General features: G+C 38.3%; 1 protein-coding gene across 1 annotated transcript; it reads right to left on the bottom strand.

Annotated features, from left to right (window-relative positions):
• Positions 1-21,609: 21,609 nt before the first annotated feature.
• Positions 21,610-23,636, bottom strand: LOC124311901. Its single transcript, XM_046776268.1, has 4 exons — positions 23,144-23,636; positions 22,378-22,457; positions 22,019-22,264; positions 21,610-21,945 (listed from the first exon to the last, which is right to left on the bottom strand). Exons 1-4 carry the CDS (start codon positions 23,634-23,636, stop codon positions 21,610-21,612), a joined length of 1,155 nt encoding a protein of 384 aa, XP_046632224.1.
• Between the last annotated feature and the right edge of the window lie 30,447 nt (positions 23,637-54,083).

The following is a 54,083-nucleotide window of genomic DNA, read 5'->3' on the forward strand; positions in this document are numbered from 1 at the left end:
TTGTTTTCCGTCTTCGATCAGAACTAGTTCGCAAAGCTAAAAGGATGGATCAGACTTTCGGAGACGGTCGTAATTTAATTTGCTCTTCCGCTGGCGGATAAGAATTAGGCGGCGGGCTGGTTTTCGCCATCGAGATACCGCTACAATTCACTCTTCGTGCGTTCAGGGAGTAAAGTTTGGCCACGGAAACGCTGATTCTATTGCCATAACCGCCGGTCTACCGAAGACCAATTCAAAGTGAGTGATCTCGATAGTAGACTGCTTCGACGTATTGATAGAGAACACAGCTCTTGCGATTTTCTCATCCCAATCCAAGTGTTTAAAATTCACAAAAGCTGCTAGCGTAGAGGCGATTGATCTATTGATTTTTTCGACAAGCCCATTAGTTTCGGGATGCTCCGCTGAAGCTTTTAAATGCTGCAGATTCCATTTTTCAAAAAATGCGAAGAATGCAAATGAAGTTAAGCATGAGCCTTTATCGGAAATGATGCAGACCGGCGTTCTATGACGAAAAAAACAATGCTTCCTCCAAAAACGTCATCACTTCTTCGACTCCCGTGCTAACTGTGGTTTAGCTTCCATATACCTGGAAAGATAATCAATGCATACGACGAAATACCATTTTCCTCCGTCAGTAGTTATAAACAGGCCGAGGTGGTCAATGCCTATCGTATTGAATATATCTTTGGGTGGGGGAATAAGCCGGAGCTTTTGAATGTCTGGCAAAAAAGGCAGGATCTCACATAACTTTTAACTGTCGACGTAATTCCCTTCCACCAGAATCGTTGGCATACTCGAGCCAGGGTTTTTCCACTCCCCTATGGCCTCCATCGGGAGTATCATGACATTCCTTGACGATTTATTTCCGCATTATAGACGGCACCAATAAGAGAAACGGGCGTCCAGTTTTTTTGGGTTCGCCATCATTTAAAAGGGTTAAATATATTTAAAATAGGTTAATAATTTAACTATCTAATCATTAATATTTATAGGAAAAGCCATTAAAAGAGGCTGAATGGAATTTGAAGAAGGGGGCGCTTTCTCATAAAGGCTGTTTCAATTTTAAAGCTTTAAGATGAAAAAGCTATGGATGTGGAATTCAAGATTTTTATATGCAGTTTACTCCACTCCACTGTCTTAGTTGCATATTGTTTTTCAGCTTTTACCGATTTTGTTTTAGATTATATAAATTAAGACAAAAATCAGGTAATAGGAATGTTTTTATTAATAATTTTTACTTTAATTATCGTTGAATCTTTAAAAATATGGATTTTAATTTCAAAAAATCTCTTGCTCGCAAAAAGCTCTTGTACTCGCGTGCAATTTTGATTGTTGTCTAATGTCTTTTAGAGAGTTTCACAGACTAGAAGCCTAGTTTAAAAAAGGAATAGCGTAGTCAAGAACAGTTTGTTTTGGTTTTTCAAGTTTGGTCTTTTACCTTTTCTTCCTGATGTTTTTTGTCTACGTTTTGCACGCCTTTCTTTCTGGCTTTTTCCTCGACGTTTTTGTTTGTTTGTCGTCCTTTTGAAATCCTTTTTTACAAAATGTTTTCTGAACTTTGACCAGCTGGGCAGCAGTTTTGTTTGCTTTGTGCAGTTCTTTATCCGCTTCTGAATTATTCCTTTTTCTTGTTCTATTCTCCTTTGTTAAGCAGCTTCTCTTGGAAAAATGTGTTAACTTTAGGTTCTTTGATTATTAAGTTTAGATTCTCTCGTTGCTTTCTGCGACCGTTGCTCAAAAGAGAGAGAGAGTCAAACTCTTCTCGTTTTCGCTATATTAATCAACGGAAACGAACTCGGTCTCGTATGGTGTAGTCTATATTGAGCGTATAGACGCTCGGATAAAGGATGGCTGAATAACGGATGGATAACGGATGGACTGTACTGACAGATTGAGAAAGATGGGCCCAACCGAATAATGAAGAAACGCTCGCCTTTGACTCGTCATGAAAGCCATATCTACTGTTGTTTTATTGGATTTGCTTTTTCCTTTTTAGTGTTGCGAATTAGTCGAGTCCCTGAGTCTTAATTTAAAAATTTTTTATTTCAGCCTTGTGCCGAACGAGAACATAAAAAAATAATTCAATTTACCAATCGTCATTCCAGTTAGGTATCTCTCTCATTTTGGTTCAGTGGAAAAGGAAATCCCAAAAAATCGTTTTCCAAATACGGTCTGGTTTTTTCAATCAGATGTGAAATTATCCACAACTCCTTATTGTCCCTGAATAAACTTTACTCCAAAGGGCATAAATACCAAAGATGAGGGTTTTATTCCGCCCCTTTCCTAAAATCTCAAATTGTTAATCTGTATAAAGAAAACATTTTTTATTTCAATTAAATTTGGTTAGATAATATACACAAAGAATTTTTTTTTCCAAGCGTGATTCTATAGTGTTCCTGTCAAATCGCCAGTAGCATTTATCATGTATCCAACCGCATTGACGTAGACGACGAATGAAAAAAAAAGATCTGAAATATGTCTAGCTCTAGCTGGGATACGTTCTTCATCAGTAATGTTGCGCACATGTCAATCGCTTTCAAAAATCAAGGAAAAGACAGACCCATGATGTCCGATTTCTGCGAGGATTGCGAGTATTCAAATCCGGTTTCAAACTTCGAAATCCCAATATTTGTCTAAATTTTAAGTAAAAGGAAATAATATTTGTATTAAAATTTTAGTTTAGGCTCATGTTTTAGCTAACTAGTTTTAACTATTGTTTTATGTACCCTGTTTTTGTAGTGATTAATGTATGTAAAAGCTTTCACAGTTAATAGTTTTAAGTCTCAGTTGATTGATTGAGATTTCAGTTTCAACAATTTTTAAGCAGACCATGTTGAGCAGCAGTAAGTTATTGTAGGTTTGAGTTTGCAATAATAGAGCGATTTTAGGCGCTTATTTTTTAGTCCCTAAGTGAGTCCAAGGCACTGTGTAACGGCATCGATAGCCCTCAGTGCAGAGTTGCACTTATTCCTAATGAGCAGGTTCCATTTTAGTTGTGGATCGAGTGTGAGGCCGAGGAAAGTTTCTGGCTTCGACGATGCAATCATAGCTTTCAAGATCTTGATTGGTTGAGTGTAAGGTGGTTCCTCTTGAGCAAACAGTCGAACATGATGAAGGTCGATCTTGCTGCGTTGATAGTTAGTTTTATTGACTGAAGCCACTCAACAAATAGGTTGCAGAATGTTTGCACGTTATGTGCTGCCTGGATTGGGTTCGTTATGGTACAGCTTACATTCAGGTCGTCAGGATTACAAAAGTGAACTTAAGATCAAATACCGTATCCATGAGTGTGATCCAGAGAAAGGAAGATAGTACGCTTCTCTGTGGGCATCCAGGCGGGATATTTTCTTCAAGCTGATGGTCTCTAATTGTGATTTCCCCCCTCCTTGCAGTGAGGAAATCTTTTACTAATTTCACTAGGTATAGGGGTATCCCTTACTTATCATTGCCTCTAGAGTTGCTGAGTGCAAAGTGCAGTCGAAGGCTGATTTAATTTTGAGGAAGACAGTCACGGGTATTTTCTTCGACGTATGAAGTTAGCGAGACCGCGGCCGTCTTTGCTGATCTTCCTTTTCTTAAGCTATGTTGAACGTTGCTGAACCACTTTTGTGCTTCTGCGATCTCTTCTAGTCTGGTGTGAATGATTCTTTTGAAAATTTTCCCCAGGCTGCTGAGGAGGCTGATTGGCCAGAATGACTGGCGAAGTTCTTCCTCATAATAAGGACCTCTGATCTATGTGATCATCATCCTTATCTACTGCACGGTCATCATCGATATCTTTTGCAACTACTGCGTCATTATCGTCATCCGTTTAATTAAATACAGAATCTTCGTCGCCCAGCAGATCAAAAACTCTTGAACTTCTTGAACCTAGCTATGAAATATCAATTTAGGTATGCCCATATAAGCGAAACGCCTTCACAAAGTTTCTTCCGTTGTCAGTGATGGTTGATGTCATTTTATCCAATATGTCAAACTCCTCGTATACAGATTCAGGAAGCATCGCAATAAAATAATGTCATACTCACAAGGTTCAAACCACTCAGAGGAAGGCTAGGCATGCAAACCATCTCATTAGATTCTGATAGCCAAAAGGATGTAATACCAATACATAAAACCTAACCAATACATATACTTCTTCTAGAGGCCCACCCACCAACTGTTGTACAGATCCATTTGCCTCTTCCTTCCCTTCATAATGAAGAATCATCTTTCAAATAGGCACCCTTTAATTTTCAATCAGGGAGTTAACCTTGCCGTTTCTCTCCTTCCTTCTTCAGGGCAAATTACATAAAAAATAAAAAATTGATAAATAGTGCACCTAACAGCCCCCTCCCCTCCCTAAAAAAAATAATAATGAAACGCCATAGGGGAGACTTTTCCCACTTTGGATAGCTCTAGTTTTCTCCCGTTACCTCCCATCATTTGCAAACGAATTAATTTTTTTGGAAAATAAATATAGATAAATAAAATTTGAAACATATGTTATGTATTAATTACAGAAGTAATAGCCATTTAAAATTGTTGTGTTTTGTGTCAGTTCAGACACCACTGAAGGCCACCAAAAGAACGTTCCACAAAGCACATGGTTATCTGAATTCAAAACCCACACAGCTGTCGACACGATGAGCTTGGCTAAGGATCGTCTTACACAATTACAAAAGCAGCTAAAACACTTGATTAACACCTAGGAAAACTCAGTAACCTATAATTACGAAAAGCGAAGCATGCAACCATAAATTATCAATAGAAAAGTCTCCTCAGACCGTGCAACAGCTAGGCATAATATGCGCCAAAAACTCCGACACAGAAAAATTTATAATGGGAAACAACACCAAACAGCGGCAAGTGACCATCCCTCACTCAAAAAGAAATAAAATGCAAAGCCCTAGCCTAAATCTACTCTTGATTAATAGAAGCGCAACTTGAAGCCATGATGATCCTGACTCGTCACAAACATAATCTCCTTGCCAAATGAAGGAGGACACCCTGTGAGAACCAGAAAACATGCAAAATTTGGAAACAGAACGAATCGAGGCCTCACACACGCAAAAAAGCCAAACCTTTATAGAGGTAGGCATAATAACATACCGACTAGAAGGGCACTAAAATGGGCGCGGATGAAAACGTTCCTTAAATCAGTATACAGATATTTTTTATAAAGTTTAATTGGTAATTTTTTAATTGCAATATAATGAAACGATTGAAAGGTGTGTCTACGAATTTTGTTCATAATTTACGTGGATGAAAAAAATTAATAATTCACAATTTATTTTATTTCTTTCCAGCTTTATGATGCAGCATTTCAACAACATATTTCTCTCCTTCTCTCTGGCAACAATTTCATGTTAATTTTATCTCTGTGGGAATTACGATGTTTATACTTCTGTGTTGTGTTTTCTTTTATTTCTAAATTGTTTAGGAGTCTTTCTTTGCTTTAGTTTGTTAGAACGCAGACTACAGAAGGTTTGATTAAGTGACAGATCACTTCAACGTTTCAAGAATCTTAAAAAGTAACATTACTAGCTATATTACTCTGACTAGTTTGAGCGAAGGCTTTTCATTACCAAGGAGAAAAGAAGAAAATGTTAAGGGCTAGTTCATTGGAGACATCGAAAATTATTTTGGTGGAAAATATAACTTAGGTTGGCGTCGGCCTTACGAACCGTTTTTCTTGGCATATCATGAGGTAATTGATCCACAGATCAGCCTTCTGTTCCTAAATTGAACAGTTGGGTTTAAATTACTCGTGTATTCTGATTTTATTTGTTTATAACATAGTTCTATGATTGACGAGCATTTTGAAACTGAGAGAGAGAGAGGCATTTTGCTCGAGTCTAAGAAGATTTGTAAGCCCAAGAATGTAATTGTTTGAAATGAAATTTATGTTATGTTATTTGTCTAAATTCATGACTGAACCTAGAGATTGGAAAATTTTTTTAAATGTCAATATGCTTGACTAGCTTAACGTTACAAACGCTTAAGATCAAGAAGTAATCGAGTTATAAAACGACTATATTGATATGATTCCGAAAGAAAGAGACCACTGGCTTCAAGAACTTTGTGAAACCACACCAGTAGCTAATAAGTAAAAGAAAAGACAAAAATGAACTGAAAAATCCTATTTCCACAAATCCTTTTTCTCAAAATTGCAAGTGACGTTGATATTTCAGTTAAGCATTAATAAGATCGAGTTTTGCCATTTACATTTTGGTCTAAATAAATTCTCTACATGAACAAGACTTTACACTTTATAGTTATGATGAATAAATCTATTCAAATTTTTATGGTTGATTGAAGGCCCACTCTTTCGTAATTCCCGTAGTTCCTTTTCGTTATTTCCCTGTAGTAATGATGAAATGTGGACATTTTCCCCCTTGATTCTAATAAGTCTGCCAGGACACCATAATTTTCATCATCTTTACATACAGGCTGAACATTTACGCTCAGGCTGAACAACGCCTCATTGCCTAAATCTTCCCAACCGAACTAATCTGGGTGAGTTGGACGGAATGGTCAAGGAGGACGGAATGGAGATTGAGACTACCGGAGAAACTTCCGCTGACCGGTTAGTTGTCTCTTTGTTGGCTATCTTCATCTAAATCCCCATCTAGAAATATTCGTTGTCTTAATGCTCATTAGGAAGAATAGAAGTCAAAAGAGAAAATGATAATTTATGGGGTACCCCATGTAACGTAAGACAAAATACACAGAGAAGAAAATGGGGGGGGGTACTGAAACTAATAATGAGGATTTATAAATTAAAGTTGGTTGGAGAGATAAATTTAGAAAAATCTCATTTTCGTACCTAACACATAGCTAACGAAGTTTTTTTTAAGAGATCGTTCCCGTCTTGGTCAATTAGTTAAATCAGAAATTAAAGGGCTTTAAAGTATTCTCTATTGCTCCTCTTTCCCCGTTAACAGGAAATAAAAAAAAATAAATCACGCCATACCTAACTCTTTGTAAGATTCCCACAAAAAAAAAGATTTCACTGAGATCCAATGAAAACTGATTACCTATACTTCTGGTAGTTAGAACTAGCTTTCCCTGATCTTTTATTCTGAAATATTTATACTATATTGCTATATAGTCGTCTGCTGATTTTCTGCAGTGACTGCTTGTATCGTGGGATCGGTTAATTTTCGGGAACTTTTACTTCTTTTTGAAAACATTGTCTTTGAATGCTACCAATTTTAAAATTCTGATCCCTGATCCTAGAGGCAAATGGGTTGATATAGTTTTCCATGACTTAATCCACCACAGGCTGCTTCATATTTTGATCTCACTTGTAATCAGTTTGAACATATCTCAACGGCTCCCGCTGTCAACTGTGTTGACATCAGATATGTAGCTATCTTTTGGTCCCCGTCTCTCAGTGTCAGTAACGAACTGTCTCCAAATTTTGCTTTCGACCCAATCGGGAGCTAAAATTGGTCATGGCATCGTGATGTCATGACATCGTGGCTTAGTTTATGAGAAGTAAATCCAGTGTGTTATAAGTTTCCCTTACTGAGCCATATGTAACTTGCATCAGTATGGTGACGAACCAACGCAGTTGATGGCCATATTTTGGATCTATACATTTTTAGGTCAAGTGACAATGGTGCTTGATTGCCATGTCTCTGACGATCTGAGTGATCACTTCTCAGTCCAAAGGTTTACTAAGGCTTTGCATCCTACTCGTCTAAAAGAGGCGATCTCCTTTAAAAAACCGAAGTCAATCAACCTGTAGCTTTCCACCTACTGGAACTACAGTGGGTACTTAAAGTATCCGTACGGCTGAGAGGAGCAGTACGGAAAACGCGTTTTTCAAAACGCTCCCATAAATTGAATTCTCGTTGGAATGCAATAAAATTTTTTTGTAAGGTTAAGATTAGGGTGGGGTTTCATCTGATTTTTTTTGGGAATTTTTCAACAACGCGATATGTGGTTTTTATCGCGTTGCGAAAGTATCCGTACGGCCGAGAGGCCTAGTAGGGAAATGGGCTTACTTTGGAGGCCTCTTATTCGGTAAATAAGTAACATTAAAGGGTGGGAAAGTTCTTAAAAAAAAGAGCTGCATTAGCTCTATATGTGGTCATAAGATCACATTTTTTAAGTTTCATTTATAGTAATGAAATCAAAAATGAAAACACGAATTATAAGTTTTCCGTTTTCTTCCCCTCGATTCCCCATCACCAGTGTTGCCATATCCCAAAATCTCTTTCTTCCCTTGGACGGAAGAGGGAGAAAGAGAAAGGGTAAATATTTTTTGATATGGCAACACTGGTGATGGGGAATCGAGGGGAAGAAAACGGAAAACTTATAATTCGTGTTTTCATTTTTGATTTCATTACTATAAATGAAACTTAAAAAATGTGATCTTATGACCACACATAGAGCTAATGCAGCTCTTTTTTTTAAGAACTTTCCCACCCTTTAATGTTACTTATTTACCGAATAAGAGGCCTCCAAAGTAAGCCCATTTCCCTACTAGGCCTCTCGGCCGTACGGATACTTTCGCAACGCGATAAAAACCACATATCGCGTTGTTGAAAAATTCCCCAAAAAAATCAGATGAAACCCCACCCTAATCTTAACCTTACAAAAAATTTTTATTGCATTCCAACGAGAATTCAATTTATGGGAGCGTTTTGAAAAACGCGTTTTCCGTACTGCTCCTCTCAGCCGTACGGATACTTTAGGTACCCACTGTACATCTCTCTCCACTGATGAAATTCATTACAATTTCCAGCTGTGCCTTATAAGCATGCATCGATGCAAAACCAAATGTTTTTCTATTTCAGCCAGACAACCCTCTGAGACTCAACTTCGGAAGGTAAAGAAGCTAACCATCGATCTGGAGATCCTTATCTGGCCAAGCGTTTGGTGCCCTAAAAGGACTGATAACTAAAACCTAGATTCAGGTTTACTCTCTAAGATTAACTAGCAGACTGGAAAAAATCTTACAGAATTTGGTAATAACTTTATAAAGAAGATCTAAGACATCAGAACTGGCCTTGATTGAGCGTGTCCTGGCTCTGTTCTCAAACAGCTTCTGACACTGAGAGCATTTTCATTCTTTCTGTGGGAAACATAGCTTCTCTCATTCTACGTAGTCCAACTAAATCGTGCCCTCTCACAACCCTATTCCAGCTTTCCTTCTCATTCAATTCTTTGTTTTTTAGATATTATTGTTTTTAAATATATATATTATTATTTCTCTTGCATGAAGTACCTGGGACAATTTTTTTCTCCATTGCTATCATTCAAGTTCGTTTTTTTGAAGATTGTTTCCAAAGCTCATAATAATGATTAAAAAGAAAAACGAAATTACGAGACAGATGGAATCAAGAAAGGAGTCGAACAAAATAAAACTGCCATTTCAATAACGGAAGAGACAATACAACAACCTGCACTGCATCAGCACTGAATATAAAAAAAAATATGAAGTAATTCAAAGTGAAACACGAAGCTGTGATGAAAGAAAGCTAGATTTAGATTACTGCCTCTCAAAAGGAGCGAAAAATTTATCACAAAGTGATAGTGTTGTTGCAGGATTCCAGAAGCTGAGACGCCATAGAAGAAAGAAAGGAGAAACACATCTTTAATGAAAAACTGAGGAACACACCACAATTTAAAGCCAAATTGGTGGCCAAAGTATTAACTCAAAGTATGGTTGACTGTGAAGAAAAATTTGCTTATAGCCTCCCTTGATGTCGACACTTTGATTCTTGATACAATTTTTACTTTTCTAATTTGTTGTTTATGACAAAACCGAAAGTCGTTTTGAAACCTGGCCATGAAATGGAATTGTGCAGAGTAATAAAGAGAATATATAGCTAGAAAAGACCTCACGCGCCTGGAATAAAAATTTCAATTATTTCTTAGTTATGTTTGTCTGTTTGGTCTCGTTAAAAAAGTTGCAGACCCATGTATCTATTGTCATCTTCAATGACAGAAGTTTACAATTCTTTTGTAGATAAAATGCCTATTCTTCAACATATGATGTTTCAGGCGGATTATTGAGCCTCTGGTAGAAAAATTTCAGTTTTGCACTATGCATGGTTTGTGAATGGTTTCTTGGAAGCAGAATTATCAGTATAAAAAGAAGAAAGAACTGACAGAAGAGCAACTGATACTATGGTACTACTAAAGAAATTCAGGAAGGAAAATTTCCAGCGGAAAAAAGTACCTGTGGATCCGCATACATATCATGAATAGCAAACTCCAGGTGATGAGAAGTTATAGTGATGCTGATATGGCAAGAGATCAGGAAACCAGTCGATCGACCTTTGGAATATAATTACTTTGTCATAGAGGGCCCGTAGTATGGACAAGTCGGAAACAAAGATGCACTCCCTTTTTAACAACAGAGGAAGAATATGTAACCAGATGTGAGTTATATAAAGAAGCCAGGTGGATCAACCGTCTACTATAAGATAGAAGGCAGGATAAAACTTTTCTGAGATTCTGACGTAAGGCCTGAAGATTAGTGGAGCAAAAATTGCACCCTAGCTGGCAATCGGGTGGATGAGAAACAAGTTTTTTAAGCAGACAACTTAATTGAATCGTTAAAGGAGACAATGAAAGCATGAATGTGACGAGTAGAGCTGATACAATGGATTGCGTTGGGGCTAAGAATTTTACAAAAAAACCCTGCAGATTTGAAAGAAAAATGGGTTTGTAATACAGTTAAGGAGAGAAGGAAGGCAAAAAGCTGTGTGAGCCAAAAAACACAGTAACCATACGCCACGCAGAATGAAATAAAGGGGTGGTGGATAGCACCGGATATACTTAATAGAGCCAATAATTTAGCCTCTGTCATCGAAACGGAGCCACCCACAAAATAAACATTAACAAACAACGAATCAAAGGGTTTATGAGAAAGTAAATCAGTATTCATCCCAAGTAGAACACGATACATTAAATATCTTGTAGATTTAAAATTGTCTTTCTGTCTTTAAGTTTGCTTAGAAAAAAGGTATCATTGGAAATTGTCTCAGGTACTTCGCCAAGACAATGATTAATATAAATTGTGAATCAGATATTAATTAGCCATTACAAAACAAAGTTTTGTTTAAAAATTTACAAAATTTCTCGACCTAATGGATCTTTGAACAGAATTTATAAGTCGATCATTTATTGTAGATAAGTTGATTAAACTCAGTTTTATTAATGAATTGATGACTTATATTACTTAATTTTTAACTAATACAAATTCAAGCAGTAACTGAAACATAGTCATTGTAACATAAAATTGACTCGTACAAAATAGTCCATTTTAAACGGCAGGTACATAAACTGCAGCAACAGTTCGTGAGCTGTCTCATTCTGCAAATCAGTTACATATATCCTCAGACCAGACGCTGGAAGCAGATATATGATGGTCTCTTAAAACCGTAGACAAAAGTCTATCAATTGGATAAGATGATGAAGATTCCATGCTGTTTTAAGCTATTTAAGGAGCGCATTACCTTTTAAGCTAATTTGACTAGAATTATCATTAAAATGCTAGGATAATAAGATGCGAAGAGCCTCTCTGGGTTTTTTGCAATATGGCAACTCTGAAATGTGTTCTTAGATTATTTGTGTTGAGTGATGCGCACAAATGTTCGGTAGAGGGCACCAAAGGCGAAGGAAGAAGGTCTCATTCCGTCTAACACCGGTATGTAGAGAGGTTCTCTTTCATGTCCATGCATGTTTAATTCCTGACGTATGTAACCAGATATCATACTGGTTCTTTAGTCGCTTATTTTTATGAATCCTATTCCCGTGATGAAATAGTTTACTTGCTCTTTTTTGCCTTTATGAAGAATTTTTTCTATTTAGTAGTTTGAAATATTATGTCAGAGCTATGCCACTAGGAACTAGTTTTCTCTACAGGGTTCCCATTTCCACCCTTTTTTAATTCTTTTTTTCGAACTTCCTGCTATTCGATTGATACCCCCTTAGGCGACAGGGTCTTGGCGACGGTGGTTGGGTGGACTGGGTGGAAGAGGGTTATAATCGCCGTCGCCGTCGCAATGATTCAAATTGCGGTGAAAATGAGTTTTTGTCCTTGAGTTTCCCAACACCACGCCATGGCTTTAGATACCGTGCCATACTTCCACAAATCTAAATATTCATGCCCAATACTTCTTTTTCAAGTATAACCCAATTTACATGAAATTAATCATAAAAAAAAACAAAAAAAAATCACATCCGGAGAATCCTGAAGAATATTTCGGAACTAGCAGGCTACCGAGTTTGCAACCCCACGCCATAAGCGTTTAACACCACGCCATGACTTCCAACACCGCGCTATACTTTTTTAATTAAAAACACAATTTGCCACGCATTTTCGCCCAATTCTTAAAAAAAATATTCAGAATTGAATACAATAAACGCTATCTGCCTGAATCTTCCTTAAAAAAAACAATTTGTTCTCTTATAAAATATCTGGAAATAAAATAGAATTACTGATTCATACAACTTATTTTTATCTTCTTACAACGGTCTCACCCACCACAGAATTGTTTTTCGACACCACGTTATGGCTTTGAAACACGAAGCCATGAATTTCAACACCACGCCGTGATCTCCAACACCAAGCCGGGACGTGTAACCTCCCGCCATGCACTTTATTTACTCAACAAATAAGTTTACGATATATAAGGTGGAATCCTTATGTATTTTTCACCTTCTTCCACATTTCAATCGACCACACATGCCATCAAAGGCTTTCCAACCACAAATTAACATTAGTCAACTTCGATCTCGATTCCGGACTCCCCATTGCCATAACCTATATAAACATGCTGATTAAATTTAAAAAAAACTTTCAAATTAAAACAAATAATACATGTGGTCTATTCTGGTGGCACACAATCTCAGTCACACAGTTTGTGTCGAAAACTGATTTTAAAAGTTACCTGATGAACTGCGCTTTTTTCTTCTTTAGCTGGGCAAAAACATGCTTGGCATGAGCTGCATGATCTTCAACACACAATTCGGCCAGATAACCTACGAGCCAAGATTTGGGGGCCTTTGGATTTTCAATAACCATTTTCAATTTTTGGCACTGCAAATTGAAAAACAAAAAGGATTAATAAGGCTGGATTGTTGGTTGTAGACGGCAAATAAATAAACCAGTCACAAACAATACAGAAAGGCTTAAAACTTGGCACCTAGAGATTCTAGGTGTAAACAATACAACAATTGTGGAGCTATAAACTTAGAAAGTAGAAGTGAATAGAAAGTTCAACCAAAAAGGCAAAGATTTGATTCAACGGTTGTTAACGGTGCGAGCAAGGCGAACAAGAGCGAGCGAGCGTGGGAAAAAAGCAAGCGAGCGTGGGAAAGAGCAAGCGAGTGTGGGAAAGAGCAGACTGGTTCAAAATGGCGGCTCTTTAGGTAATCATGCAAAATAATCGATGAGTGCGGAATATTCTTTTGGCTTTTTGGTCTACTGTATTGATTATTAAAGAAAGTTAAAGAAAGCACAGGTTATTCATACGCTGACACTGCAGCAGACATTGTATTTGTTTGCAATTTAGTACAGTTGTTAACATGGGTAAAAAAGAACTGTACTGTCTTTCAACCAAACTTATTGACGACCCCGTTGTTGACCACGACCCCTTTTTTGGGCAACTCGTTGTTGACGCTGATGCTGTTGACGACGACGCTGTTGACGCTGACGGCGTTGACGGCGTTGACGGTGTTGACGGCGTTGTGGGCCATCTTGTTGAAATGGAAAGGGTGGGCCAGCTTGTTGAATTCGTATTTGTGGGCCACCTTGTTGATGTTGCATATGTGGGCCACCTTGTTGATTTGGTTGAACTCCAGGTTCTCGTTGAACTGAAGTGTACATTAGCATAAGTTGGACTCTCCTTCCTCCCCAGCCAGGACCAATGATCGGAGTTTCCTGCAAAAAGGTAAGTGAATAAGTTTGGTTAGAAAAATACCAATACGGGTAAGTCCAACAAAGAATGGGAAGGGGGATAATTAAAGAAACTTACGTTGGTGAATAGCCAGGTGTTATGTGTAACACAGTTGTTAAATTTGTTTTCCACTCCATTGGTGAAGGTATGGTTGATCCTCTTCAGACTCCTTTGGATCTCGCGATGGGAGTTATATTGGTTAACAAATGACAGATTTCCAGCCAAAAACCTCATTGCTTGACGAATTCGGCGCTCATGATACCCATTTCCAGTGACCGAATTGGCCCTGGTTTAATCAATCTCACGAATTACCATCTTTGAATCTGAGAGTGTCAAATAATCAGAGCGCGTGCGAGCGAGTAAGGCGAACAAGAGCGAGCAAGCTTGAGAAAAAAGCAAGCGAGCGTGGGAAAGAGCAAGCGAGTGTGGGAAAGAGCAGACTGGTTCAAAATGGCGGCTCTTTAGGTAATCTGTATATCTCCCGTTTTTTTTGTTTTAGCAGACGACTTTTATTGTCAGCTGTTTCAACAGAAGTCAACAACTTTCTGGGTGCGTTTTCGTGTCAACTTTTTGTTGAACTGGTTAGGTCGACTGCCGTTTTTCTGTCAACTGCCACTAGGTGGTAGAACTTGAGGTCCGTTAAACCTCCATTTCCGCGTCAAGCTGAATTTGAAGAGACCACCGTTGATCTTCAGTTCAACTTCAACTGATATTTTTCCCTGCCCCCTGTAGGGTATTCAATAAAAAAATATGAGGCAGCGCTGATTGTTGCCACTGTGTTTTCAGTTTGTTTGTTTTTTGATAATTCTTACATTGGCTTTAGAAATATTTAAAATAGAAAGTAATCATGCTTGTAGAGTTGTAGTGCAAAATTAAAAAACAAATGTAATCAAAGAGAATGCTGGAATGGTGGGAATAGGGCTTCCCAAATATTGATTGACTGTGAAGCCACAGAATTTTTGCTAAGTATAAAAAATCACTTGAAACTTTCTACAATTTTTCGTTTTAGTTCTTATTTACATTTGTTTCTTTAGATATATTGAAAGAGAAGTGGTCTCTTGACAAATAGCTAAACAAGTAAAAACAAGTGTGGGACGAAATAGCTATTGGCCTTGAAGAAGAAGGCTTTCTTGTACGAGGAGAAGATAAAAGGGTCACTTGTAATAAAACTAAATGGAAAACCTTCGCAGTGTCACAAGATTCCACAAGATTTTTACCAATGGAAATGCGACGGTGGTTATGTGGACGTTGGTCTACCACATCTGCTATCAGCATCAAATCTTCTTCCCGCTTATTCAAACCGGGCCCTTCAATAGGATGTTCCTAAAAAAAAGAATAATTTTTAAAATTTAATTAATATTTTAATTTGTTTTTTAAAACTTACCAGTAGAAATACCCTAGGATGGTGGGCAACAATGTGGTTAAACTGCCTTTCTTGCCCCACCACCAGTTCGGGAAAGATGATTTTGAGGTTCTTCTGGAGCTCCCGATGGTACATACACTGTACACTCGCTTCCATAAATATGTAGGCCACCGCCCGCGGGTTGTACCGCTTCAAAAATACCTTTATGCGCGCCTTTATGGTATATTCGACAATAGAGTAGGAAGGGGTTACATATGAAACCAAAATAATGATGGGATGAGTATGAAAACAAAAAAAGCTATTATTTCAAGGCTTTTTTCCTTAAAATTTTTCTTTCAAATATGAAAAGCTACACTTTGTTAAAAATGGCAAGAGTAGGTGGGCGAGTTTTTGGTCCGCATGAAGAATTTCACCGTGAATCTTACAGATTGACTGATGCAATTCGTATCGAAATAATTAGACTTCATAAAAACGGCATAGGGCAGCGCACAATCGCGCGTAGATTACAAATTCATCGAAAATCAGTGGAATTGTGGATCAAAAGATATAACGAAGACAGAAATCTGAAGGTTTATGCTAATGATGAAGGGGCTCCAAGATTGACTTCCGAAAATGAAGATTTTTTGTTGGCATGTTCAGGTGTGTGATCGTCTTAATGAATAATTTTAATTTTTTACTAAATTTTATTAATAATTACCATTTTATTTTTAGCCACTATAAATAATTTTGATAATTCTTCTGACGTAGCGGCTAAAGCCGGCATAAATTTCTTATCGATTCAATCTATTTCAAGACGATTGAATGAATCGGGTTTACAATCTAGAATCGCCGCAATAAAAGACATTCTAACTCCGGAACATATAGCCGGAAGACTACATTTTGCTAGGCGCTACGTTGACTATCCCGTGGAATTTTGGAGGTGGGTTCTTTTTACTGATGAAAAATCGTGGTCATCGGCAGCACACGGTCAGATCCGCGTTCGGCGACATCAGAATGAGAGATTCAAGAAAAAGAATATCTATTCTATTAAAAGAAGCGGACGAACAACTGTAAGCGTGTGGGGTGGTGTGTGGTTGGGTGGCTTAACGCCACTGTATCGCGTTCAAAATAATTTAACTTCGGCGCAATACATAACGAATGTTTTAGAAGGAACTCTACTTCCTTACATTCGCCAAGCATATCCACATGGGGAACCTGTCGTTTTTGTTCAGGACAAGTATTTATAACAACAATAATAATCATAAAGCAGATAACTTTATTTTTTTTTATTTTATTAGTTCTTCTGTCCATAATTCGCGCACTACCCGACAATGGTTAGTTGAATACCCGGAAATTGTTGCTCTCGATTGGCCCGTGAAAGGAGCTGATATGAATCCCATCGAAAATTTGTGGGGTCATCTTGTTGTCGCCCTCAACAAATCGAGAAATGAACAGGGATTGCCTTTTCACGCACGCGACGCAAATGGAGCTGACGAGTTATACGCCCTAGTAAATTCTGAATGGCAAAAGTTAATGCGTAATGAAACGTATATCGAAAGCCTGATAGAAAGTATGCCACGGCGACTGCAAGAAGTAATAAATGAAGAAGGGGGGTGGACGAAATATTGATCCTTGCCTAAAACACTGTAACAAAAAATTTTCCGCTAAAATAAAAAACTTTGTTTTGCTGACCCATCCCTCAAGTTTATTTTCTTCCTTTCACAAGCTTAAGTAAACATACCGTAAAGGTATATTTGAAGCGGTACAACCCGCGGGCGGTGGCCTACATATTTATGGAAGCGAGTGTACCGTTAAATTTGTTACCCGAGGAAGGGAATGGGAGATATCCCGAACCTGCCTTTCCACAGGAGTGACACCGGTCACCGATTGGGCAGCCGCCATTCGGTCGGCAGTAACAATTTACGATACCACATCACACTTACAGCCAATAGCATGCCAACAATAGTGTTATTTGGTTAAATTTAGGGCACTAAACTAGACTTTTATTTAAAAAAGACAAAAATTCAAGGAACCACGACCGGGAATATCCTTTGTACATACATACATACAACCTAACTACACACATTGCATACACACTTTTGCCAAAAGGTTCGATGAATAAGCACTACCCCAGACGGAGTCTGGGTGGTCATACCAATACAACAAAAAATAATGAGCACTACCCCAGACTCCGTCTGGGTTCTCAGACCAATACATTAAATACAAAACAATGAAATAATAATATAAAAATTACTCACAGTACACACTTAATCCAACGAAATTTAAAAAACCATTACAAAAGAGTGTTGAAAGTCACACAAAAGAGCGCTTTACACCTCTTCTTCCGTAATTGGATCGAATAGGTCTTCGGGTACAAATTTTTTCCGAAAAAGCTTCGTGGTTTCAACTCATTGGATCGTCACTTTGGGCGATTGTCTGGTGGAAGTCACCACCCGCACTGTTGGTGCATTGCCTCGAGTTCCACTTTCTTCACAGCGTCATAGGCGCTCCTTGATGGAACTGGTTTGCTGGTGTCAGGTGTTCGGGTCGGCCTCGGTTCTGGACCGCAGTGCCTGACCTAGTTAAAAGAGGCTTTAAACTTGTTTTCGATGGCTTCCTTAGTTGGTCTTTCTTTTTGCCGACTTCTTAGGCGAGAAAAAAAAGAACTTGCAATGTTGGTTAAACATTACATTCCCACAATGACAGCGCTGATGTCAAGTTTGGTTTCGACAGATCGAATCTTTGATGTGGTCTATTCTGGTGTCACACAATCTCAGTCACACAGTTTGTGTCGAAAACTGATTTTAAAAGTTACCTGGTGGGATTCAAGCCAAATAATCGATGAGTGCGGAATATTCTTTTGGCTTTTTGGTTGGAATTCAGTGTCCTTTACTTGGAAAGATAAAAACACAGTTGCAGCTGTAATGGGATCAATCGCCATAAGGCGACTAGCATCAAGAACGATTTCAGCCTCGGGAATGATCGTTAATCTATTCCTGATGAGAGTATAATTATACCTTATGACTTGGCAACAAGATCGTAGGCTTTTGAATCTCGTCGAAAGCCGCCAGGTTGGATATGCTAATATCCACTGCTATAAAAGCGTGACCTTTTCGGAGATTGCGCACGCATTCGTGTACCATCGCATCCCATGTGGTATTGTGTGTGCATATCTTGCTAGTGTTATAATGCAGTGCACCCTTCAATGAATTGACATCTTTATTGTATTCATCTTTAACCCCTGTAACGAACTATTACAATTGGCGACCTTGTCATACGATCCAACATCTCTTCCAGACAATCCGTACATCACTACATTCATCACTACCTACGTTTCAGCTGCCCCCAGAGCGGGATTAGCATCGAGATTTCGGAGTAAGTCAATATCAGATATACCATCAAATTTTGGCCCCATCGAACCTTACGGAGCATCCGCTCCTCGCGAATCCTTTGCAACGGCGGTTTCTTCGGTGATTCGGTGGTCGTTGGTTACGGTCAACTGCGTCCGCCATTGCCAACAGATCCCCTTCCCGCCCATTCATACCGGGCCCAACCAGAAGATTTTGCTAAGAAGGGCAGAAATTAATTTTTAATATTTAATTTATTTTTTAACTAAAAAAAAAAACACTGAACAAAATGAAGACCCACGAATTGTGGGCAACAATATTGTTGAAGCGGTACTCCTGTCCCAGCACAAATCCAGGATGGAAAATCCGCAGGGACAGCTGCAATTCCCTTTGGTAGAGGCATTGCACAATGAAAACTCATACCCGAGGTAACTCGTGCAGGAGGTTCGGGATTCGCCATTCCTTGGTAGTTAATCCAGTCAAAGCCTGTGCAGCCCTCATCTCATCAACTATAATGGTCATCTGGAAAACGTTGACAGTTGCAATTCCCTGTGGTACAGGCATTGCACAATTAAAACACGTACCTGAGGTAACGCGTTTAGGATATTTCGGATTCGTCTTTCCTCGGGAGTGAATCCAGTCACGGCCTGGGCAGCCCTCTTCTCATCAACTGTAATGGCCATCTGGAAAACGTTGAAGATCTGGAGTAAAGTCGACAATACAAACGCATCTGTCATTTTAAACAGCAGCAGGTGCTACCGTTAAGTGCATCATTAGGCCAACAAACTAGCGGAAGTGAGCTAGGTAAACAGACTATCAGTGGCGTCGTAACGAAAAAGGAAAGGGGAAACTAATGTGCCCTGTATGAGGGACTTTTTTTTAAATAAAATTGTGGGGGTCCTTTTCCATACCTCTTCTCTTCTTCATCCTTTGGCAAAAATTATGAAGGGGCAACGCATTTCCCGAAGTTCACGGCTGTTTCTTCAGGAATTTTTATCATCAGGATTTCAAACGATTCATGAGGGGTTTTGCTATGTGACGTGGAGGCTTATTTTCTTATGGCTTTTGGAAACTTTTTGATGATTGTCTTTGACTATTCATGCGATTTCACAGGTGATTCTGTCGCTTGCCTACCGATCATGTTTCAGGCTTGGAATTTTCTAAAGAAAGTCTTCAACGTCCTTTAGGAATGATGGGAACTGCTTTTGGGACGTCTCTTTTTGATATATTCCTCTTCTTTCTTTCTGAAAAAATCAAATGAACTTTGAGAGCGCCTCATTTTTTTTTTTTTTTAAGCAAGCAAGAGGAATTTTACCCATCGGCCATTCTGAAGGTTATTTTTGGGCTATTTGGGGAAATATTGGAGATAATCTCGATAAGCTCCAACGCTCAATCCAACAAATAAAAAAAGGGTGGGAACAGCTTTATGATTTGTTATTTCATTTGGGAGTAAAGCTTTATCGATATTCGGATCAAATGCAAGCAGACCAACCTCTTCTCTTGAAGCTGGCGGAAGGGCAGTTGGGAATAGAAAACCACTTCAAAACTTTTGTGAGAGAATTTCAGGCAAACCTTTTCCAGGAAAGCTTCAAATGGCTGTTTACGCATATGGATAACTTGTTAAACTAACTGTATCGTTCTTTCATAGAAGAACAGCAAGAAATGGTTAGGGACAGACAGGAACTCGGTACAGGGTGCCACACAGGTTCATTATGCCACCACAGGGTACAGGGCGATTGATAAGTGTAATTGTTTTTATTCTTAGCACCGTTAGCGAGTTCCTTAATACGTTGTATAAATTTGCCTGAAACGGTTCGAACGAAAATACTTGATAGGGATCCCAAAAAAATAGCTCGTTTGGATAACAAATACGAGCAGAGAAAGGAACGAAACGGTAGCTTGTTTTTATGCGGTTTTATTGAATATTGAATATTTAACCTAAAACATAAACCTTATTGGTTTCGGCAACCAATTATTGTTTTCCTTTCAAACACCTCCTCTCAAACATATTGGCTAAATATAGATAGGATAAACGCGATCATGATAGAAAAAAAAACTAATAGAAATATTACAAGGGGGACACACTTATTTGTTTCCGGAGTTGATTGAATCCCAGTGTCGGAAGAGGTTTAGTAACAAGTCAGTCAGTTGATTTTCTATTGGAGTGTAGATGGTCCCGATTTCCTTATCCTGATGTTTTTCGCGAAGTTCGTTGGTGGAACTCGGTTTTTTTCACCAGACGAATTGCACCTTCATTGTCACATAGGAGTGGGGTTGAACCGTTGTTCACGCAAATAATTTCAGATAACAGCGAGCGTAGCCAGACTGCTTCTTTTGTTGACTCTCAAGCAGAAATAAACTCAGCTTCCGTAGTGGACAGGGACAAACAACGTTGTAGCATGCTTGACTAGGTGATTGAGCAGCCACAGAGCACGAAGAGAAGACCTGAAACTAAACGACGATTATCAATATTCCCTGCATAGTCTGAATCCAAATAACCGATCAGTTTTTCTTCTTTGTTGCCATCAAAGAGAAGACCAAAATGTGACGTTCCAGTTAGATAAGCCAGGATAATTTTGACTCCATTCCAGTGTCCTTTTCCGGGATTCTCGCAAAATTGAGAAGCTTAGCTTAACAAAAAAGCGATATCTGGGCGATTCATTGTCATCACGTAGATGAGACTTCCGATGGCTTCGCAATACAGTACTGGAGGCGCATTTTGTTGGTCATTGACTGAATCTGCAGGAGCATTTGGTTTTACTGGTGAACCTTTTGAGAGACAGGATTGCATGTTGAAACTTTCCGGAATTTTTTAGATGAAGTCAGGCTGTGAGAGGTGGAGTTAGCGTTTTCCATGTTCTATGTTGATGTCTAGTCCTAGGAAACGATTGGCTGGAAAAAATCGTACTTCAAAAAACTTTTTAGATGTTCAATTATGTCAGTTAGTGTATTTGCCCTATTACTGCAGACTAAACCATCGTCAACAACAATGAGAACCAAGGTGATTTCCTCCTTTTTATGGTGATAGTAAACACAGTGATCGGACGAGCAGCGAAACAGACCAAACTTGACTAAAAACGCACTGAATCTCTTCTCTTCCCTGAATCTCTTGGTAATTCAATCCACATTTTTTAGTGAAGCCCTTGGCCACAAGTCTGGCTTTGTAAGGGGTTAGAGTATCCTTGGAGCCAGGTTTTATCTTGAAAATCGACTTAACTCGTATCGGAACTATTCCCGGAGGATGAAGAGCACAGGTCTCATTTGAATTTAAATATGAGTAATCGTCATCTATGGCAGCTTTATAGAGGAGTGAGTAATCAGAGGCCAGTGTTTTGGTGTATGTCTGCGGTTCCTGAGGATCGAATAGTGATACCAATCCTAGTGACTCTTTCCATTCTCTTTATTTTTCTGTTGGGACGGGTTACTCGTAGTGAACGCCTTGGTTCCGGTCTGGATTGTTTTTGAACGACTGCTGGGACGTCCGAAGCAATGTTAGGGACTGGAGCGATCTCACTTGGCCTGGTTTCTTCGATGGGGTTGGTACTAGATTCCGTTTCAGTGTTCATCTGCTCTGGTGAAAGCATCGGTGATGAGAATTCGGTTGTAGCTTGGGTAAAGACACATTTGTTGTTGGTGTTTGCCGGTTCAGGAAGTGTTAATTCAGGTTGTGTCTGAAACGGGGAAAACCAAAGTGTTTAAGAACCTGTATTGTCTGTGGCAGTAAAAATTGTGTTAGTTTCATCAATGAACACATCGCGACTTTTTGTATACTAGGAATCCATACTCTAAATGCTTTTGAAGTTTCGCAATAACCTACAAATACACCTTCACGACTTTTTGGATCTAACTTCTTGCGAAGTGATTCTGGGATGTGTTCAAAAATCCATGAGCCAAATATGCGTAGATGAGATACATCTGGTCTTTTTTTGTACCATGATTCATATGGAGATACTTCGGCTGTGCTTTAGAGGACTCTATTGTCGTCCTTAAATGTACAAAGTATCTTTCTCCAGATGGCGATAGGTGTTTCATGGGACCGCAGACGTTGCAGTGGACTAAGTTGCCTACCGTGGTTGCTCTTAGTCTACCAATGGGGAAAGGTAGACGAGTCATTTTTCCAAGTTTACAGCCAACACAAAGACTATGGGACGGGGTGATGTTCTTGAGATTCAGCTTGTCTGTAAGACCTAGAGCCGACATTCTTAAGATGGTGTTGTCGGATGTATGAGAGAACCTCTCGTGCCAGGTTAGCACGAGAGAATGGATAAGTGAAGATGGATAAGAGAATGATATGAGAATCCGACAATGGACAGGAATGTTTTGCAGCCATAGCCTCATTGGTCTCCTCCATATCTATTGAGATGTTGAGGCAGTAGTAGCTTCTTGTCTATTTTCTAAACAGATGAAGTTTTCCATCCCTGTAGAGGTGTACTTCGTCGTTCGTGAAAGTAGCCTTTACGCCTTGTGAAGTTGCAGCGCCAATTAAAATTGATTGGTTCGTGATTTTGGGATATAGAGTACATTGATTACAGACATTACAGTTGTAGTACCATTGATGGTTGACTTTGCTTCTATGTCTCCTTTTCCTCTCACACGTAAACGTGTGTTGCCGATTCCAGTGAAAAACCATGACTCATGTTCAACGGGAATGAAATTCTTGAGTACTGATTTCAGATGAGTCATATATTGTGTCGCTCCGGAGTAGGCGAACCATAGCTTGTCTTCATCGTGAATTTGAGCGGTTGATGAGAGAAAGGACTGGTAACTGAAGTCAGCAATGTCTTGGTTGTTGTTTGTCTCTGGACGAGGTTGTTGTCTGTCGGTAGCGATGTTTGAGATTTCTCTCTTCTTGGCTTCTTCCTTTTCGGCTTTGATTCGCTCACGACTCGTTGCGATGAAGTGGCTCGTCCCTCCACAAAAATTGGCATTTTCGATTGGGCTGATATGGATGTCCACTTCTTCTGGCTCCAAAACCTCCTCTGCTTCGTTAGCGTTGTCCTCTGAATAACGGCCTTTGAGGTTGACTTGAGAAAGCTGGATCATTGGTTGAACTAAATTTGATATCCAGACAAAGCTTGCTAAAATTCTCTTCTTTTAAAAAAAAGACACTTAGTAAACAGAAATTTATTTTGGTCTGACGGTACATTGTCCCAAACTGACAGAAAGTATCTGAAGCTAGACGGAATAGTGATAAGGATTTTTTAGAAGTTGGGATTCAGATATAGGTTCTTTGAGATCACTCAGTTGTGAAGCCAGTTGTTCAATGGTTTATATGTGTGTCATAACATCATGTTCTAGAGATAAGAAAAGGGAAAGGATTTAAAGAAAAATTTATACACGAAGCAAAGAAATGTCACTGATACCTGGTTGGTATTTGTACTAAAAAATTCCCGCAGTAAAAGATGCTTGTTTTCTGCTGCACTTTGTGCTTGTTGAACTGTCATCTATGCCAAATCGGCAAATCGTTGCCACATGTCATGTGAGGTTTTGCATCCAAACAGTGTACTCTGTTGCTTCCTCTCGACGAGGGAAAAAAAAATAATTCCTGGCATTGAAATCTTTCGACTTACACTCATCAATCACTTTCTGATTGGTAACAGCTCTCTTGACTATAACCTGTATAGTCAAGGAAAAAAGACACGAGTAAGAAAAACTTTTACTCGTAAACTTCCAGACATGTGACTTACTTCACCCACGGATCTTCTCGATACCATCAATGACATCAAGTAAGCCACGTGTCTCAAGAAGTAGCCTGCATCCAAATTTCAATTTATGAAAATTATTTCCATCAAATTTCACCAAGTGACTAATGTCTTTTAGTGTTGAGCTGACCATTCTGACGAGTCGCAGGGCAATTTGTCTGATAGGTTTACATACACAAAGGAATATATTATTTTCGGAATTCTGGTCCCGTAACCTAATAGCATGAATAAACCAAAGAGTGTTTTCTTGATGGTCGTTTTGCAGGATTGCACCAGTTTGTACACAGTCATTGAAGTCCAATTACAGGGTCGTCACAAACATTTATAACCGATCCTAATTGGGGTAGTTGTCGAATTTTTCTTGATGTAATTATACAGGTTTCCAGTCCCTGAAGCAGGCACTATTTCAATGAATTGATTGTCCAATTGGTCTTGAATCGGCTTGCTTAAAATTTGAAGGAAGTGGGGTTTTTTGCCAGACTCGGAAGAATCGCCCGAGTAATGGTGAAACCATTTTGAAATTTGATGGGAGCTGTGGATGCTCTTTCTTCGAGGAAAATTTAGCAACATATCCCCCCTGTTGATAGCTGACGTGTTCTTTGGCGTATTCGGCCACCTCCTAAATGTTTTAGGTTTGTGGGTTAATTCCCAGGGATTAAAGACCCCATAAACAAGAAACGTCCACTTCTTTGACAGCTGTGATGTGGAGACAAGAAATTTGGCCTGATGACTGGTGTTCAAACAATTCATACACATTATTTAATGACAAATTCCATGCGTTCTTTAGATGTTGAATACTTAGTACATTGAAAGGTTAAATACTCACCGCGACAATACTTGCAGCTGAGTTTCATCGCACTGTTGAAAAGGGGCGTAGTCTGATGCGCCAATCTAGATGTTTGAAATGGAGTTGACGATCCATGGCCGGCTTCGAGCAATTGAATTTTGGTACGTAGAGTAGGTTTAAGGACGAGCCATAAGTTTGAGAACGATCCGTAGATTTATTTTTTTAAAAGGAACTTAAAGGAATATAACTATAGAACGGGTTATAGCAAACGCTATAGAACTACAACGACGCGGAATTCTATAAAAAAATCAGGAGGCGACAACTCTTCGTGGGTGGAAATGGGAAAAGAAGTGACTATAACAAGGAAAAATAAATAAATTCTGTCCCAAACTTATGGATCGTCCGAAAACCTACTCTTCCCGTTACTGTAAAAATCAAAAAATTTATCTTACCCCAATGTCTAAAAAAAAATCGTCGCGTTATGACGAAAATTTGATTTTTGGGGACTTCAAGAAAAACGCCTTTTTCCATAAGGTTCTCTCGCACGTTCCCAAACTATTGTAAGTACTGTATTTATGGTGATTTTAGAAAATTCCAACGTGTGACGTCACCCGTCACATATATTGCTGATCGCTAAAGTACTTTTTCACTTCATCGATTGGGATCCATGCCCGCTTGTTATATTTGTTCAGAAAACAACTTTTGTTGTTGGGTGAAACTAAGTTAGTTGTAGGTACAGAAATAACTATGCAAAAAAAGAAAATTGTTCATAATTGTGGGAGAATTCAAACGGAACAAAAAAAAGACGAAAACCACTTATTCAGACCTAGTCACCTTCAAACGACGGACAGAAGTAATTTGATAAACTCATAGTTTTATAATTGTCCTCCACTTAAATAATCTTGAACGTGGGGACGGAAACTAAAGCAATTATCACGTTATATTTATTCTTTCAGCGTTGATATCTTGCGTTCAACCCGCTAAGGATTGCAAATACGATAAGCATAAAATGCATGATTATTGAATTCTTGGAAAATTCTACCATTTCCTTATTTTAGTCCTTAGTGTAGTAGTGTAGTAGTGTAGTGCAGTAGTAGTACTTCAGTGAAAGGTTCCATACATTCGGACCTATTCTTGCAGAACTTCTTTTTTTCTGCTTTACTTAGAGACTGAACTTTTAAGGGAACAAAAGCTTCTAACAAATCTACCTGTTTCGTCTTGCACACAAGAACCCATCTCAAGGCATCGAAAAACGAATTTCACCTAGTTTGGTGGTGCAGTACGAAAAGAGAGACATTTTTTTCTTAATATAGTCTGATGCCAAAAACTCTGACCTTGTTAATTCCCTATGCTTTGCAATTTACCATCCATCAGTACATTTTTTTTGTTTTGCGAAGATTGGATTGGTACGTCAGCTGCTGCCATAACATTCAAAGGCCGGGTGACACGGAAATTTTCCACGATAAGAATATATAATCCGTTCACACCGTTCAATTTCTGGTTCAGAATCAAATTTAATATCTTCCGTTTCCAGAGTCTGCGTTTCATCATGTTCTTCAAAGATTTTGTCCAAGTCAATATAAATTAATTTTTATTTTTCAGTATTACCGGTTCATCGGGTTCTTTGTCTTCATCTTGTGAACTGTCTGGATTCTAAGGAAGTTCATTTGGGCTGGATACAATAAAAGTTTTGAGAAAGTTAGATCCGTTGTCAGTGATCATAACTTTAAATTTGCCGATAATCTTGTGGACTTCCTTCTGGATTTTTTAAATTGCGTTTGCATTGCCGTTGAAGTGTGGCTGTCTTCGGATCATAAAAATACATTGCGTCTCTTAAAATAGTCAGTTTGCAAGTACCCAATCATCACGATAAAGCTTTTAAAATGAGCTGTTAACAAACATGTCTGTGACGAAACAAAGTGAATGAAGTCGACACACGATAATACGGCCACTGTAATCTTTTATTTTCTTGAAGAAGTACATAGAAGAGAAAAAGACTGCGATAATTAGGGGTTATTTTGGCTCCACCGCCCCCTCATCTTCCACACCTTGGCTCCCCCACGGTTGAGACATGATTTTATTGCGGCCAGCAATCTAGTCCAAAAAAATGTCAGCAGTTGTGCAAATATTATTTGCTTTTTAAAGGGCCTGAATAGTACTTTTTTGCAACTAGAATAACACTACAATTTCTGGTTACCACCGTTGGTTTTTTAAATGATTAAAAATAATAAAAACTATAAAATTACGGATTTTATCACCATTCGATTTTCCGATAAAACAGTTTATTTTTCTCTAATGTCTAGTCGTCTTTTCCCAAAAAGAGAAGATCCCCAAAACCCTCAAAATTTTTCTTTTTGAGTGGTGGACTCGTTAAATTGCTGTCAAAAATTATCATGATGTTGTCATCCAAGTCTGCCTGAGTGTCGATAGGTTTTTGATTTGCAGAAATTTTTGAATTAATCAAATGATAATAAAATATTCTCTCATCAAGAATATATTTCCCTTCAAAGGTGCCAATCACTTGCCCTGCAGCAATTCAATAATTCAACAAATGAATCTTTCTGATAGCCTTAAAAAGCAAAAGTTTTCAATGTATAACATCGTAAAAAGTCGGAGAAGAAGACAGACAAGGAGAAAGCTTAGCCTGCCATTTTCAAAAAATCTCGTAGCCTGGTTTAAAGTCGTCGTTGTAAGAATTATAAAACAAACCAAATTCTGTTTTAAGATGAAAATAAAAGAAAGAAAGAAAAAGCTGGAGCGGCCTTTAAAACAATTCGTAGCTTCCCATCCTTGTAAGTCTTATGAACCTTATTTTCATTTTTAAATATCATATTCAATCTTACATATGGATAGCGCTCCCACCCGAGTTACGTTTGATTCAAATCGATTCGAATTGATTTGAATCGATTCAAATTGAATTGTGTTTTTTGAGATTTTTCGAATATTAAGTTCAACTCGAATTGGAAAAATCAAAATTCATATTCATTTAAATTGTGAAAAATCAAAATTCATATTCATTTGAATTGTGATATTTTTGGGTAAATATTCATGGAAATTTACCTGAATATTCATTTCCCGATTCATTAATATTTGTTGTGAATATTCACGAATATTTGGGTCAATTCGTGTCAAATTTGACAAAATTTTTGCAAAGTTGGAATATTTTTAGTTTCAATTTCCACCTATAAATGTGCCACAATTTTTTCAATAAACGAATGGGATGGGTATTGTTTGGGTTCTTTCAAATGGACAAATATTCTATTATTATTGAATTATCACTAAATCCAGTCGATTTTAGTGATATTCTAGTGGAATTAATTAAAACAGTTAAAATTATGGATGTTTAAGTGAAATATATATTGCCAAAAAAAAAAAATTTTTTTTAAATTTTTCTTTATTTCATTCGAATCGATTCGAATGGAGTTTCTGACAATTTGAATCAATTCATATTCAACTCGAATTGCGTTTTCAAAAAATCAATTCAGCTCGTTTTGCGATTTTTGACGCGAATTGATTCGAGTGGGAGCGCTACATATAGATGACTACAACGAAGAAGAAGACAGGAAGACCAACATCGAAGACATAAAAATAAAATAAAATAAGCAGCGTGACAATTGAGGGTAATTTTTTCTGTAGCTCGTTTCCTCATAGTAAGCTTGTTATTGGTCAACTATTTCTTACTTTCTTATTTAATTTTATTTCTTACAAAATGTCCTCATTCATTGTGTATTTCCTTATAAGTTCTATAAAGGACTAGGCAAGAATTCAATAAAACAAACCCGTTTTTTTTACGACTACTACAATTTATATGATAGCCAAGACTACCTGAAGAACAAATTTCCTTATTCGGTCTAACAGCAATCACCTTTAATTTCACCTAATAATAACTTAACTAAATCTTTTTTTCAACACTTCGTAACCTGGCCACAAATCGTTCTTGTAAAAGTTATTAAAAAACCTTTTATTTTTATGTTGACGGCTTCCCTTCTCTTTGGGTCATACAACAGTTAAGTCACCCTTTAATTGAACACATTCAGAAGAAGAATGAGAAGAAGAAGAAGAAGAGGATGAAAAAATATAAAGAAGGAGAGAAGAAACAATGAGAAAGCTGCCGAATTTTGAACTCCTCACAGTTGGAACACAAGTCAGGCTTAAAAGAATAAAAAATTAAACTTTATTATTTTTTTAGTATCGTTATCAATCTTATTTACATGACAGAAACGAAAACTTCGATCTCTACGACAAATGGGACGACTTAAAGACGAAATACCCTAATCAGGGGAAAGGAGGAGGCGCGCCTCTCGGAAGACCCTGCAGACAAAAGTGTCAAGATGCTATAGCCATTTTTTGTTCCCGAATTTCCTGAATTAAACTCATTTCCTGAAATTATTTAAAATATGACTCATGGTTTAACAGACTGGGTGACTCGTGTTCCAATTATTTTTATATGTTGAAAATGAAGATGGTGTTCAGATTATTCCGACGACAAATATCGAGATATTACTTTTGTCTTGAACTTGTGTTCGCATTAAAACAATATTTGAAGCAAAAAATTAATTGGAGAACAAGAAAAGCTATTAAAGACGAAGATCTTCAAGAAGAAGAGAAGGCCCAGGAAACTGAAACTAGTCAGCAAATTATCAATTCAAAAATGGTCACTCAAGAGGCAAAGTTGGAATTAATTAAGCTTAAAGAGGGAGAAGAGGATTAAGCGGAAAAAGGAAAAGAAAATGAAGAAGAAAATGAAAAATAAAATGGAGGAGAACATGGGAAAGGAGAAAAAACACAAGGAGAAAACTGAAGCTGGTGAATTCCGAAAACCTCGCAACCGTAGAACATATTTTCCTTGTAAGAATTCAAAATCAAACCTAATTTTTAATGGTTTTGTTAATAACGTACGCAATCCTTTCAAATTAAAATTAAAGTAACGACTACTACGACCCGTACGAAGAAGATGCTGAGCTGAACACCAATTATCCTTATAACAGCAACCACATATAAATGAACCTAATAACTCAACGTTTAATAATGGTTTATTTTTAAAGGTATTTAATATTATTCTATGTGAAAATTTATCAGAAAAGGCTAACACTTGTTTTTATCTCTTTCTCTCCCTTGTGTTTGTATTTTTTTTATATGGGATTGCAAACAAATGAATATTTCGCTTTCTTCCTTGCCCCCCAAATTTGGGCAAAAAGCCAAACACAGTTTCCCACAATATTGATAGGGGGCTGTTTGGAAAAAAATCGCTGTTCGGATTTTTATGCAGGATACTGTACAAGTGATAAAATTGTTTCTTATTACAATAAAAAAACCATATTATTGTTTTTTTTTATATTGCGGACACTGAACATTACTAGTTAACTACCGGAGAAACATTACCAATTATGTTTTAACCTCACAATCGCTGAGTTCACTGTTAGTATGATTTCTTTCACTCTCTTGTTCATCATCGCCATCTTCATTGTAGTTCAACTTCTCTTGTTTCTTACTGCCATCGTCTTCATACATATTATTGGTTTCTTCATCTGAGTTTCTATCTTTTAAATTTGAACTTGTATCCTCAACAGTTTCTATTAAGCACGCTTTAATGTCGACAGTTGTGTCGGCTACTATACAGGTCAGAAGGAATATCTTCAAATTTTGACCAATTCATTGAATTAAATTGATGAATCTATGAAGGTGGATAGCTGTGCCTCTCAAACCAGTAGACTCACATAACCTAAGCCAGTGTGCACCCAAACAAGAAGTTTAAAACAAGAAGTGTGCTAAATCAAAATGAATTACTTATCAAAAGAAGTAAAAAGCTAACAATTGATTTTGTTCTGTAGGGGAGAGCAGGGTTGGGTGGGACAGGGGTTGGGTGGGACAGAGGGGTTTTATGTAATTTCCTATAATGACAGGAACAATTTCTTTTAACCCCGCATTAATAAGTATGTGATGCATATTCTCACAACCTTTTTTTTTTATTTCCAACCATTACTTCTATGGGAAACGGCTAAAATATGTTTTACCGTCTTGGTTTTAGCTTTCACCTTGTTATTCAAGGTAAAAAAGATGTTTCTATAACATCGTTTCATTGAAATGTAATTGCACCATTTTAAAGGAAATTTCTTCCTCTTTCATTTTGCTGTTTGCAAAATGTATATTTTCCCCTTCGTTCGTTCGCATTAAACGAAAACATTGAGGTACCTTGAGCGAGGTTGGGTGGGACAGCAAGAACGGGGTTGGTTAGGACAACTATTGGAAAGGTTCGATTAACTATCGATTAACTATCAACTAACTATCGGTTACTCTACAGACAAGAGCTAACAAGCAGACAGGAACAATAGTCTGATTGAAAGTGTACTTAATTACAATTGTTCACCTGATTTTACAGGCTACAAGTGAATATTTAACACATTGATTATTTATAAGTAATGAATCGATTATTAGAAGCCAGCTATCGATTGAAAATTTCTCGTTTTTGAGAAACAATTTTGTTTTATAAGATTTCTTAACATAAAATGTGTTTTTCGTGCGTATAATATGTACATGGTTGCAAATAAAATGGAATTTCGCACTAAATGGGTATACCAGTTTTGTTATTTTTCCGTAATTTTATGCACAAAAACTAACATTAAGAAGAGTGTCCCAAGCAACCCAGTGTAAGAAGTGATTTTTATAAACGAAGGCACTTCATTCTTAACATTCCCGATTATGCATTTTTCAAGATGAATTAAATTTTAAAAAATATTTAGAAAGATTAAATAAATGCTTTTAATGTTCATTTAAAACATTTTCTTAATTCTATATATTTAAAAAAATATAGGAAGTTACACTCGGTGTAAATTTTTTGGTCCCATCCAACCCCGCTCTCTCCTACATCAACTGATTTGAGGATATGTTTATCCTTATATTGTTGAAACAGCAAACAACTTGGATGGAGTTGCAGGAAATCTTTGTAATTTAAAAAAGTGGTTCTATAGTTATTGCCTATAGTGTCGGTTTATTCATCAGCTTTTTTCTTGCTTCTCTAAAACTTAAAGTGAATACTTAATATTGGTGAAACAGAACACACTGGCAGTCCAAATCATCATCTGCTGACTTTGCCATGGTTTTTCTCCTTTATTTCACATAATTTTAGGGTACATTTGGAGTAAAGTCAATTGGATGTAATGAAAAGTTGATGATTATGAATAATGAGTGGTTTATGATTACCCTGGCCGATTGAAGTCTCAAACGTTTCCTTGCAGTATTTGCAACAAAATTAAGGTGGATGGTACTTTGCTTTGCGTCATCTCTATCATGTTTGGTACCTAAACCTTTTTTGCAGCGAGTGTACTTAAATTCACCGGTTGTGTGCTGAGATGGCCAGAAAATTCCCCCCGTCTCGGAGAGCTGGAGTTGCAATGAGGTATACCACATGTGATGTTTGATTTTCCATGTGATTAAGGTGTAGTAGCAGTGTTATGTGATTGGGGTGTAGTGGCAGTGAGATGACTTGCATCTTTTGAATTTTTTTAGAGCCTTTTCCTTTTCATGAGGAATTTTTTTTAAGCCCCTCATCTTTTTACATTAGATTTCTTTGTTTGTTAATGTGTCTTTTGTTCTTCTTTTTCAGATCCACTATCTGGGATCCACAATCCACTATTGGTATTTATTGCCTACACTTCTTTAATCGGCTGTGTAGTGGCCAAAGCCGGGAATGATGCTTACATCATTTTAAATCCGCCAAGATGAAATTTGATACCTTAGTGGCAATGATTCGTCCGTGTCAGATCTATCAAGGCTGCTGATCAAAGCCAGTTGATATTGATGCATTTTGTTATTCTATCATTTGAAAAATCCGGTATGATAAAAATGCAGCAGCTACAGTATGTGTCGTTTTTTCATCTCACCACGATGCTGACACGAGATCGTCAGGATCACATAAAGTTTAGAAAATGAGAGTTACTGATTGTTTGGGCAGGTTTAATTGTTTCACGTTTTTTTTATTGTTCACACAAAGCATGTTCAGGAACAGAAAATAAATTATGAAAATTTCACTAGTGATTTGTGGTGATGCCAACGGGAGTAAAAAAAAACTGAAAATCCGCTAACATTTTGAAGTGTTAAAATGGCCACAGGGAAAACTTGTACTCACACCTCCCACTTTCAGCCATTATCGATTCTTCTGCGTCTCATTCTTCTTTCTGGTAACCAGTGGTCGTATCGAGCGTCTTCAGCGTGAAAAAAATTTCGCTGCCGGTCTAATCACTGGCACTAAACTGTGCGACTCCATAACACGTAATTTGTAGTTTCTTCACTGGCTTCCCATCAGGCTCAGAATCTATTTTAAAGTCGCTCTGCTTTGCTACCAGTGTCTGAACAGTTGCGTCCTCCTTTACCTTCTAATCTCCAACTCTATAGACCAAATAGCTCTGTATCTCTTCGCTCTTCTTTGACACAAAAGCTAGTGGTACCGTCTTCTCGTATTAAAACCTATGGTTTTTTCTTGTATTTCGCTTATCTTTGGAATAATCTCCCTTCCACCATTTTCTCTTCCCAATCAGTTTCTATATTTAAAAATTGCCTAAAAACCCACTTGTTTGTTTCACATTTCGAATGAAAATACCGTAAATATGCATATCTCGAGAGCTGCGCCTTTGATAACATTGTTGAAAAGTCGCGGTATCAAATTCAATTTATTATTATTTTTATTATTATGTGCTGCCTTTTTTCTCAAACATGTGGTGAATATAGAACTGTCGATGAAAGAAAGTATGCAAGTTTCATATGAAGTATGGAAGGGCGATGAGAATCCTCAACGATTCTTATGTTCCTTTGTCTCGAAGAGGAAACCGTGGTGGTCTGACTACGAAGAGGGATTGCTCGGCAAAGAAATTCCTGTACCGTGTTCTGGCTTATTCAAGGTCCCTGTTAAAAAAATCAGACTGTCATCCAGCGACACATCATTGAATCCTACCTAGATCTTCTTGCCATCACCGAAACCCGGCTGACCCCTGAAAACGGCGAGGAGATCTTCGGACCTGTCTGCTCTGCTTCAGCTCAGTCAACATTCCTATACCAGGGAAAATATATGGTGGTCTGGCTGTCATCCATCGAGATACCATCCGTGCACGTTCGATTCTGCCGGAAGCTCATCCAGCCAATTTTTTAAAAGCTGGCTCTCTCCCTCCAGTTCAACTCAACCGGCTTCAACGTTGTTGTGATTTACCTCCTAGCTTAACTGACGTCTTCTTGAGTGAATTTTTTGACTTGTTGGAGATTCTTCCTATCCTTCCTGATCGTTTGCTGATTGTGGGTGATTTCAACAATTTTCCACGTTGAAAGCTTGTCTAGTTCCATTGGTAAGATATTTTCTCTCCGTTGTCGAGTCATTCGGCTTTCTTCAGCACGTCAACCAGACAACCCACATTGGTGGTGAGAGTCAGATAATCTCTGGTCTGACTGTCTCGTTACTGACCTTCTGACTGATCACATTTTAGTGCATTGGTTTGTCAGAACTCACCGTCCACTCCATCCCAGAAAGACGATTTCTTTCCGGTGGATGAAAGCAATCTATCAAGAGGACTTCGCTGCCTACCTGACCAAACTTGCCTTCTTTTCAGATCCTGCTGATGACGTCAACTCATTTTTGACCCAGTACAACTCCGGTTTGAGGGCTTTGTTGGATCGTAATGCACTACTTTCCAGAAGAACGTTCACCACCCGTCCTGACAATCCATGGTCCAACCCAGCAATTGCAGCCAATAGAAGAAGCATCTGGCGTCTGGAAAGATAGTAGAACCGTACGGAAATAATGATTAACAAGCTTATCCTTTGTGGTGCAGTGCAAGAGCTGTGTGACGCGATTGACGCTACAAAGGTGACTTCCCTCAACACTCAAATTGCAAAAAAACACCGACAGGATGTCGCTGTAAAAGGTTGTGGACAATTTCCTTCTGAAGAAACCAACCCTTAAGCTGCCATCGCACGACTCTGTTCTTGGGCTTGCGGAAAGATTTTCGTAGTTCTTCACCAAAAAGATCTCCGAAATCCGGCAGCAGCTGGACAGTCAAGCAGATCATTGGGTACCAAGACAGGAGAACCGTTATACGGTGAGCTTCATGGCTTTCAAAGAAGTCACTACTGGAGAGATTGCGTGCTTGCTGAGATCGTGTCCGGCGAAGGCGTCGGCTCGCGACCCGATCCCTACCGTTCTGGTGAGAAAACTGGCTTACGTCCTCGCTGCACCCATTACCTGGCTGGTGAACCTTTCCTTTTCAACTGACGTGTTTCCTGACGAGATGGAGCTCGTTCTAACCCTGCTGAAGATGCCTAGCCTTTATCCTGTACTGCTGAGAAAGAGTTGAAGACAACTAAATATCTATCTCGAGTCAAACCAGCTTATTGCCCCTACTCAGTCTGCCTATAGACGATTTCATACTACTAAGACAGCTCTATTAAAAGTTATGAACGATTTGATGTTATGTGTTGATAGAAGGGAGGCTGTTTTACTCGCTCCTTTTGAGCTAGGAGCTGCGGTAAAATGAGAGAAATTCGAATAGGTACGAATATTAGGGTTTGCGACTGTCAGTTTATTTGTTTAAAAAAAACATAAACAAAACGACTAGAAGTCTAGAAATCTTGAAAATCACATTTTAATTCAGATTTGATTTTTGTAAGATTATTATTACAATTATCGTCTGCTTTGTCATGACAAGGTTGAACGATTTGTATTATTGGGAAATTTAAAAAAAAAATTTTAAACGGTTTAATTAATAAATAATGGTTGTCGAAAAATTGTTTCATTCAATGTGTAATTGGCTTCGTGATATTAGCTTTAAATTATAAGTGTTCATATGGAATAACTTTGAAAAAATGCAGTTATGCGGAACATTTAAAAAGTTAAAATTTGAGATTTTTAGGAACTTTAAGATGCTAATTTTTCTTAAATATTGTTAAAAGAGTAAAAATTTATGCTTAAAGCTGTTCTAGACATGAATCTGCGGCTATGTGCTGTGAAAAAAAAACAATAAACCTTGTTTTTAGGTGAAAAAATTAGTGGATTGAATGTTCGCAGATTTGAAGAAAAGCTCAAATATTTGAACATTAAAAAAAAACGAAAAAGTAGAATTCCCCTTTGTTTTCTCTCGCGCCAACGAAAAAACAAAGGGATGGGAGCGGAAAAAAGTGGAATTCTACTTTTTCGTTTTTTAACTTCAAATGAAATTAAGAAATATCAATAAAAAAAAATTGAAAATCAGACCTGAAATAAAGCTAACGCAGGTCAATTTTTTTTAAAAAGTCGCGTTTCCCTAGCCCTAGCCGTTCAACTGGAAAAAAGGCCAAAGTGACCTAATTTGCATAAGGTCCTTTCGGCTTTCCAAAGACTTTTACATCCGGCCAAAAGTACTTCAGGAAATGTAAAAAAAAAATCTATAAAAAATCAGAGGTGTTTCCACTACCTCTAGCTATCTCCACACCAAATTTCAAAGAATTTGGTTAAAAACTGTACTAATTAGAGAACTGCAAAAACAGCGTTTTTGCATAAGGTCCTCTCGGGCTTCCAAAGACTTCGGGTAGCTACTGTATGTCTGTTTTTACATTTTTAATAAGTTTCTAATCCAAAAATGGGTTTTGTGATTGACGAACGCTGTCACATAGTGAGTGGTATTACTGAAAACTTTAAAACCCTAATACTCTGACAATCTTCAAAGAGTTACGAGTTGTCCTTGTTGTTTTATATTGACAACTTTTGAAATTGAGAGTTTTCTTTAAATTGGGCGTTTCTTTCAAGTCAAAGTACCAACTATTTCTCTAAGAAACAAACGATGCAAACCTTTCCAAACAAATCCCGTTTTTGCAATCGAGTTTTATTGAAAAACAACGATCCGTGCAAATTACCTGGAAATGGGACGTTAACAAAATTAACAAAAACCCAGTTAAAATTCAATTCGAATCGCAATGATTAACATGATTTAAACCCAATATAGGATTTCATTTACATTATTACACTCCAATGAAATTAGGGGGCAATTTTTATTTATTATTACGGGCATTAAAAAACCCAACTAAAAAACTGACAATAAAATGTAGAAGAGAATAACCAGTCAACACAAACAAGCTGCACTCGAAAATATGTTCTCGTTACTTCAGATATTTTTTGAATATGCGTCACTGCTATCGAATTTTCTACAAGAAAACTTTAAGATCTTCATCTTTCAGAGGTCCGAATCATCATCAAAATTACTTCTCGGAACCAACGAGAATACTATACGGCTTCTAACCAATCGGTTAATCAAGGAAGAGAGTATGAACAAAGTATCTGGTGACATCACCTCCTCATATGTAACCCTCTTTGCCAAATATTCTGGTTCTAATTCCAAAACTAACACAATTAGGATTTCAAAGCAAGTGAGATTCAATATTATGATGAAGAAAATCATATTTGAAGAGACATGCTGGAAGTAAATCCTTTGATTTAAAAATTGCTCAATCACTAAAATGTAACAGAGGTAAAACGCAAGCTTGCGACAAAAGTTCACTAACCGCACCCCATTCCATGGAAAGTCGAACCATATCAGGAATATTCTGGTGATACTATTTGGTAGAAAGGGGCTACTATGTCTAAAGTACGGTAAAAGTAAGTTACTGTGTTACTTAAAATTTGTTCCCCAAATATTACTTCCCCGCCTTTGGAGACAAGACTGACATCAAAGGGGTTCTTGAGATAAAGGGAAAGTATCAGATATAGCAACCACCACAAGAATGGGCTCATCTGCCAATGTTTTGTGTTTAATGCGAGAGAGATAGCACCTTATTACGCTGCATCACATGAGAATTTTAAAAATATCGAATTTCAATAAAATAAACATCGGATTATTTTAAAGAGATATTGATTCCGTGGAAATGGTAGGCGCACCGACGTATGGTAGTTTAAAAAATCAACAAAAATTTTATTAATCTAACAAAATGGTACGTCTGGACGTACCTTAAGCTATCTTAAACGCTTACCTGAAAAAGTTAACAAGCTTGATGACATTACACTATAACTCATCGATAAAAAGAACACTAATTTGGGATAAGGTGGCTCACCTTAGTTCTGTGGGAAGTGGCGGGTTTATTCCTTCCTGTATGCTAAGGGAAGAATGAAAAGTAAAGCCATTGGTCAAAACTACTGCACTACCACAAGAGGCCGATATCATAGTAGATGCTGGCACTTTCCAACATTCGACAAATTCCACAGGAGCTTGAAGTAAACGAGACTCTCCAGTTCCACAAGATTCCGATAAAAAAAACATGGTTGACCACCAGTTGGTAGAAGAATTTTTATTGCACAATGCAATTTAAAATCAATTTGCGACGCATTCTCCCAAGGTCGAGTGCGTTAATAATAACCTTGTATAGGTGATGAAGAAAAGCGGCACCACAAAGGAAGAATACACAGTGCTGTTTTCAATGAAGTCGCTATTTTCTTAATTGATGTTGCAAAATTAGGAAACAAATTTGTAATTTCACTCTCATATCTTCAAATCCGACAACTGGAAAATTGGAAATTGCCACATTTTGGCTTCCTTAAAAAAATCCAAACTATAACGTCCAGCCTATACTGGAATCATCGCGATTCCCAGTCGGAGGTATCCTATTAATATATTCCCATTCGAATGTTCACTCTCATTTCATGTTTTGACAGCACAACACCAGGGCTCCAGAATTATTTACTCCTTTGACAATGGGCGCATGTTATCGTTATAGGAAGATAGCTGTCTGAATTTTTTTTTCCTGGCACCCAACTAAAAGATGGTAAGATGCCACAAAAAGAATCTTAGATTCGACTAGAAAGACATCCTACTACAATACTGAAAACCATGGAATTCATGATCGTCAATCTTGCAACAATCCTATACCATTACAATAGCTACGACTGAATTTTTCACATAAAGTTTTCCCTGCATTCTACATTGCGATTATTTTATTACCTTAAATAAACATAAATAAAGATCACAGAGTATAAAAAACATCGAACAACTTCGCCATCCATCTAGTAATCTATAAAATCGTACAGTACCAACGCATATTACAATCTCCTTCTCTCACGCCATCACGCGATCCTTCTCTCTCTCTGCAACACAAATATATAGCAACCCGAAAAGCCCACGTTGTGAATTCCACCTACAAATCAGTCACACTTAGTGACACAAACAGGAAATTCACCATTATGTCGAAAACGCTACGACAGTTCAATTCCTTCCTTCCGGAAAGAGAAAACCCGAAACGTTAAGAAAAATATTTCAAAAAAAATCTTTACTGCTGCAATACTCTGCCACTAGTAATCTATGTAAAAAGAGAACATTAAATTAATAAAAAAGGAGCAAAAGTTTTGGTTTAATGGGTCCCATAAAAAAGATGTTCTCTACTTCAGACTTGCCATCAGCAAATTATCTAAAAGGAAATAAATTTATATTTATTTTTTAGATGCTTGTTCGGTTAGATTCAATAGATACTCGATTTTGACAACGATTAAGATGAACCATCCACTCAGGAAGACATATTCCAATCCGTAAGTAGTCTCTTAAGTATTGAAAAGGTTCTTCTTACAAACTTATCAAATGAAATGATTTTGTATATCATGAAGATCAACTCCCTGTCATTCAATTGATAGTGCCACAAGCACAAGCACAAACACTGACAGCAGTGAGACACGAGAAATCTCAACACCAAACTCAAATGGTACATATACACGTATATTTTATTTAACTTGATTTCTTCATAATTTCAACTTTTCTAGGCGCTCCTAGGCACTCCTCCTGGGTTTGGGAGAAGTGTCAACTTCACTTTACTTGAAATAAATAAGAAAAAATGCAAATACTGCAAAGTTATTCAAGATAAGGTACACTGAATTTTATCTTTGTGGTTCCTTTTTACTTGTTTTCAGGTCAATGTGTTTTCTTGTACAAACAGTTTGATCCTGAACAAGCCAATCAGATGAGATGAGTGATTACAAAGTAATCATGCTTTCGCTATTGACGCAGAAGCTAGCCATCACCACTGACACTGCGAGCTCCAACGATGTGTTTATTGATGAATTAGTAGTGTCAAACTCAACAAGTCATTAAAAGGCTTCATTTCACTATTTTCCCATTTGTTTTGACATGTAAATTGGCAATTGGAAATATTCCATGCATCTGTTATCCGGATTACAGGTGCATGGAGCAGCTATATACTCGGCAATGCCATTGTCGTCTGAAATCCCCACAAAAGATCATTCATTAAATGTTAACCATACCGAGGGTAACCAGATTGAAAAAACCATTACAATTTGACCAAAGTTTCATTGTTGATATAATCTCTGGGTCTTCAAACAGCATCGTTGATAAAAAATATAAATTGAGAAAATTTGAGGCGAAAAGGCTCGAATCAAGCAATTGTTATCCTGATTGCATTTTACTGTATTGGGCACAGATGTCACGCAAATGGCTGCATTTTTTGGGCATGAAGAGAGACATTTTGATGATTTCCGCCATAGCGCGTCCAGCGAAAGGGCGTTCAGTGTATGTATAAAAACTTTTTTTGTTTATAAAGAATCAGTTTAGCTCTGAACCGCAGAAGCATTATCATGTCTACGCTCATCATACAGTATATTAGAGAAAAAGCTGACAGATTTTTCAGCGTTGTCAGGTGACAAAAGTGTGCTGATAATTTTCGAAATATTCAAAATAACTTTCATATTTATAGATGACATATATACTTATACTATTAATGGGTTTGATTTCATTTAATTTTGAATATTCCAAATAGAAAAAAAAATTCATTATGTTTGAGCAATTGCTTCGCTTCAGATTCACAGTATAAGATTAGCGTCATGGACAACTCCGCACAAGGGGCTGCTTAACTAGTAGTATACAACAAAGATTTCTTACCAGCGTGTATGATTTTCGTACGACAGAGCCAACATAGTAAATAAATATATAAAAGTCAAGCAACTATCGTGCGTCAGGGACACCACCCCTTGCACTGCGGAACTGAAACGAAACAGCCGCTCTGGTTCTACCTTTACTTACCTCATTTTTACCATAATGTTATCTATATGGTCTCCTCTTCCCACAACATTGCAAAAAGCAACCCATTAATCCATGTGTGAGTCCTCGACAAATGTCAACATCAACAAACTCAACTGCTTTTCTTAAGTGCAGCTGTTCATCCTCTTACTTCTCCCTTCTGCACCCTAGGAAGATGTTTGAAGGAGAAAAACAAGTCAATCGCATTACTGTTTTCTCAATAAAAAGCAGATTTCATCCACTGTCTGCAGTCCCTCCAAGATAACAATTAGCTTGAGGAACCAATGATTGCTGCGGAATGCTTCCACCTAACCTACCTTGTAACGAAAATGGATCTGAACAGTCAAATACAACCACTAGCGCTCTGATAGCCGCAGACAGTAAAAAGAAAAACGTACAACTACGTTGAAGGTGTAGAATTACTAAGTTGTCGGGTTTTACAAAGCCCTTAAGACGGTAACTTCAATGGCCAAACAACACATGTCGCATGAGTAAAGTCAAATTTTTACCGGTCATTCTCAAGAATAGTTTCCCTATTTAAAACAAATCAAATTATTAACAGTGATACTACAATTGAAATTTCTACAAATACTTACCCTTTTAAGATTTTGATTATGAATATTGCAACATTTACGTAATAGTTACGTAATTAATGACGACACACAAAGTATAGGAGAACAGCAGAGTATGGGATTTGACAAAACCAATTCAAATCAAGTCGAATCATATCAAATCCGAAATATCTAAAGATTTCATTTGGATTTGAAAATGTTTTAACTGAAAGAGCTTTTATTTGTATTTGTATTTATTTTCTTCAAAAATCAAAATCAAACCAAATCAATATCCAGATAGAATCAATCTGGCAACGTGCTCTCTGTCAGAGCTTTTTTAATCACTAGTGAGTATGGGATGTTTTTCATTGCCTTATTGTTTATTATGGTTTGTTATTTGTCTATGCGTAGGGTTGGGACCGCAACAGGTCTTGCGATTTGGTAAAATACGGCTAGCGTACCAACCATGACGCGCCGCAACGTCCTTGATCTCGTGCCTTCCTTTGAAAATGTGACAGACCCTCGTCACCCTCACCCTCTTCACCCACCCAACTCTGAATTTTGGGTGGTTGACGAGTGTTGGGTGTCGAGAAATTCACCCAGGACCGTGAGAGGGGCAAAGATTTGAGATCCTGAATGACATACAAATTGAAACCGGCGGAGGGAAAGCAGTTGAGAGAGAAATATTTGTCGAGCTTCTAGTCAGATTCTTTAAAGCTGGTGTTCCTGCAACTGGACAGATACATGCGAGGAGGATAAACGATTTTAAGAATGCAGAGGTGACAAGAGCGGAAACCACCGCGAAAAATGTATTGGCAGAGCAATACAAAATTCTGGACATTGCATGGCCACTCATATTTAAAATTTTTTAATTTGCCTTAAAAGATTCACCTTTATCCGAGGTCACCGAGATGGCCTTGCATTTCTCGGGGAACTCATTCTTCAATTTAACCTCGAGGAGACGGGAGAAAATTTTAAAAACTACGGTCCCAAAGTATGTATCTTTATTATACGAGCCACACCACTTCTGCAAGAAATAGACGGGGTCTCTCTTTGGGGGATTTTTTTTTAGAAGAATGGTGCGGGATGCTGACGATGACCGGAAGCTGAGGAATATTGGTAGAGCCGGCTGCCCTAATAAGAAGTCTTACTCTCGTGAGAATAGTACCTCTCAAGAAGTGGGAAGGATCATGGACGCTACAATGGGCGTTTCCAGATCTACAAAGGTTCAACAGAGTTCAACAAGGGCGGCGGATTCAATAACCGGGCCAGGGGAGGAAGGTATATAAATTTTTCTAGCCTTGTTACTAAGAATTTGGCCAGCGGGAATCGATGTTTAGTTAAGGTGGAGTTAAAGGTTTTGCGAATTTTTACCCACATTAACTCAGGATCGATGGGTCATGGACGCGGTTTCATTGGGAGTGTTCATTCCATTTTTCCCTTATCCTTTCTCTTTTTCTATTTAGGGAGGCCAGTGGTGGCTTTTAGTTTGGATAACATGTATTGACAAGTATGTCAACCTGTGAAGAGGAGACCTGGATCAGCGATTTGTAAGCAGGTTTATTGTAAAAACAAAAGTTTTGGCGGTTATAGGCCGATTATAATTTAAAACGTCTGAATCTGGCTGATGTGGAGCCAAAGCATTTCAAGATGAAAATATAAGGTGTCTTAAAGGAACTTATGAATTAAGAAGATCATTTTTGAAAAATTGACTTGAAGGACGGGTACTTAACAATCCAATTTCCATCCAAACGACCAGGAATTTCTTCAGTTCAAGTGGCGGAGAAGAGCCTTCAAAATTGGCTTTTGCTTTGGTTTTGCGTCTACCCCATGGGTCCACGTCCAAGTTATTGAAGTCGGCGGTTTCCTTTTCGGGTAAATAGGGGATGAGGATGACAATATATCTAGACGATATCCTAATTTTGAACCAATCTGAGGAAGGAATAGAGCAATATTTCGTAAAAACAGTGGGGATTTTGGAAACCTGTGGATTCTTAGTCAATTTGGAGAAGTAGCATAACATATAAAACATAGAGCCAATTTAACTTTCAGCCAAAAAACTCGTGGAATCCTAGGAAACACGGCGACCACCTATTGAGTGAAATCTACCTCTTCCTCTTAAAACCATAACGAGAGAATAAAATTATGGTCTGAGAGCGGGATATTCTTTCTAAGGTTTAAGGTTTCGCTTGAATTTATTATTACTGACTTCATTCATCTACATGTACCTTCAACTGATATTTAGTTAAGGTTTATCTAACTAAATGATAAATAATTATTTAACACTGCTCAATGATTCATATTTTTTTATCTGAAATTAATATATCTATATATTTTCATATAGAGTGGTTCGAGGTTGCCATCTTGAATGAGTATTTTACAACCTTTGGAGCAGCTACAACCCCAAAGCATTGGCATGTTTGTTTTTTTCCGAAAGGAAGTGGGATAAAAAGGGTAAGAATAATAAGACAAAGGAGAGTGAAAAAAGGGACCGACCCCTTTCTTCCCCAATCTATTCTTCCCTTCCTTGACTGATCAACGGAAAGCCCAGATGCAGAATTTCTGAAAAATGAAATTCAAGCAAACAATGTTGCTACATTGTTCGATTTGTCTATTAATGAACGAATGTTCTCTGTGGAACTGCCTTACTTAGTTATTTTATTTACCTTGGTAATTGAAAGGGAATAGAGAGAAAGATACACACAGTATGAAGAACAGGAGAACAATGGTAGATCACACTTATGTGATTTTAAACGTAGTGACAACGCAAGAGAAAATGATTTACGTCACAGAAGAAGGAAAAGGAGTAAACAACATCTATAGTAGGAATTTTTGTCTAACACTTTCCCTCAATTAAATTGATTTAAATTGACTGAGTCAACACAAATATAGTTAGAGTAAGTTATCATATTCTAGATTAAAGGTGGCGTTTGCCGGGGTGTAGATGTCGACTTCCCCTCAAGCTGTAGGCTGCAAGAGTGACGGGTTTCCCCAGAAAGCCAATTCTCGAGCGGGCCAGTTTGAACGCTGGACTAGCAAGTGGCTTCGTAAGGATATCGGTGAGCGGGTCGCAGGAGGAAACTGGAATAATTTGCAGATTTCCGACTTGGGCTTGTCCGCGGATAAAGTGATGCTTCACTTCAATGTGCTTGGTGCGATCGTGGAATTCCGGATTGTACACCATTCGAATAGTGCTCTGGTTGTCTCAATGAAGTGGAGTTGGGCCGGATGGACCGAAGTTGAGGTGACTTAGTATATCCCGAAGCCAGACATTGTCGCTGCTTGCATTGCCAGCAGCATAGTATTCCGATTCCGCTGTCGATTAGGCAACCGGTTTTTGAAGACGAGATTTCCAAGTTACAGGTGCCTGTTTCAAGAGATACATTACGCCAGTTGTGGAGCGACGAGTGTTGGGACAGCCGGCAAAGTTGGAGTCGGGGTATCCTGTCAGAAAATTGGAGGAATCGCTGCCAGAGAAGCACAGGCCGTAGTTGATCGTGCCAAGAAGGTACGCGAAAATGCGTTTTGATGCCTTCCAGTGAGCTGAACCCGGATTTCGACAATAACGAGAAACAGCGATAACAGCAAATGCAATATCGGGACGTGTCAGCCCCATGATATACAACAATTCACCCACTAGTGAATGGTAGGAAGTGCTGTTTGAAATGTTTGAATTCGACCCGTTGGGCAACTTGCTACGGTAAGACGAGGGCAGGGATCGGCGGGGACGTCCGGCAGGTTGCAGTCGTTCATCCGAAATTTCGTAATAAGTTTTTCGATAAAGATGGATTGGGTAAGATAGAGCTATTTCGTGGGTGATCTCTGGTGATTTCAAGACCGATGAAGCAGTCAGCCGGTCCCGATGTCATTTCAAAAAAGTGGTTTAGGTGGAACACGATTTCAAGAGCTTTAGCTTTTGATTTGCTGGCAATGAGGCAGTCGTCAACCCAGAGTTTGACGAGGATCGTCGCAGACACAGTAGTAAATACATGGATCAGTGGTTGATCGAGTGAGGCCAAAAAGGACAAGAAAACGGTCAAATTTTTCGTTCCATTTTCTGTGAGCTTGTTTTAGGCCATACAGGGATTTTAGAAAACGACAGACGAATTTTTCTTTTCCGGGTTGAATGAAGCCTTCCGGCTGCTGGACATAGAGTTCCTCATCGAAGTCCCCTTAGAGGAATGCTGTTTTAACGTCAAGTTGCACGAGTTTGAGATCCAAAGTGGCGGCAATGGATAGCAGAATGCGAAGAGAGTCGTGTTTAACGACCGGCGCGTAGATCTCTGTCTCGTTGTAGTCTATTCCAGCCACCTGCTGAGAGAAGCTCTTGGCGACAAATCGAGCTTTGCAAGTTGGTGGTCTAGTCTTTGATCCAGGTTTGAGTTTTAACATCCACCTACTCTTGATTAGGGAATGATTTGGTGGAAGTGGCAAGAGAACTCAACTGATATTCTTGGTCAGTGAATGGAATTCTCGTTTAGTTGCGTCAATCCACTCGGATTCATTTTCGGACGTCATGACGTCTTGGTATTGATCGGGGTCCACTTCCACTGCGGCAATAGCTGCGGACATGGAGAGAAATTCCAGCTGTTGGCGTGAGCGACCATCCTGACAGAACAGAGCTTGATGAGCTTCGTCGCTGTCCCGCTGGACTCGTAGACGAGCCGATCGGCGAGGCTCGATGAAAAACACAGGCTCTGGAGGAACGGGGGACTGCAGCCATGGAAGATTTCTAGATGGCTCTGAATTGGTGGCAAAGTCAACCAGCTCCATGACAACTCGATCCTTGTTGAGAAGCGGTGGCAGAACCTCTGTGACTGGATCGAATAGCCTAGTATTAGCTGGGTTTGTAGGAGAGCCAGCTGGAGTAGCATCGGTCGAAGGTAACACATCGACACCTTTTTGGACGTCGGGCCGAGGAAGACGAGGCTCATAGTGGTGGCCAACGGGAGAGACTTCTCGGCTGACGTTGCAATTCAAGCAAACAATGTTGCTACATTGTTCGATTTGTTTATTAATGAAAGAATGTTCTCTTTGGAACTGCCTTACTTAGTTATTTTATTTACCTTGGACATTGAAAGGGAAGAGAGAGAGATAGAGACACAGTATGAAGAACAGGAGAACAATGGTAGATCACATTTGTGTGAGTTTCAACGTTAGTGACAACGCAAGGGAAAAAAGATTTATGTCACAGAAGAAGGGAAAGGAGTAAACAGCATCTATAGTAGGATTTTTGTCTAACATACATGTAGTATAATTTAATTTTATACATATTCGTTAATTGTTAAAGAAATTGAATTGCATCCTTCATTCATTAGCCGCTGCCAATGAACTGTATCTCAAACTGTAACTCAACTAACGTTTATGTAACCAGATGGTTACAACTACTGGTTTTCAATTCGCTAAATTTTCAGAATCTGGTTCTAGTGATGAAGTAGTTTAGTCAATGTTGACTTAAAACAACGCAATATATGCGTCACTTTATGCAAACTATACTCAGACGTTTGTTTCCCGTCTAATGCCGTTTCCAGAGAAAAACCTCTTATACTTTTTCTCACTTCTGTGTGATCAATTTTTCCTTGTTTTCTCTATACAAGACGTGTACTTATAATAAATGTTTGTATCTGGTTATACACCTCCAACACCCAATCATCTTAGTTGTTTTTGTTTTTTTAAGAGGGGTAAATTATCCAAAACTTGTGTTGAGCATACCCTACTAACACAGCGATGTACCATGGATAAGACTGCAGCGTACTCCCAAGGATAAGGGAGATACAAACAGCATATCCATGGAATGCTTCATGTTGATCCTTATTTCCCCTTCCCCGCACGTACCATTTGTATGTCCCTTGAATATACCGGTTTGTGTATACACAGTATCCTTAAATAACATCCATCTTTGGATATGATTTCTGTCAGAAATTAAAAGATAAAAGTCTACCCCGAGACTTGAACTACTGACCTTCAATTCCGTAGCTCACCTCTCTAACCATTTGACCAACTGTTCATACATTTGAGGAACAAATGTTTGTGTGTAGTGGAAATAGAGATATTCTTTAGCTTTTTCGTCCACTGCGTACCTTATATGGTTATACTGTGATGCACATTCTGTGTATGTACCAAATGGTATCACAACAAAATCATACCCCCGGGTATATTACTTTGACGTACAATCAGTATATTAATGAATATACGCTGGTGGATCTACGATGAATATTCTTTATTTCATCCCATCCTAGATCCGAATAAATTTATACCTACGCTATACTACCGCCCCCCAATTGCGACCTGGATGTATTCATCCCATATTAACCTACATCTTACATAAATTGGATGGGCCGTGTTAGTAGGGTACATTGTGAGCAAATTGTGGGTGCTTGAGCGTGAGCCTGTAGGCAATCTGTTGGCGAGCTTCTTCCACCCTGAAAACCCGTGTAAACCGGACCAGAAATATGTAAAAAAAGAATTGAAATTAAATGAAAAAAATTCAAAAAAGGAACAAATAACAGCTATCAACCATAATGAGTCACCCGACGGAACCTTTGAACACTAAATGTCGGTGGGCACACGCCGTAGGCATGTTGTCCTTGACGATGGCGAGCAAACCGGTGGCTGAAACCACCGTCTCGTAGTCCAGCGACATGCGTTTGTATGTATCTGGCGCCCAAACAGCTGCGCTATAAAGGTTTTTACTCGCAAATATTCAATTTCACGTCACAGCGTTGAAAGGATATACCCGCCGAAGCCAACGGAAATTCAATCATATTAAACAACCGACAACAACGCATCCTTATTACTCACCGATCTTACCCTCTCAACACGAGAATTGAGTACCAAACAAAATTAACCCTTTTCCACTCCACTCAAAAAAACCATTGACCAACTTTTCGGCGCCCATAACAACCGAGCGAAGCAACCTGGGTATTTGCCTCACACGTATTAGGAAAAAAGAAATAGATAAAAAATGACCACAAAAAATTGAATAAATAAAAAAAACGAAAACGTTGAACCACACCAAAAAATTAGAAAATCTATCACAGTCATTTAGTCAGTCACCCAGTCAGCCAGCCAGCGATCCAGTAAATCAGTCAGTCAGTCTTTTGTCACCTTTCGCATTTCAGCAATTGCAGGTAATTGCTGAAAATTTCTTTTGGCAATTTTATGTCAGTGTTAGACATTCTGGCGCAGAGAAAAGCAACGCGCTTTCCGTTCTTCCTCGTCCATTACATACGGGAAACCTTTTGAAATTTTTTCGGACGTTCGTCGATACTTGGCTTGTGCATGTCTTGCATCCCCTTATCCGTGTTCACCAGGGAGTCGACATTCCGTTCGCAACGGCAGGAATAAGGCCAAATCATCATCGGAAACGGCGTGCTTCTCTTGTCGTTGTAGCTGCCGACCTGCCCCTAAAAAGGCAAAAAGTGTTACGTAAGGAGATATTGGACGTCTTAACGTGGATAAAGCGTTACCTTTTCCCCGACGGCCGGAAGGAAGGTGTTGCGATGGTGAAACCAGTGCTCCTTTTTTCGAAAATTGGCTCCCGGGTTGCCGATTTTGAGACCGAGACTGACTGATGCAACACCAACTAGAACTGTCCCGCCGATAGTCGAGAGTGAGTTTGTGATTGCCTCCTCGTCTGCACGAAACTCCGTCTTTTCTCCAGTACCATTGTTGCATACTTGAAATTCTTTAGTTTAAAATTGAAATAGAGGAAGCTTTGCATTCTTGTCCAATAGGAGTTCTTTAACTGCAGGCTCGCCATTGACGTACAGTACCCACCAAACTATTAGGTACACCCCCCTATTTTCAATGCATTCTTATGGCACTACGTGTCCTAGAAAAATGCAATTACTCTTGAACCGCTTGGGCTAGATTTTTTTCCTTTTGGCCCTGAGTAGATCTAATGATGATCTACATTTTTTCTACACATGAAGTTGTCGTAGGATTAACCCCCACGGCGCTACGGTATCGTTCAGTTTATTAGGTACACCCGTTTTCCCCCCCATATGCGCCGTGTTAAATACGGCGTTTTCAAAAATTTACAAAAAATACTAAAAATCAAGTTAAAATATTTTTCTTTGTGCCAAAAGATGCAAAATTCTTCACTCTATACGAATATAAAGAATGATTTACAATCAAACCAACTCAGAGAACCCTTCCCTATACCCTAAAGTTTTCCACTTCAAAATTTGTACTTTTTACTACACACTTGCACTGTCGCCCCCATAGGCATTAGAAATTTCGACAAATTTTGAAGTGGAAAACTTTGAGGTATAGGGAAGGGTTCTCTGAGTTGGTTTGATTGTAAATCATTCTTTATATTCGTATAGAGTGAAGAATTTTGCATCTTTTGGCACAAAGAAAAAGATTTTAGCTTGATTTTTAGTATTTTTTGTAAATTTTTGAAAACGCCGTATTTAACACGGCGCATATGGGGGGAAAACGGGTGTACCTAATAAACTGAACGATACCGTAGCGCCGTGGGGGTTAATCCTACGACAACTTCATGTGTAGAAAAAATGTAGATCATCATTAGATCTACTCAGGGCCAAAAAGAAAAAAATCTAGCCCAAGCGGTTCAAGAGTTATTGCATTTTTCTAGGACACGTAGTGCCATAAGAATGCATTGAAAATAGGGGGGTGTACCTAATAGTTTGGTGGGTACTGTAATTGCCTAGCCTACACGGGAAACGCAAGGTTGTGAATTTATTCAATTTCCACAATATGAATTGGCTCAAAACCATTTATGACTTTTGCCTCTGTTTGACGACGCAACTGTTGCGCAAGAACTACCCTGGTAGCACACTCCCATCACGTGCCCATCCCATGGCCATCGCGATCTCCTAAATAGATCCGTCCCGTCCCTGACGGAAATCGGGCATCGTGTGTATGATATATTTACGACGGCAGTAAGCCGTCTTTATTGGTATATCCCATGGATGTACGTAAATTATCCACAGGGACATCCATTATTAATTCGAAATCAGACGTTTATCGTCTCTCCTTGGGAAAGACGGATTTTACTTTCTATAAGACGTAAATGAAAATATATCCGATAGACTGATGAAGACGACAAGGACTTTGCAAAATTTTCCTCAACAATCAGGCAGCGTTTCCAATATTAATTTTTTGTTATCGCAATCGCTTTCGGATAACTAGACTCTACAACTGTAAACGCATTATTTAAATTTATTATTGGAAATTCACACCGATTTATTAATAATTTTTTAAATATGTTGGGCCTCTTTTGTCTGTCTGTATTGTCAATATTGTCATATTGTCAATATACAGAATGAGTTAGACATGGTCAGATTTGTGGACGATTGTTTTTACCTACCTTAGGCCAACATGCAAGTACATTCACACTGGTAATACTTGTTATACTATACTAACTTTCTGGTATTTACGTGTTAGAGTTTCATTGGATGACACTGACAACTACTTTGCCAAAAGCTTTGATACCACCATGACAAGTAAGAATTTGGTTATTGTTGTTTGGCACCTGCTCCTAAGGATAGATATTTATTTCTGCTGATTTTGCATAAAATATTGAACCTATGGCAATTGTTTTGCGACGAAAGAAGTCCAGCTTTAAACATTTCATTATTCAAGTAAATTCCCTAATTTAAATCAAGTTTAACTGTTATTTAAACTAATGAGCAAATTACAATGCACCAGCTAATTTTTATCCGTCAACTATGCCTGAAACTCTTTCAAACATTTCTCTTTCTTTACCTTATTGTGAAACAGAAAATCGGGCGTAAACAATACTACGGATGGTAGCCAATAATGCGTCGGAGCAGGTGGAGTAGTAAGTTCAATCCGGAAACGAGAGAACAATTGGTAGCTGTAGCGGTGGCAGCGCTTCATTCCCCAATTGTCACAGAGTGGTCGGTGCTACACATTCAAAAGGATGGAGTAAAAAAAGCAGCCATCACTGTCCTCTTCAAAATTATTAACGATTTCCGACTACTCTTCAGAGTATGTTAATTGTTGTGATTCATTAAATTTTATTCACAGCTGATCGTTTGTTTTTTATTTATTGTTTCCTAAACAGGAAAAATAGTATTCTAGATAATATGTTCCGCCAGGGAGGATTTAATCACCTGAAAGACAGGGTAACCTTCATGCTGGAAGATCTTGGTACTGTTGAGTTTCGAGATTGCCACCCGTGCATGAACGTATGCTTGGACGCTAAATATACTTCTAATGTATCTTTCATGACTGAATGAAACTGTGTACTATAGAGATTACTGTAAAATATAAAGTTAATGTCGATATTCCAAAAAAAAGCATTTTTTACAATTACAAATAATTACACATTATGATTAAAATTGTGTCGTATTGTTTCCAACAATTCGATTGACTCGCGCGAAACGTGCAAAATAATAAGAAATCATGTGAAGTAATGAAATCTTATTTGGATGTTGGGCCATTGAATCCATTTTCTCAAACAGAAAAAAAAGACTTTTCAGTGTTTTCGTCATTATAGGTTACTCGTCTGCGCACATATTTATACATACATACATGCATCGATATAACGATGTTTATCTTGTAATATTAAAAAAAACAGGAAACATGGAAGAGTTTTTATCGTCCGAAAATTTGACATATGACAACTGACATGAATTTAATTGATTTTAAATATCAAACTGCAACGTGTGGAAGACTTGCCTCATATGGCGATTTCTTCTGCCATCGAACATGTCGGCGAATGTTGTTGTATCTTCTTTGCATAATCTTGCGTGTTTTGCTTTTTCTTTGGGTCATCGTAGAATCATATGTAAGATTGCTTCAATTTTCTCCTTACGACCGTTCTATCCGGCGACTATAGCAAAGGGTATTTCTAAGATAAGGTAAATAATTAAACTGGCGTTCAATCAAAGTTTAAGTGAACTGGTGCTCACCATCAAGAAAATATGAAGTTATGTGTAACCTCATTATATTAACATGATACTCAGGTCCAGTTCGCATATTGGGGCGGATGATGGATTTCATTGAGCGTTGAATCTCGCGATGCCTATTACATTCGTCCACAAAACGCGTGATGGAAGGCCAGTAGGCGAGAAAAAATAGAATTCGATCTGCGTGGAAATGATTTCCCGCAACGACCATTGCTCTGCGGTTCGGGACGAACCATTATTTTAGCAACTTATATGAATAAAAATATTCCAATTAGATGAAACATGAAAAATATATCTAATAACATAATAATATAAAACCTGATTGGAAAAATTAGTTAATAGAAGTTAAATCTACAGGAAGTATAAAGTGAAACTGGATATAATTTGACCAGAACTGGTGTTTGCTATCGCGTGTCTCGCGTGCTCTGAAGGCCAATCGCATGAGCCAAGGGAAGAGCTTAAAAGTTGCTATTTAGTAAAATATATGTGAACAGTATAATATGTAGCATAATGACAATGAACAAGAATATGTTAGTGCTGACTTTACAGCCTACCTTGCCGAAAACGGTTTGAGTCATGAAACTTGTGCACTGAATAACCCTTAGCAGGATGGCTTCAGTGAACACTCGAACAGCACGATTTTGGAGTCTTCCCTCGACAGTCTTATCTATTTAGATCTCCCTCCTGATATATGGCCTTAAGCTACGAGTTGCATTGTTTACGCGTTCAAAATCCCATTAATGGATTCACAACAAACAAAACTTCGTCCGCAGCATGGTTTTCTCACCATCGCAAACCTGATGTCTCTCACTTCCATGCATTCGGAATTTCTGCGAATGTCCACAATCCAAAAGCTCTCCGACGTAAACTCGATGTGAAGAATACATTGCTTCTCTTCGTTTGCTATTTCTGAGACCCAAAAGGCTTGGCGCTTCTTTTACCGTGCTACTTGGTGAATCACCATTAGTCCTGACGCTATTTTTTGTGATCGCTTCAGTGTTCCCCATCGCCTTTATTAGTTGATTCTTATTCTACAACCTCATTTTTTTCTTAGGTCACTAATCACACCTTTCTATGGTTTCGAACAAGTTGCTCGGCAATCTAGTCGCCTCCAGATCCCCCAAACAATTTTATTTTTCCTGTCATTCCGGTGTTTTCTCCTGAAAACGTCGTCTCCAATATGGATGCCGTTAACCCCGGCAACTCTTTCACCTATCACGATACCGTTTCAGGGATAGTCTGGAAGCTTAGCAACCAAAAAATGCCTTTCGGGAAGTGAACAGAAAATGCAGTAATCTGTTTATTATAAACTGAAGCATTGAAAGGTTTAAAAGATAACTTTATGATTTTTTGGTTTTAGTTATTTGCAGTTCTTGGTTGTTTAGTTCATGCACATTAAGAATAATGAACAGTTAGGGCAGCAAAGGCAGTACTGAGCAAAGGTAATTAAGGAAAAACGATAAAATTAATCATCGTCCAAATCCGAATCAATGTCATCGTCACTTGAACTCTAGTGGACTT

This window comes from Daphnia pulicaria, chromosome 8 (assembly GCF_021234035.1).
Source record: "Daphnia pulicaria isolate SC F1-1A chromosome 8, SC_F0-13Bv2, whole genome shotgun sequence".
NCBI lineage: Eukaryota > Metazoa > Arthropoda > Branchiopoda > Diplostraca > Daphniidae > Daphnia > Daphnia pulicaria.

Bases quoted from the DNA above. Each gene is read 5' to 3' on its own strand.
- LOC124311901 (XM_046776268.1), bottom strand. From the start codon at position 23,636: ATGATCCAGCTTTCTCAAGTCAACCTCAAAGGCCGTTATTCAGAGGAC. The intron at 22,265-22,377 runs GTATGGATTCCT...TCCCCGTTTCAG, and splicing joins AAACTTCAAAAGCATTTAGA to ACACAACCTGAATTAACACT. The intron at 21,946-22,018 runs GTAACCCGTCCC...TTCGATCCTCAG, and splicing joins AACCAAGGCGTTCACTACGA to GAACCGCAGACATACACCAA.